This window comes from Pteropus alecto, unplaced genomic scaffold, assembly GCF_000325575.1.
Source record: "Pteropus alecto unplaced genomic scaffold, ASM32557v1 scaffold50, whole genome shotgun sequence".
NCBI lineage: Eukaryota > Metazoa > Chordata > Mammalia > Chiroptera > Pteropodidae > Pteropus > Pteropus alecto.
In genome coordinates this window covers 13993946-14058348 of record NW_006431918.1, presented here as the reverse complement: position 1 = coordinate 14058348, position 64403 = coordinate 13993946, and the positions used below count along the sequence as shown (strand labels likewise).

The 64403-nt window shown below is 32.9% G+C and overlaps 2 protein-coding genes and 1 non-coding gene across 14 annotated transcripts; 2 read left to right on the top strand and 1 right to left on the bottom strand.

Moving 5' to 3' along the window:
- Window positions 1-4937: 4937 nt before the first annotated feature.
- Window positions 4938-41613, bottom strand: FBXO8 (F-box protein 8). 2 transcript variants are annotated; one of them, XM_006906309.3, is made up of 6 exons: window positions 39808-41613; window positions 27278-27614; window positions 24180-24306; window positions 8077-8195; window positions 7079-7275; window positions 4938-5754 (listed from the first exon to the last, which is right to left on the bottom strand). In XM_006906309.3, the coding sequence occupies exons 2-6, from the start codon at window positions 27604-27606 to the stop codon at window positions 5567-5569; spliced, it is 960 nt and encodes a 319-aa protein (XP_006906371.1). In that variant the 5' UTR covers window positions 27607-27614; window positions 39808-41613; the 3' UTR covers window positions 4938-5566. The 2 variants fall into 2 exon arrangements, with proteins under 2 accessions (XP_006906371.1, XP_015440587.1); XM_015585101.2 differs by lacking the exon at window positions 39808-41613 and adding an exon at window positions 30219-30478 and having other exon boundaries at window positions 5120-5754.
- CEP44 (centrosomal protein 44) lies at window positions 40254-56057 on the top strand. Of its 11 annotated transcripts, XM_015585096.2 has the most exons (13): window positions 40408-40545; window positions 41858-41963; window positions 42850-42897; window positions 46877-47014; window positions 47872-48019; window positions 49178-49324; window positions 49702-49824; window positions 51115-51285; window positions 52262-52468; window positions 53198-53273; window positions 54671-54792; window positions 55047-55084; window positions 55836-56057. In XM_015585096.2, the coding sequence occupies exons 4-13, from the start codon at window positions 46926-46928 to the stop codon at window positions 55876-55878; spliced, it is 1164 nt and encodes a 387-aa protein (XP_015440582.1). In that variant the 5' UTR covers window positions 40408-40545; window positions 41858-41963; window positions 42850-42897; window positions 46877-46925; the 3' UTR covers window positions 55879-56057. The 11 variants fall into 11 exon arrangements, 10 of the variants coding, with proteins under 10 accessions (XP_024898737.1, XP_015440582.1, XP_015440586.1 ...); XM_025042969.1 differs by lacking the exons at window positions 40408-40545; window positions 41858-41963 and adding an exon at window positions 40254-40346; XM_015585100.2 differs by lacking the exon at window positions 41858-41963 and having other exon boundaries at window positions 40409-40545; window positions 52262-52393.
- LOC112475179 lies at window positions 50785-50885 on the top strand. The gene has a single exon (XR_003044596.1). It is a non-coding gene; the product is annotated as a small nucleolar RNA U13 (small nucleolar RNA).
- Window positions 56058-64403: the final 8346 nt, after the last annotated feature.

The window sequence follows — 64403 nt, the reverse complement described above, 5'->3', positions numbered from 1 at the left end:
GGGAAAGGCGTAGACAGGCCCGAGTTGCAGTGGACCACAAGTACCCTTGTGGGTTTAAGCACAGCTCAGATTACATATTGAGTATGGCAGTATTTGGTCAGAGACAATGTAAAAGTCATTAGCACTCTTGTGACTTTCTAGCTTCAAAGAACTCAGCCCCATGTGGAAAAGGAAGGCTCAAAATGGCTTGAGTGAAGATGGGGAAAAACTATCTACTTGGGCCGCATCACATGGAAAGCTCGACATCCTTCTTGAAACTCTCCTTCCCTAGCTCTTGAGATATCATTGTTCTCTGGTCCTTTTCCAGTTTTAATAAACCCTCTTTTTCTGACTTCTTCCTTTTCTACCAGTTACCAGGCTGTTTCCTAAGTATTTCTTTTTACTCAACACACTGTCTAGAGGGGTTGTCTTTCCCCATGCTTAACCTCACATAACATACTTTAAATACTTATATGACCCCCGAACTTACATACCCAGCCCCAACTGGTTTTCAGTTCTAGTCTTATTCTCCACTTGCAGTCAATGTTCTATTGATACTTTCAAATTCAAAATATCCAAAAATTGGGGTCATTTTCCATTTCTTTCCACTGGTTGCTTCTCCTAGTAGCAATCCTTGATAATAAGACAACCAGATCCTCATGTTAGAAAACTGTGTTCCAAATCCCTAAATCCTATAAATTTCCAGTGTTATTTAAATTTTTAAATTTCGTTCTTCCTCTCTAAATCCTCTGCCACTTGCCTAATTCAGTCCTTTTAATAAAATCTGACAGACTGGGAGCAGTCCTTGACTTTAGTAAGATCACATTCTGATAAAGGAGTTGGATGTGTAGAAAATTACAGTACGATTATATAATAAAAATATTTACAAAGTGCTAGAGTTCACAAAGGAAGAAGTAATTAACACCAGTGGTATGTATGAGACATAGTCTCTGATAGCTTTGATGAAATTATATTTGGGGTGGATCTTAGATGATGAATAGGGGAACTTTAGATACAGAAGGGAGATAAGGATATCACAAAAAGTACAGCTTATAAAAGGCAAAGACAGACCAGACTACATTTGAGGAATGTTATTAGAGATGAGGATCTTGAGATTACCATGCTAAGCGAAATAAGAGAGAGAACCATGATTTCACTCATATGTGGGATATAAAACTGAAAGCAACAAACAAACGTGACAAACAGAGACTCATAAACACAGACAGTGGATTAGTGATTATCAGAGGAAAAAAGGGGAGAGGTGTGGTAGATAGGGATAAAGAGGCTCAAATATTTAGTGACAGAAGGAAACACACAAGTGAACACACAATGCAATGTACATATGATGTATTACTAAATTGCACACTTGAAACCTATTTGATTTTATTAACCAATTTCGCTCTAATAATTTTAGTGAAAAAAAAAAAAAAAGAAAATCTAAGGCCAGATTATGAAGGGTCTTATATGCCATGCTAAGGAGGCTGTACTTAATTTTGGAGAGAGAAGGGAGGCTTTGAAAGACTTTAAACAGATGTATCATCGGGAGTTTGCCTTTTAGAAATATAAGTTTGTTATATCTCAAAGGAGTTCGAATAGTTTCCAACTTTAGGGGGTGTGCCTCCCCAGCAGGCACCTGGAAACTTTGAGGACATTATTTGTATGTCACAATAACTGAGCAGTGCTACTGGTATCGAGTAAATTCAGGCACGTTTATATCCTATATGCATGGAGCAGTCTCCCATAATGAAGAATATCCTTCCCCCAAAGACAATGAGATCTCCATTGGGAAACAATAAATTGTTAATATAGTAAACATTTATTATTAAGGTTTTTCAAAGACTGAACATTTAAAATATTTACACACCTAGTTTTAAATATAAACAGGAACAAATTCTTATTCAGTAAGCATAGGAAGTGATAAAAAGAAATTTGTCTAATTTGAGAGGGTTCTACTTCAAGTGATGGCCAGATAGCTCTTTCAGACAAGCCCTCCAACAGATAAAATCACAAATTTTGGGCAAAATGTAAAAATCAACTACCTGAAAGTAATGGACAGCAACCCAAAATAGGCTGATGCAGAGAAAGAATACTTAGAAAAAGAAAATAGCAGTGGGTGAGTTTCTCATTTTTATAGCTCTCAGCCTGAGGGCAATCCTCATTCTGCATCACAGGAGCGTATAGTTTTACCAACTTGAACCGTAAGACAGAGTTTGGGGCCATGGCAGCTGCTGAAAAATGAAGAGATAAATAATGGCAAAGAGAGAACCGGAGAAAAGCCCTAAATTCTATGTATAAACTCTGCCCCAAACTGTTGGCTGGTCTCTGAAGCATGAATGCACAGGAAAGATCCCAAGTAGAGCAGCCAGGTTAAAGAAATGAACTGAGATTTGAGCTGTCACCAATTGCAGGGGAGCAAGAGCTTGCAACGGGAGTTCAGCCAAATTAACAGCCAACAGGATGAAAAAAGTTCTTCAGAGAAACATATAAGAACCCAGGGTTTCTGTAATTTTTTCACCATGTGCAGGAAAAATCTAAATTACTAACATTATATAGAAAACAAAAAATATAATCTAATCACAAAAGAAAACACATCAGAGAAGACTGTCACTGAGATGCTCTAGATATTGATATGAGCAGAAAAAGATTTTAAAGAAGCTTTATAACTATGTTTAAGATTGTAAGAGAAAATGTGCTTGTAATGAAGAAAAAGACAGGAAGTCTCGGCACAGACATATAAATGATAAAAACTAAATAAAATTTCTAGAACCACAAAACATAGTAATTGAAAGAAAAAAGTTCATTGAATGGGCTAAATGGATTACTAGAGTCAGTGAACTAGAATATAGATCAAGAGAAAAAATCCAATTAATAAAAGAAAAAAATTGAAAAAAATCAACAGAGCCTCACGAACCTAACATCAAAAGGTCTAGTATATGTATAGAGAAGGAAAGAGAAAATTAGGCTGAAATACTATTTGATAAAATAAAGCAATCAGAGGGAAAATGACATTATTATACACAGGGGGAAAACAATTTGACTACTACTGATTTCTCATTGGAAACAACAGAGACCAGAAACAGTGGAAGAATGTCTTTAAAGTGCCAAAGGGGGAAAAACTGTCAACACAGAATTATGTATTCATGAAATATATTCTTTAAGAAGAAAAACAAAGACATTTTTATATAAAAGGAAACTAATTGCCAGAAGACCTGAACTGTAATAGATATCAAAGTTTTTCAGGCTGAAATGAATGATACTACAAGGAAACTTGAATCCTCAGGAAGGAATAAGAGCCTTAGAAATGATAGCATGGATAAATATGAGTATTTTTTTCTTAATTTATTTAACATAGATATAAAATAGATTAAAAAAATCGATAAAACTCCATTTTATTGTGGAGTTGATAACATATGCAATATGTAAGACCTGTGACAACTCTAAGATAACAGATAGGGAATGGGGTAAACATGCCTATAAGGATACAAAGTTTTTATATTTTATGTGTAGTGGTACAATATTAACTGTAAATAAGCTTTGCAGGGTTGCATATCTTGATATGGATTTGTTTTATACAGGTGTATGCATTTGTGAAGACATTAATTAGTACACTTAAGATTTATGCATTTTATTAAATATAAATTTTACCTAAAAAGAAAAAAAACTAAAAAAAAGATTGCTAGCTTATGATATGCAAGTTGAAGTCTTTAGGGATAAAGTGTACTGATGTCTGAAATTTAGTTTGACTTACACCAAAATAATAAGACAGATTGACTGATGAACAGAGAGAGGGGTAAATATGTGGTAAAGTGAATGCAGTAAAATTTTAATTATAGAACCTAGGTGGGAGTATATAGGCATTCTCTAAAATATTTTAACTTTTATATGTTTGAAATTTTTCAGGAGAAAATGTTGAAAAGTAATACTGCCAATCTATATTTATAATCAGGTCAGGGTGGAAAAACAAAAAAAGGAACAAGGAAAAGAAATTGGGAAAAGAAAGATACAAAAAAGGACAGATAGTCAAGCTAAAACGGAGAGGCTGAGAAAACCAAATGGTAAGTGAGAGACAGGGATGGAAAAAACAAAGGAAGATAGAAGGTTCCATTCACTGGAAAATAGACATAATACATTTATCACTACTCTTTGTCTTTTGAAAGTTTCATATGATAGTTTTGAAACTAATAAATTAGTTTTGAAGTTAAAAATTAGAATTATTTTGTCATGGAATTCAAAATTATATGCCTGTGAAAATTACGATATTTACTTTGGAATCTTAAAAATTGTTTACTACCAGTCTAAAAGTCTCTTTGACTTTCAAAAGTTGTTTGATTATCTTGTGTTTTGTCCTTGAAAATTCTGCAGTACATCTTTCAGTTGTACTTAGGGCCAGATCTGGAAGAAAGGCAGGATTTCATACCTCTAGTAGCAGTTTCTATTCTTCCCATTCCCTCCCTCTAAACTAGCAGCTAATGCTTTTCACTTAGAGACATTTCCAGGGAACTCCTGACTTACCCCATAAGTATATTTACTGTTCTATATCATTCCAAAGTTAAATGTTATAATTATGAAGTAACTGTTAATTAAAATAGACTTAATACGTTTGCTCTCCATTAAGCAGTACTTTACCCCTCACTACCCAATCTCGTAACACCTGGGAAGGCAGAGCCCATATTTAGGTATCACTAGTACCTAGCACGGAGCTTAGCACATGGAAAATCCTAGATAAATACTGAATGAATAAATAAAGAATGTTCGCTATCATTCACAATATTCCTTTCTCAATGGATTCTGAACAGAAATCACCAAGATTAGAATAGTAAGGTTTGACTAATTAATCACTTCAGATATGTTCTAATAACGTTTTGTTCTTATGTGTATAAATCTTAGATTTTAATATATTTTGCTCTCCTAAATGGTTTAAAAGACTAATTGAGACTTGACTAACCCAGTTCTAAAAATGAAGTCAAGTGATTAATTTATATTATAAAAATAAGCACCTATTTTGCATAGTAACAAATCAATACTCTTTTCAAAGTTCAAAAGAAAGAGAAGCTGGTATTGCTTTCTGTCAAAGTCATATCCAACTTTTACAAAGACAGTAATAATCTCAGATCAGGATCAAATAAATTTCAGAACTCGGTTTGAGAGAAAAAGGAAAGGCTTTAGTTAAAATCTTTACAATAAAATAATTATGATTATAAATCTCTTTAGTTAAATATGTACATGTTACATGGTATTTTAAAAAAGAATGGAAATGAATAAGGTTTTTCAGGCAAATCTAATGCACAAATATACCATCTTTTAGAGTATGTCAGTTTAACATTCTTAGACAGCTGTGTCAGACAATGGCTCTGTGTTTGTGCAAAACATGATAAGCAAAATTAAGAAAAATTCTGCAAAATTCTTTAGTTCCCCAAGGAAATTACTAAAAAAAGAAAATAGTAAAAGAAAACAAGGTTGTACACTCAAGCTTGATTGTATACAGAGGCTAGAATGACCAGCACTAATGTCACCCCCATATCTGCTAAATAGGTCCTTGGGTAGCTTTAGTTTGAAGTTAAAAGCTGAAGTCCTAACAATTGTGCTTTTATGCAGCCACATGGCCAATAAGGTAGATGTTGTCATAAAGGTGCCCTACAAAATCTTCACTAATGTTTTGAGCAGCACGACGGGTATTTCGAATAAATTCTCGTTTTGACATTTTATTCTTCACATGAGGGCTAGTGAGGTCAATGGAAAGTAGAATCAAAGAGTAGCACAGTACATAGACAGCATCTGGAAGGGAAAAGAAACACTTCAAAATGTGGTCCAAATGCATTATACAATGTAAAAGTGTTTGTAATTTTAAGAGATCAAGATTAAATCATAATTAAACACAGGATGACCAAGTCATCCCAGTTTGCCTGGGCTTTTCCCAGTTTTAGCACTGCAAGTGCTGTGTTGTGGGAAACTTAGTTCTAGGCAAACGGGGATGGTTGATCATCCTAACTGAACACCAATTCAGCGAGCATTTCGAAAGAACTTTAGAATAGTTCAGGAGTTTATAGTGAAAACTCACTCTAGATTTTAAAATTTCATAATTGGCTTTATTTTCATCTTGCTTTAAATGTGATATTCCCATTCAACTACCCATAAAATACATTTGTACTGTCAATATACTTATCTTCCCATTAAAAAGACACATTTATTTACATATGATTTTAAAAAACCCTAATTTAATTGGAAAGCATCTTTAATGACAAGAAAATGTATTAACTTGGTACTAGAAAATAAAATGTAAACAACTCATAAAATTATTAAATTAATATTATTTGAGATGTGTATTTTAAAGATCTATGAGATTTATATATTAATCTCCAAAGTAAATCTTTTGGGAAAAGATTGCTAAAGTTGAGTACTATGCAACAAAAAGATTTCTTCTTTATATATCTACTCAGGGCAACAGTCGATGTTAACTATTAAAATAGTAACAAACCTCATGATACTTGCTACTACTACTTACTATGAGTGCTTGCTACTACTATGGTATTTATATTTCAGAATCCTGCAGTCTTGATAAAGCTAATTATACATTATGTCTTGTAAAGGCATGTTCAAAAAATTTCGAATGATAGGTAAATGTTTTGTAATCTCTGCTTAGTAAGATAAGCACAATAAAATTTTTGATATGAAGAGATAAAGCTATATCATGAAAAAATATGTAACAGGCTATATTACACATATACATAAAGACATACACAAACAATGAACACTAGTTATATTAAAAACACATTTTAGAAAAATTCTAGGTGTTACCTATGTAATATGTGGATTATTAAAAGCTTTAAAAATAATTTCTCAAGTTTTTAGTTAGACTAGTAAAAATATCCAATGCTCAAACAATAATTTTAAAGAATTTTTATAGCTATCTTTCTTCTTAAACAGTACATTTACTATATCTAAATGATAGTTATGACAAACTAAAGTAGTCACCACTATGAGCAGTAAAACAGGTATTTGTAATTTTTCCCCATGGTGAGAAAAATGCCTCATAAACTACTACCTGGAGGTGAGAGTGAGAGAAGGAAGGAAGGAATTCACTGTCTATGTATGTTCTTACCAGGACTAAGGCCAAGTTCTCTCATTAAGTCAGGGTTACAAGCACAGAATCTATGTGAGAACTTTGTTATAAGAGTTTCAAGATATTCCCCACGCTCTTCGGGAGCGTGGATATGACGAAAAAATTCTCTCAGTGCATTGGGCAAGAATTGATTTCTAAAATTATGCAGTGTTACGAGGTCATCCAAGACATCTCTCCTATTAGAAAAAGAAAAAGACACAGCTTTAGTTAACTTTTCTCTATTAACTGTCATGGTTTTGGATGAAAATACTTTATTATTGATTACCAGATCAGTTAATCCTATAAAATATATGTAATTCTTGAAATTAAAAAAATCTAAATATGATTATTTAAGAAATTAAGTAATTCAAAAATATTTCATGATTAACAAAACAAGGTGAAACTAGTAATTCTAATTATAAAATGAAAAAATGAAATTTTCAGTATTAAAAAGGACAGCTTCTTTTTAAATGTCTTAGCTAAATCCTAATAAGCAACAGAATTCTTTATTTTTTTTTAATTATGAAAATAAGGAGAATCTTCAACTTCCAAACCAATCCACATCACCAGAGGTAACTGTTTATGCAGACTTTTAAAAATGTCTACATACACTATATAATGTTCTAGAATTTTCTTTTGTTTATTTTATATAGTATATTGTGAACAGCTTTCTATGTCTTTACACATAGATTTAACATCATTTCTTTTAAGGGCTTCGACCTCCTCAGAAAGATTTGGTTTTGATTTGCTATTACAAAGATGTTGGGCTTCCATTGTGTGTGTGTGTGTGACCTTTTTTTACTTTTATTATGGGAACTTCCTTATCAGCAAGTTAAAGCTACCAAAAGAAATGACTTGTAAAATACAGGACTCCTTTCCCTATCTTTATTTAATTTTGCAATTAGATAAGTGCTATGTAGTATAGTTTTTAAAGTAAAACTTAATTCATTAAAAGCATTACTTAACTCATTTCTGATGAAAATTTTAATTTTTTTTACCTTTCGTCAAGATAGATTCTTAATTTTTTCCAATTTAGTGTTCTTGTACAGAAGATAAACTTTGCTATTTCCTTTGGTGAATCATCTAGGATACCCTTGGACATAAAGTAGTTCACTCCCTAAAGCAGAAAGACAAATCTCATAAATCAAATTAGTCTTTATTTATAAAATTAACAATTAGGCAATAGCAGAACAATAGCCATATAGTCTTTCCAGCATTAATAGACTTTTTATAGCTTTAACATGCAAAATACAAGCTAGAACTCAAACTGAAACTATTATTTGTGGTTGATAGTTTACATGCAATGAAAAGTAGGAAATTCAAAGTTAAGACTCCTAAAGAAATCATAATTCAATTTACTGGCTCATGTCAGTTAAAACTAACTATACAGAAATATAACCTAATGGAAGAATGGCGGGGAGTGGTGGCGGGGAAGGGGAGAGGTGAAGAGGGAGAAACTACCACATAGACTTTAAAATAAGCTTTATAACAAACACTTCTGCTGCTTGACAGAAAATATGATTTCTTAAAGCTCAGATACACAATCTAATACACTTTTCAAGGAATTATGTTCTTGAGAAAATAAGATTCTTCAAGTGAAAGACTAAGAACTTTATTCTGAAAAGAAAAATAATTATTTAACTTAAAGTGGGCACAATTCCAGGCCAGTTTATGGGCTGTACACCCTTTGGCTTTAAGCACTGCCATATTCTACAAAAATTTAGCTCCAATACACACTTAGGCAAAACATAAGACAAAACAATTTCAATGTTCTTCATAGGATTTATCTTTGAATTTCCTTTTCTCTGCATGCAAAGTTTTCCAGAGAAGCATTAGTTTGTACCTACTTTAGATTTAAATCAACAACAACAAAACATCAACAAAAAAAATCAAACGCTGAAACCAATGTTCTTTCAAGTATATAGAGGGCACATTCAAATAACTGCCTTATGTGGATTTGAATGTGCTTTTATTGAAATAAAAGGCAGGTGTGTTTATTTCAACTCACAGTTATCCAGATAAATGCATTCCTACAAATGCTTATGTCTGGATAATAGCACACTGTGTGCAGTTAATTGGTAGAGAAAATGACGTATTATATACACCCGGCATACTGCTTTCACACATAAATTCCTTCAGCATTTCTTCCCTTTACAAACACTTACATAGTACTTGGAAATATTGCACACATTAAGAATACCAAAAGTTGTAAGAATTTTTATAAAAGACCCTTAAAACACTTTCATAAAATTTTTATATTAAAAAGGCATAAAGTAATTTGGTACCATGAGGTAATGCTTTTGAAAGGTTATAATTATCTGTAAATTGTAACTCAAAGATAAGATTTTTTATATAAAACTAATTGGATGAGCCATCAAGATAACATCCTATTAGCAATGCTATCAAATTCTCATGTGAATTTTAATAATATAAAAACAATCCTAAAGCACTGCTTTTTAAAAAATATATATAAAGAAGAATAGAATGTGATATCATGAAACTTTCTTGTCAACTCAATTGTAAGCCTTGCATCCTGGATACAAGGCTAGAGAATGTAACATGATCAAGATGGAAAGCCAAAGAATTTGTTTGGAATGAGGCTCTCAGCAATTGTCTGAGGGGGCAGGAACTAGAGATATAGGAATGCTTGTTCCATCCTTTCCTCCATTAGTTTGAAAAATCGAGAGTTGACTGTATATTTAATTGATCTACTGAGCAAAAATTAAGTTGGGTTTGATTTTTTCTAAAATTCCTGCATTTAAAAGAATAATCGTATATCAGAAGTATTTCCAGTGCTTAATTTTAATCCAGGTGAATCAAAAACAAAGGAGTGTCAATTAAATATTATTTAATAAGTTCATTATTCACACCTACTTATAAATCAATATTTAAGATATAAAACTAATTCTAATCTACTTTTAAAAATTATATAAAATATAAACCACTACTATGATCCATTAATTAATATGTAAATCTCTAATTATACGATATATGCCATGTTAATATCATTTGATGCTCCTTAGTTATAAATTAACATTGGTATTTGCCTCATGTAAGCATCATAAAAGTATACTGTTGGTCATTCCCTTTTTTATGGAATACATATTTTGAGAATTTAATATCTAACCTAACTTGTCCAGGCTTGACATATGGAAAAGCAGTAGAGATGCAAAGGAAATAATCTATTCTAAACACATGAAAAAACCCTCATATGCTACATTTATGAAAGTGAGAAGAGCAGTTGTTAATATGCTGGCTATCAAGACAAGGGATAGTCCAAGTGAAAGACAAAGATAGTTGAGGCTTCTGGCTTAGAAGCAGAAAGAAAGAAATGAGAGAAAAAAATGATTGATAGAAAAAAAACACAGGTTATAGGGGGCGTTGATTTGAAGGAAACAGTAGTGTGTTGACCTTACAAATGTTTAATTTCAGGTGATGATAGATACAACCAGAAAGGAAAAGCAGGCAGTTGGCAATGTAATAAGATATCGAGAAAAAAGTGAGGGTTGAAGGTACAGATTAAGGAACTCGAATAAGAAATCAGTGAGGGAGCAGGTAATGAAGAGGACAGAAACAGAAGCTCCCAGAGGCTAAGAGCCTTTGAAATTTAAAAAAAAGTATACAATGCAATTGCATATTATAGTTGAAGGAGCATAATTTTCAGAAAAGGGAGCAAATCATGGCTCTGCCACCTAACAATTATCTGAACACGAACAATTTACCCAACCTTTTAAGCCTTGGTTTCCTAATCAGTAAAAATTTTAGAAGGCTATTGTGAAGACATGAAGTGCCTAGCAAATAACCTGGCTAGTTTCCTTTATCTTATAGATAGCTCAAGGAGACAAAAAGATGGGCAAAGAGGGCACTGAATCTGATAATTGAGAGAAAAGAAAATAGGGACTTTCAAGAGGCAGTGGGGAGTAGTGGGGATTCCAAGGAGAAAGGAAGGGGCTCAAGGTAAGGACACAGTATAGACCACTCCACTGAAATATGTATTAGTACTGAGGAGGAAAAATAATGGCAAAATTAAAGGGCAAAAGGTAAAATAAAATTTTTCCAAGATAATTTTGACCTGTGTCATGTCAGAAAACAAAAGAGCATCACTGGAGAGAGAAAAAGAGAGAAAGAGGAGATAATGGGAGCGCAAGGTAAAGCGGGGCAAGGAAAAGGACTGAAAATACAGGTGAGTTTACAGTGCTTTCTAAGGCTGGAGGACAGGACAGCGCTACTCGTTCAGAGACTGGTGTATTAGGAAACTGATAAAAGTAGAAAGAGTGCATGTTGGTTTTCTTCTTAGGGAGGACAAACCATCTAGAGAGAGTTGGAAAATACCTGATTTGAATCCTCAAGCAAAATGGTAAAGATTTCTATCAACAACATTGCAGGAGAGAACAGGGAATCCATGAGGAATAATAAAAGGAGAGCCAAGCAGCATTGAGAGCCCAGGTAAAGTTGATATGAATTCATCCCATTTCACGTTAGGTTTCTCTTTAATACATCAGATGTTTTCAGTAAGTCAAGAAAGAAAAAAATCAAGAAATTTTGTAGTGCAGTGTCCATAGAGTATGCCACAAAATTTGTTATGCAGATGATAGCACCGAGACTTCATATGATCAAATTAAGAGTGGTGAGCTGTTTTGATGCAATTTGTTGTGGTTGCAAACACAAATAATTCAAGAAAACATAAATAAATAGCTAAAACCAATATTAAGAAGAAATTTAGAATGAAGAAAAAGATGACCTTAGTCACCTATATATAATGTATCTCTCCATTTACTCATTACTGTAAGAATGGCTCTTTCCACATAATTCATGTTTAAGATATAGCTACTTTGTTTTCTCCTATTACATAAATACCCGTGTTTTCTCTCCTCTTTTAACAAAACCTATTTTTAAAAAATCAAATCACTATTACTCACAGTGTGTTTCAAAAGCAAAATCTGCCATATATATGATCAGAACCAAAAATATATAAATTTGGGAACAGAGTGAACTCTAGAAAACTAGGCATGCAAAGCCAAATGAAAAAGTACTGATTTTCACTGTGAACCTAAAACTACTCTAAAAAAAGAAAAAATTAAAGTATCAATTTTAAAAAAAGTACTGACTGTTGGTACTCAAAGTACTGGCTATTGGCACAGGCACTTGGCAGAAACATTGTGTAACAGTTGGTCAAAAGAAGAAATCATTAATAAAACAAAACTGTGACATACATACAAAATCACTAATAAAACAAAACTGTACCCTTAATTTTTTTTCCTAAAGAACAGCTTAGAAAAGAAATTTAATAAACATTTTGATCTACGTAGTTTTGTTCAAATTTGCCTTTGCATACAATGTAAAAAGCCAGTACTGTGCCTACAACATTCAGGCAATAAACCTGTCCTTAGAGCACTGTATAATAGAAAGCAAACTGGACACTGTATATAATTTTCTCTTTAAAAGAAAATTTGAAGACTTTCAAAATAACAATCCTTAAACTTTAATAATATTTATAAAACAAAGCAGTTCAATTTAGATTTCTAATTTTTCTTTCATTAGATGTGATATTAATATTCAAGTATACATTTTAACCACAGTGAAATGAACAACTGAAATGTAACATTTTCATACTAAAAGTAATGTAAAAATTAGGAGATAAAATGTTGTAAAAACTTTTACTTTCTTAATTATTTCTAATAAACAATTAACGCATCAGAGGACAGCTTTCTACAGGTCATCTGAAAGTACTGCCATCCATTGTCTTGTTTAGAAATAACAGTATCAATTGTTAACATAACTTTTGATACGATTTCTTCTTTTTTATAGTGCTTTCAGAATTGCTAAGAAAAATGTAAGACCTATTAATTTTTATTCAGCCCAGCAATTCTCATTCTCTCTATTTAATCATAGAACATGTGGTCCCTAGGTAAGGGAAAAAAATGCATAGAATTTGAATAGGTAAAATTCATCTAGAGACATGTATTCTGCAAATGAAAATTAACACCTTGCTTTTTAGCTGAAGTGAAATAAATGCAGATTTAAAAATGGGCAAGTATAAGACTAGGTATCTATTTTTTTTATCCTGTCATCTTATTTCATTCTGCCCGCTAGCTTTTATGATGTTTTCTTCCTTAAGATTCCATGCATTCTCGTAGTGCAACACTGATCTTAGCCCGTACTTCAGCAATGTCACACAATGCTTTTATTCGTGGTAATTTAAGCTAATCATACATACTATAATTGTTATTCCCAATCTAGTCACTAGATTCAAAGATGACAGTAAAAATTATGCCCAAGTTTTTAAAGTTGTCCTATGTAGAAAGATTATTTTATAAGAGTAATAAGTAATGCTTTCCTCTTATTGAGGTGCCCATAACTAGGCTATTCACTGGAAAGCTCTGTGTAACTCATAACCTGGAGGAAAGGGGACTATGAAAATTGGGGAAGAAATGTGAAGATAATTTTGATGTCATTCTGAAATGTGAACTACAGGTTTAGGTCTTCTCTCTTCCCTAGGAAGAATGGAGAGTACCTATTGTCCATACTTATGTGGGAGAGAAAATGAGGGGAGGTAGATAAGGGTAAAGAGGATCAAACATATGCTGATGGAAGGAAATTTAACTTTGGGTGGTGAACACATAATGCAATATACATATGTATTATTGAATTGTACACTTGAAAATGATATGATTTTATTAACCACTGTCACCCTAATAATTCAAAAATAAAATAATTTAAAAAAGAGAGAAGAGAGGATGCCAATATCTTATATCCAGTTCTCTCTGATACAGTTACTGATATTGGTCAGAACACCACATATTATCTGGAGGACAGTGAAGAGTCATACTGTTCAGTTTTGAGTATGAAATATGGAATAATATCAGTTTGTTTATGTATCTTGTTTGAAGTGACAAAGATTCCAGCTTCCAAGAACAATTTATGAAGGATATTTCAGTACATTAAATGTACAATGCTCAGAAGTTGCTAAGAACAGTCACATAAACCCTAAATTATTTGTAACCAGAAGATGTCAATAGGAAATCTCACATAAAAGAGGGATAGCTCAAAGCAAAAATAAAAGTGGAAAATCCCCTCTAACAGAGTTTAGGGAAAATGGAAGAGAGTTGTAGAACAGATCTTTCTACTTATTTTTCATGGGAGAGAAAGCAATGACATTAGACAAAATAACATGAACCATAGTATCTAAGGTTTTACATAACAATAAAAAGTGCCTATTAATTAGTTCTAATAGTCTCAAACAGAAAAAGAGCCACATCTGTAAGTTTTAATAGTCCCTAAAAGAGGCACACCCATAACTGGGATAGAACAATGATGAATATAAAATTACTTCCTAACTGACAAATTACTACTAATAATTAAATATAGCAATCATTATTGTAATTATTATTGACAAAGTTGCTGGTAGCTGGGGTAAGCTTCTTGAAAGAATCCGTTCTTTCTCTAATATGTCTGTAAATTATAAAAAGAAACCATTTGAATCAAAATATAGAGATAATACTCTATTAGGTTAAGGTATTATTAATAACAATTCAAATTTATGAGAAAACTACACATTTGAACATCAATGTCAGAATTACTGCTTTGTAAAAATCACACACGAACACTGCATTTGCAATATGCGTGCGTGTGTATAACTATTTAAATAACTAACTCCACTTGGATAAAGTTTTATCATATTACCCAGATTCTAATATGTACACTCATATTTTAACAGCTCTAAAACAATTTAAAAATAAATACTTAAAAGAAACCCAAATCTTAATAATAAACAGAGAAGCAAATTTAGATTTAAATGGTAATTTCACTGCCAGCACATGTGTATACTTAGTCATGTAATTAAAGTATCTGTCCATCCTACCACCATTTCAGCCAAGACACATGTGTAATTGAGACATAATTTTGGACCTCTAATTATTGCTTAAAATGTCCTCAAAAAGATTAAACTAAGCACCACTGAAACCAAAAGTTACTGTACATGCAAAAGATTGCTCATTGCATGCCTGGAAATGAAATGAAAGGCAAAGAACATCACCATCTAAACCTAGGAGATGTTGTTGTGACAATATTTACTTCATGAAGAATCACTACTTGGGTGTCAAATATTTATCTACTAGAACCCAAAAGTTCCAGGAGAAGAACCCCCGAACCTAGAGCCGTGCCTGGCTCTTGGTACTACAAATTGTTGTAATTGTACCGCTAGCATAAATTTAAAGCTACATTTTGGTGAGTACTTAGATGCACTAAGCACTTAGAAGGACTAAACGTATACTATTTAATTTAATCTTTGGAACATTATAATGATATGTTAATATTATTTCTCCATTTTACAGATGGGGAAACTGAAGGACAGAGAGTTTAAATAATTTGCCCAAGGTCAAAGTCATATAACTAGTAAGTGAAGCGATACTTAATAAGTATTTGTTGAAGAGTCTTCTGTATAGAGCTTCTAGCTGACTTTCCAGAGAAGCTGTAAACTTTTAAGAATTATATAATTCAACTAAGGGGGAAAAAAACATAACAACTTAACAACAACAAAAATCTATGAGTTGAACCAAAACTCCAGTACACTGAGAAATACCTGAAATTATAAACTCTCAAAGGCTGGAGTCACCAGTCCAAATAATAAAAACCAACGTGGCATCATGACGACAGATTTAACAACTAAATGGCTAAAATTGGTTCACAAAGATCTTAAGACTGATTATAAAGAAGGCATCTTTAAACTTCATGATAAGAAAGAGGAAAATTATATATCTTATGGATAAATGGTTAAAAAAATTTGCATTTAATGTAATTTTCTACATACTCCCATATATAAAAGCTGCAATTAAATTGATGGATGCTATACAATTGATGACATATAAGAACTGAGAAAATACTGTCTTTTGAATTTCTGATAAAACACATTTTGAAGTGACATCTACTGTGATGCTGGTAGTGGCAACTGCAAAGTTCAGGAAAGACATGTAGGAGAGACAACTACCTTGAACATAAAAGCTGAGAACTTAAGTCTAGAAAGTAATGCCAAGTTTCACTGAAACTGTGATCACATCAGATAAGGAAGAACATTTTAGAGGTATCAAGGTGGTCAGATAGGATATGATAAGGAAATAAAAGATAAATAGATTTTTCCTTGAAATGTACTTAAAATATTATTAATACAATATTACAAAGTTTCTAAGTACATTAATCTAAATTGGCAACAAAATTCAAACAAAGGAAAAAAATCTTGCTCATTTTAGCATTTCATAGTTTTAAATCTGTAGTTTGAATGTTATAGTGCTAAAATATTTTAATTAAAATATTCTAATTTTATTCTTTCCTCTAGTTCAAAGTCCTAGATCAATACATTGTCCGCTAATTTCAGTTTATTTTTACCCCAGACAGTTCACACTAAATGAGGTAACAAATTAGTATTTCCCATAGCATACTGAGGAAAACAAATGCAAAATCCAACAGGTGGTTTGACTGATGAATAAACTATGAAATACTCTAGGCCTGAATCTCTTTAAATTAGACTAAGACTAGAAAAGGGCCTGAGAAATTGATTCTCATCGAAGCTTCCGAATGGTTTACTCCGAGCCTACAAACATCCTTCTAAACTATATGCTAGAACAACTCTTGGAGAGTAGATGGGGAAAGAGGGTGGCCATGATATAGTACAGTAAGGGCAGAATGTAAAATAAAGTTAAATAAAAATTAAATAGATAAATCTTTATCTTAATAGACACAGGATAAAGTTGTCTTCTTAACCATAAAATCAACACATGATGGATCAGATTAAAAAGTAGACAGATGGATACACACATACACACCCACACGCACATCATGTTGCCCTCAAACAAGTAAATGGCTTCCAGTTTAGTATGATTTGACCAGTTGTAACCAGGTTGAAGGTATTAACTTATCTAGACAGAGGATAGTATTTAGTGTCTGAGAGGCATAGTTTTGCACTTTGACTCTAATGCTGATCGAGGAAAAAGTACTCTGCCAATGACCTTGAACACTGTAGCTCTTTTGAGTAAATAATTCTTATAAAAGGGAAGCTATATTTTGTGAGAGACTCCTCTCATTGTCAATTAGTTCCTTTTGCGCTGATTAAATTCTTGTCAGCAAATCTGGAGATAAAATTAATTAATTTGCTAATGAGAAATAGCAATGTTTATTTTTATAAAAATAATGTGTTCAGGGTTACATATCAAACTAAGAGTTTGAGTAATAGAAGTAATGATGATGATGATGATGATGATGAAGAAGAAGTAGTAGCAGCATGAGGATATTTTTGACTGCAAACAACAGGAACTTCAATTCAAAAAAAGGTAAAGAGATTTATTACCTGTATAAAAAGAAGTTCCAAACTAATATGGCTCCAGGGTTGTTAGGCTTACACATGACACCATGGACCCAATTCTTTCTTTCCAATGTGCTATTCTCAGTATGTTGGTAACACCCTCATGGCTGCAGGTGTTCCTGTCATTACATCCTAATAAACCAATTCCCAGAAGTGTGTGTGTGTGTGTACACACACACATGTACACGCACACACACACACACACACACACAATACTACTTCCCTTTGTTTCATTTTAAAACCTAAAGAATCGTTCTCTACACAATCTCCTCCAATCTCACAGATCAGAATAGGATAACATGGATGTCATGGAAGCCAAGGGGAATAGAATTAACATGATTAGCTTAGAATAATCTATATTCAACTCTTGAGGCTGGCAATGGAACCAGTCTCTCCGCTGGTTTATAGTGAGGAGTCTCAGGAATGGGATTTAAATGCTGCCTATATAGGGCTTCTGTGATTTTTTTTTAGAAATTACTTTTATCATAGGATACAGTGGTATTAGAAGGAACTCTTAAGGTGTCTTCTCAGTTCTACATATATCCTTCCGTTTTTCCCCACTTTCTGGCAATAACAATTTCCTTCTGGTAATTAGGTTTAATCACCTCAGCAACAGCATAATTACCTATCCTCATACTCTCTTTTTTGTTTGGTTGCATTTTAGTCTGTGTGTTCTGTGGCAGGAGGACCTAAAATAGCAAGAAGGTGGTCTTAGCAACCATTTTAAATCATTGTGCCTCTGCTGTCAATATTCCCCCTTTGGGTATTAAGGCCTCTAAACCAGCAGAGCCCAGAAATAAAGGGAGCAGAATCACAAATATTATAAGTGGCTCACTAGTAAAAAGTGTTGTAGATGCCTGAATGCCTACACAAAGGCCATTTCGCTGTTTTCATTGTTTCTAGCATCCCCGCCACAGTTACTAAATCATGTTAAGTTTACTGATTCATGTAATCTTTTTTATTCTGTTCTCTACTGGTTTAGGGTTGTTCACTTAATTTAGTTATGTTCATAAGAAATGAGCACAAGTGAATTGAAGGCCCTGAAAAAGAACTGTCTCCATAATAAGCATGAGGAATTTGAATTTTTCTTTGCCCTCTTTGTGCTGAGGGTATTTTCACATAAGAATGTAATATTATGAGCAGTAGTGGCCATCTTGTTATCAAGACAGGGCGAAAGTCAACACAGTGAAGGTCCATGAAGAGATCACTGTATCACTGAAATAACTGAAATACTCACCTCTAAGTGCCATTTGAAGTAAATAAAGGTGTATAGTTTAAGCCATTATTAGTTAGGTTCTTTGTTCCTTCAAGCCAAAAAACCCTCGCTGATACATACAAGGATGAGTGGGGACTGTTGGTGGCAGATCATAAAATGTGGTACTTTCTCCTCGAGGAGAAAGTGAAGACGCTTAAGAGCCAGAACACGGAGCTGGCGTCCAGAGCGAGCCTGCTGCGCGAGCAGGTGGCGCAGCTCAAGCAAAAGGTCCTCGGCCACGTCAACAGAGGCTGCCAGCTGCTGCCCCAGTGCCCGCGTACTGAGTGAAGGGCACTGAGGACCTAATTATTCCTAGATATATTTCAGTTTGCAACATAAGCTAAGAATTTAGGAATTTTAGTTCACCTTTCTTTATGTTATCAGGCACTGTTCAGAGTATACCCATCTACTGTCAACGTGACTTAGGATCTACACCTATAAAATAAGTTTATTCGAGAGAGACTGATCTACTTTCCATGGAAATATAAAGTCAAATTTCTAGACCTAGAGAACTAAGGATAAAACCTTGAAAGGCAGTACATCTGCCAAACTAAAAACTATTTTGGTGGCCTGTCAACCTTCACTGGAAAAATCCCTGAGTTGCAGGAGATGCTAAGATTTAATAAAGTTCATGTAGGGAATGAAATACCACGGACATGATGATGACTAGTCTGTTCCAAATTAGTTGACATTGATATGTATACTGACATCTATAGGCAGTTATTTGAATTCAATATTGCCATCAGATTTGTTGTTCTACCCTTATTTTCCAAACTAATAACACTTTCCTTAACATTTTAGATGACAATCAAAATATAGACCACAAATAAACCTCTCAGTTTGTCAAAACTCAACTATCAGTATTAATTACAAAAACAAAAACAAAAAACTGTCAGACCAAAGGAAAAAGAACACATAATTATAGATCCATAGACTTTCAATAAGAAATAAGACTACAGACAAAATAAACTTCAGATAGCTGTCTGTCATTGAACTACATGATATTTCAATCATTCAATCTAGGTGTCTTTCCATTTAGGAACACATATTATTTACACATAGTAAGATTACAGATAATCTGTAATAGCACACTTGAGAATATGTTTCCTGGACTATTATTTTAAACTCCACCCCCCCCCCAAAAAAAGACACTATGTGATATAAACTTGAAATATCCTGCAACAACACCCTCTTAGATACTCACAATGTGCATCAATGTATTAAAGGGTTTAAAAAGTTCTTCTGTAAATAAGCCAACTAATCATATCTATTGTGATCAAATTTATTAGACTTGGGAACTGCTTTGACTATGTTCATTATACTATGGAATAATTATTTCAAAGAAAACATTTGGGAAATGCTTATCTGTAAATTCTGATGATACCAGAGTTTTCTATCTCTAGCAATAAAAATAAAAGTTACTTTTCATCAATGTTGCTATGCTATGAAGTAATGGTAATGAACATTTTGCTGCTATATGTTAGAGCAAAAAGTCAGTAAGCTTTAATATCTGAGATATTATTCATAAGAATTGAGTATAAACTCCCGAGTTCCTTTCTATAATGGAGAACTACAATTTTCCTGTTTATATTTTAACTGGTCTAACAACAAAATAATACGTTATCTAGAAAATAATTTGCTTTATGCATTTTCACCTAAAACATGTACACAGGTCAAATTTAAATTATTTATCATAATAGAATCTATCCCAGATCAACCTAACAAAATACACAAAATTGTATGCATGTGGGTCTTTTTGTATGAACAAAGGAAAAATGTGCTGATGAAGTTAAAAATAAAGACTTATTTTACCTGACCTCAAGATTATTTTTAAAAACTTATTATATATTTACACAAAAATAAACCTATAATAAAGTTAAACCATGTTCGCTATCAATTTTCCAGACTAAATTTAAAAATAACTATGTCAAGAAAATTTTTAATACTAAATGGAGCACAAAGAATATAGTTTACTGGATAAGTAAAATTACTTTATTATAATACTGCTACTGGAATGAAATCAACACACGTAACTCGTACATGCAGGGGAAATACAGCCTAATGTAAACGGATGGTTTTTAGCACATTCCTTTACTAGAATGTGGTCACCTGCCACAAAGTACACAAGCTCATGCACAAGATCAAGACTTTACATACAGCTGAAATCACAATGTCATGCATATAACAACAGCGTGCTAGATAATCGTACCACAAACTGTGCAGATGTTCTCCCCCACCCCATGAGCCACTGCCAGCAGTTGCTGTGAAGTTTGGTTACCCATATCCGTGACATGAACGATGTCCTTTGGAGAATCTTGTTCCCTGTGGCTGTAAGTATTCTTATTTTTATAATATTTTAATGATGCTTGCTATCAAAATGTTAAGTACAGAACTAGAAATTATGGAAAAGTAGACTTTTTACAATACTGAACAATTATATACATCTCAGGTACTTAGAATAAACACCACTTATAGTTAAACATGTCATCAAAACTAATTTACTTCTCAGGCTTAAGTTAACCCAAAATAACACATCTGATGACAGTGCTCCAGTGAGGAGAAAAAAACCAAATCAATCCCCAAAAAGTACTTACTGATTTCTAGCACTCAAAAACCGTGGCAAGAGTCAGTCTATGGCTAAAGTATGACCCATATAGAGAAGTTCTACATAAAAACATCTATTAGGCTATCTCTTTAAATTACACATTTTCAACTTTGAAGGCTTAACTTGGATAAACAACCAAGTTGACATTGATTATTTATATTAGTCAGTGAAAGAAAGTATAGAATATAGTTATTAAAGTATTTCCCCTCATTTCTCTGCATCTATAAATGTATTTCAATATCCTAAGTATATCCTAAGTGCATTCGGTAAAGGCAGTATTTTATCCCGCTGTTAGGCGACACCTGCTAAGTTAGCGATGTTCATAAAAGCACAGAGTCAGAATTCTGTGAATGGTTCAGCTCTATGCCTCTTGGCAGCACCATGTGCCCCTTTCAGAAGAGTGAATTCAATACTTTTGGGAAGCTCCAGGATATCTTTAAATCAGGCCAGCAAGTGAAGAAAAAGAAAATACAGCCAACTCTCAATAACAATGGGAGGTAGGATGGATATGTAATTCTGAAGATCTAAAAATCTTATTTTAATAACTTTAATCCCCTAGCTTAGCAAACATTTGACTTAAAAATTTTTTTAAATTTTTCTAGATAAAAAGAGGACTTTAATTTTACCTCTTTTCTCTGCCCCCTCTCCAAATATTCTAGAGGAGGTATAACAAGAATCCTATAGTCTGACATATGTAGATGCAAAGATAGAAACATATTTTCACATCCAGCTTTTCTAATTTAGACATTTCAAACTAGCCATATCATATTCTAGTATATGAGGGCTTATCTGTATTTTCATCTTTGCATAAAATGAATGGTTTTATAATTTGTTTAAATAATTGGTACTCCTTTAGCAAGAAATGACCACTTACCATAATCAATCTCAGCAGTTATATCCAACTTTTCTGACTTGGTAAATCTACAACTCAGTACTTACCAAGTTAAATTTTCCTTAGAATGTAACATTTGCAAGTGATATGAATTGAAGATGACAGTTTACTCAACATCAGTATAATTCATGACAGGAGCCAGTATGCCTTGATAAGCTAAACATAATAAGATGGGGGTTTGTAAGAGCTGCTTTTCCTGATTCTTATGCTCTTGAGTAAAACACTGTATTATTCTGCTTCGGTTCTTCTCTGGTAATCATCATTCAATTAACTCAACAGATGGATGCAAAATATATATCTTATTATAAAGTCTGTCCTATGAACTTATTAGCAACAAGTAATGTCTAATTCTAATAAACAAGAACAATAAAGTCTCTGTAACCATGCCATTCTTCAAACAGATAAGTGTAGCTGAATCTCTTGTACAGGGTAGACATGCCATAGTGCAAGCTCTAAAAGGTGACATGCTTACAGTTGCTATATATTTAGAAAAGAACTCAGATTTGATAAAAAATAAAGTAAAAACAACTATATTTTATGATAAAGGCATCTGGAAAAATTTGCAATAAAGTAACAAGTTACAAAACCTAAATTAATAATAGTTTACCCATTCATTTGCCTTCTAAAGTTATTAATTTCTAAAAAAATCAGAATCATATGTTTCAAATATATAATGTGAAATTTAACATTATAAATCATTCTACTTTTACTGAAAATATCAGTCTTTTATTCATTGAAAGTAAAAACTCTTTAAACAGTAGGGATAGGAGAGAACAAATATCTTAATTTAAATATTTATACCAGGCTTTAAAATATATATACTTTGTTTTATTTGTGGGGCTAAGACTTAACTGATAATTTGTATGTTATCAGTAAACATTTGCAGGAGACTATTTTATTTTTCATTCATGTACAAAAAAAAAAATTAACAAAGAAAGAAATCATGTATAACGAGGAAAAATGAATTTAACTTTAAAAATATGATATCACTTGTATTATTATGTGCATATTTTTAAAATCAGTATTTCTGTTTAATATTCAAATATTTTATATGGGAGAAACATTTCTCCAATTATAACATAGCAAAAGTTAAGATATTTTAAAAAATATTTTACTGCATGATTTAAATAGTCCTTAACACCTCCGCAACAAATGGAAAAAAGAATTGGGTTTTGAAAATTATGTAAATTAAAATAACTGCCAGTTAAATTTTTCCACAGAAAATAATACACCCAGAAGTAGTAGTTTTGATGTAGAATTTTCGCTAGATTTCTAAGAATAAACCTAGTAGATATTTAACATCTACTTGAAAATCTGAACCTTTCCAAGATATATTAAAATGAGAACAGTGGAAATAACTGTCTTCACATTTTGATCATTCATATATATTAAGAAAAAATTAACAAATTAATTATAGCAGTTATTCTTTCTTCTCCTACTCTCTCTTTTTTCTGTTTGTGTCTGTTTATTGTCTTTAATAAAGAGAATTAAATAATGAATAGAAAATTATTTAATTTATAACAGAATCTATAAGCAGTTTCTATGTCAACATGGAACTAGATTATTAAAGGCATTATTTGAAGGCTACGTTCTGATGTGTTGCAAACAAGAACAATGTCTTTTGCAATAATTATCTGATAAACATCACTACTAAATATAAACAATAATAAGGGAAGAAAATGCTGCAGATAAAATTTGATGAACATAGGTAATGCTCTTATAAAGTAGTAATATCTCCATCAGGTCCAGCAGAGGACTGCGCATGTGTCATGTAAGCTGCCATACAAAGTAAGCAGGTAGAAAGATCAGGACATGACATGACAAAGTAAAAGGGAATAACTGTCATATAGCAATAATTCAAATACTGAGCTTTGCAGTGATTGAATAGGCATATTTAGTGACTTGTTATTTTACTTGCGAGTTTCATATATTGGAAAGCTGCAGCAAGATAGTATTAAAGTTCAACTGTTAAAAATATTCAAGTTCTTCACTTACCTCATCTGGGTTAGCATTAAAGGTGAGGCTGCCTTCATCCAGCTGCATATACAATTTTCTAAAAGAAAACCCTATAGGTGGGTTCTTATTGTATATGGAACAGTGACCCCAAGTGGATTTACACAACCTAGAAAAACAAGATAAAATCCGACAAGAAAACATTACCATTTCCCAAATTAAACGTGAATATACAATAAAATAATAACATGAAATGATATAAAATTAGATTCTATAGCTCTAAAGTTTAAAATGTTTAATTTTATATTTTTTAATTTGTTTAGAACTAGAGTATGACAAATGCCTTCAATTTAGCAATTTTGCCAGCACTTAATAAATGTGAGTTACAAAGATTAATAATATTTGTGAGTACTATCTGAAATTAAATATAAACTGATAATAATGATGATGATAGCTAACATTTACTGGGTGCTTACTAAATGCCAGATACTATCTGCAGCATTGAAACAGCATTAACTCGCTTAATCTTTACAGCAATCCTATGATGTTGGTGCTTCAAGTCAACAAACACAGACATGATAAAAAAGCTGCCCGAGGTTGCGCAGCAAATTTGTGTAGAGGCAGGATTTGAACCCAAGGAGTCTAACTCTAGAGCTTGCAATCTTAACTGAGAAGCTAAACCAAAGATTAAGGAAACTATGTGCTCTATTGTGACATAAAACTGAATGGGGGGGCAAAGATTGCTGGGCAAGGGGACAACTTTTTTTTTTAACTGTATATATTAACAACAGGCAAACTAAACACAGAAATTGTTTGTAATGTATAACTCAATACATACATCAAAAGCTGTGACATTAAGCATAGCAGTTTCTAAGTACTGTTCAAAGCATTGGCTCTTTACTATCACAGTGATACATGATTGTTTAAAAATTCTAAGAAACCTAAAATGCTAACAGTTCATATCTCAAAATACATTATTTCTGCAGACAGGAATAGTTATTTCCAATTCTGTACAGAGCCATTAGCTACTGGTTATTATTTGAAAGCTAATGTTTTATCTTATTACAATGCCTAGAAATTCTGGATATATACCACAGACCATAAAATATAAATGTATCACTCCAGAAACATAAACATAAAATATCTACTTATAGAGATAAACATGAAAGCAGTTTCACTTTCTAATATTCATTATTGATTTTTGGCTCAAACTTCCTTCTTTTCACACATACTATACATAGGAAAAAAAGAAAAAGTTACTGTCTCAGCTTATAACATAAAAAATTGTGATGATAGTGGATAAAGTATTTAATTTGAGAATATCTTCTTAATAGGTAATTATATCCTTGTATTATAATTACCAAATGAAATATCGATTCTAAAACCGTTCAGTACAGCATAAAGAACATATTACAATAATACTGTAATAACTATGTATGTTGTCGGGTGGGTACTATCTGGGGGATGATTTTAAGTTATATAAATGTCTAACACTATGCTGTACACCTGAAACTAATATGATATTGAATGTCGATTGTATTTGAAAAATTGAAAAATTAAAAAAAAACAGTAAATTTAGTAACTTGTTTAGAAAATTATCAATATTTTAGTAGCCTCTTTAACCTAGTCCCGTAGTTTTTGCCTTTTATTACTAAGCAACAGAACCTCCCAACATTAGTAAGTATTCAACACATCCAAAGTTAAAATAAAAACTAAGCCAGTCTTTAATTTAAAATAGAAGCACCTTATCACTAAGAAAAAAAGCAAAGTGTCATAACAATAGGTATAATTATGTGGTAAACAAAAAGGAAGCATTTCTTTCAGAAATGAACAATCCACATTTAAATCCCAATGAACTCTGGTTGAGTTCATTGAGATGAGCTCAGATATAAACTTTTTTTTAAAAGTTCAAATATAAGAATATAAGTTTGTTGGGAATACTAAAATTAGAAAAGAGATTATAAATAAAATGAGCCAGTTAAAGTATTTTCATTTCCTCTTATATTAAATTATTAAAAAATTATTAACTATTTTAAGCATTACTAATAGAATTTCCTCTCACTGCCATAATACCTTCACTATGACAAGATGATGAGATCGACAAGATGATACTGATGATTTTTATCTATTTAGAGGTTGAGAAATGAACTTTATAATAAAAACTGTAACATCAAGAAGCCTGAGTGAGGAATGTATTGATGGTAATACATTTTCACTAAAGACTGGCTATTTAGATAATTTACTAATTCTCTCAAACAGATTTTCATTTAAAAATTATTTAAAGTCTCAAAAAGACTTGATTTTAGGTATATTTTATATCATTATGAAGTTCCTTTTTAAAATAATGAGATAAACTTTGGTAAAGAATGCTAGAAAACCAAAAATTCTACTATGTTTGGTAACATTTTCACAACTCAAGTATTTGACACTATTTAAGGATTAATTTATGATCCATAAAATAGATTCTATTCCACCAAACGTTTTTAGATTTATAGCTTAAATTTAAGCTGGTATAATAATAGCTGCTAAAACTTCTATAACCTGCATTCGGTTCAACAAGTAGATTATTTCCTTGCTTTCTAACATTTACTTACATCGTTGATGAAATGGTTAGGAAAAAAAAAAGAGCAGATGAACTATTCACCAGTTAAAGTTTATGCTAACAAACACTTCTGATAAAAAGAAATATATCAAATAAGTGAACAAACACTCCTATACTCCAACTGAGAAATAAGATTTGAGAAATATTTATTGCTTTTAAGAACGCTTATTTTTCATAGCACAAACTACACCTCGGGTGTGAACAATCTAAGTTTTATTTTCTAAATTCTCACTTAACAACTTGTATTTTTAGAATAAACTGACAATTTCTGATTAATAGTAAACAGACAAATCTCAATTGGTAACCTCTCTTCTAACTACAAAGCCATTATTTCTTTTATACTGCCCTTCTTTTCCCAATATCAAGTTTAACATATTGATAATTGTATCTTTATCTTTCCAGGTTTTAATAAAGAGCAACTCAAAATACAAGCCCAGGGTAAAAAGAAATATTTCATAATACATATATCTATTATAAAAAGAACACTTAAGTGACTACGTGTAGAGATACTGACTCAAACATGGTGGGTTGAACTTACCCTTGCCAGAGAAGTTCATCGTTAGCGAGGTCCTGCCAAACGCATGAAGCTAAGCAGAGGTCAGTTGCATTCAAGTAGGACAAGATGGTGAAGCTTAGTTCGGGAGGCAACATTTCCAAATTAATGAATCCTTCTTGTTCTTTAGATTTCCTTGCCTTCAATAGATGATATATGTCAATGCCTCCTTGGACTTGTTTACGATGACTGGTGTTAGCAATGTTACTGGCAGCCATCCTCCTGCTCTGCTCTCTGCTGAGGTAGCCTTGTTCGCTATAGCCTTCCTGCTGTAGCTGCTGGTTTCTGGCCACTCTCCACAGCCCCTGACCCATCTGCAAGCCTGGGAGCAAGCCAGAATGTAAGGTTACATTAGAAAAACGAACCTTCCTTTCCCAGTGGTGCAACAACTCCGACATGAAGCGTTCATTCATCAGAATTAACATTCCTCATTAAAGCATATTAAAAGGATAATATATTACAAAGAATAGCTGGAACATCGTAAGTACAAAACTTGGATGGAGAAAGTTTCAGAAATATTTGGTTTATCGCCCTTATCCCAGTTTGCTGACTACTTTAAAAGTCCACAGGTGACATAATCATTTTTCATATGGTGAGATTTAAAAGTTACTGATGTCCTAAAGACTCTTACAAATTATAATTATGTGGACTTACGGGCTAGTATTAAATAGAGCTCTGATCAGAGCCCAGGACTTGAGTTAAAAGGCCTCTAACCCTGCTTTTTATCACAACTCAGGCTAAGCTAAGCTAGCCCCTTTTAACCAAACTCCCAGATGCATAACAGCTGTGAAACAGGCTTTTAGTTTAATTCTTGCCAGTCTACACTTATGCTGTAGACTGTAATAAAATGTAACATAGGCCCTGAAGTCTAATTCAAAAACCTTATAAATTAGACACCTAGAACTCCATGATAAATAGCTCAGTAATGACTATGTGGTTTTGTTATTGCTTTAAGAAAAATCATAACTTAGACTAATTTTCCAGTTCTTCTCCATACAGTCCTATGGATTCCTCAGAGATATCTGGGGAAAGACAGGAGAAAGCATGCTCCAGTCTCCTCCACCTCCATCCATCTACCTGGCCTCCAACCAGGGTGGCGCTACACTTATCTTACAAACGTTGGACTTCCTCGTATACAAATATATAGAAAACTACTGGCCTAGACTTTCTATTTGATTTTGGTTTTAGAATAAGTAATGTTTCCTGGGCAAATCATTTGTTGAGAAAAAAGAAATCAGAAAGAGCTTTTAACTAATATAAATAATGGCTCTCATGATCTCTTTTCCAAACAAAATACTCATGTTCTATAACCCAAGTTGACTACTAATATGTGTGTATTTCAAAAAATTTTGGGGGAAAATCAATTTTTGTATAAAATCATTAAACTCAATTTCATAAATTTCATAGCATAATTTGACCTTAAAATATAGTTTATTTAATTAGCTGTTTACAATTAGGACTAATAAAAATGAAAACAAGAAACAAAACCCACTGGTGAACAGAAATTTTGAAAATTATTAGGAACAATTTTAAAATTGAGTAAAATTTCAAAAAATGTCAAAGATAGTTATTATTTTCAATATCTATAAAGGCATGATCCACATGTATATTTACTGAGCTACTGGCTATTATTTGGATAATGGCTACTATCACACGTCACTTGTTGATCAAAACACAAAAAAGAGTCCAAGATAATTGTTCACTCTTCCTCCTTACAGTGAACTGCTTAGAACTCCAGTATAAGGAAAAGAAACACATTAATGATTTTTAAATGTGGGGAGATTTGTTTTTGCAAAGAAACCATGAAAGATAACCTTTCCTCCCTGCAACACATAGCACAATAATGGTAGCAGTTTCTAAATAAGTGGTTAAGCTATAATAATGAAATTCTTAGTTTTAACGTAGAATCTGAAGATAATAAAAAGACAAGCCACACACTGGTAGAAAACCTTCGCAAAGCACTTATCTGATAAAGGACTGGTATCCAAAATAAATAAAGAGCTCAAAACTCAACAGTAAAAAAAATAAATAACCCACTTAAAAATGAGCAAAAGATCTCAAAAGATGACTCACCAAAAAAGATACACAGATAGCAAACACTCATATGAAAAAAAAGATGCTCAACATCACATGATATTAGGCAATTACAAATCAAAACAACGATGAGATATTACTATTAGAATGGTTGAAGTCCAAAACACTGACAACACCAAATACTGGCAAGGATGTGGGAATGCAAAATGGCACGGTCGTTTTGGAAGACAGTTTGGCAGTTTCTTACAAAACTAAACATGTTTTTGCCATATGATCTTGCATTCATGCTCCTTGGTTTTTACCCAAATAAGCTTAAAACTTATATCCACACAAAAACCTGCACATGAATGTTCATGGCAGCTTTAGCCATAATTACCAAAACTTGTAAGCAACCAGGATGTCCTTCAGTGGGTGAAGGGATAAATGGTGGTATATGCATACAATGGAATATTTAGCACTAAAAATAAATAAGCTATTAAGCCATAAAAAGACATTCAGGAAACTTAAATGCGTATTACTAAGAGAAAGAAGTCCATCTGAAAGGCTACATAATGTGACTTTAACTATACGGCATTCTAGAAAAGACGAAACAACAGTGAGAATAATAAAACTAAGAAAAAATAGACTATCAACAAAAATTTGTAAGGAGTTTTAAGTTTGCTTAATGTTTAAATATGCCATATATTACAACATGTGCAATTTAATTCTGATACAAATTTAACATTTTAAGACATACAATCATAAAGAAAGGTATTTTGTTTTCACCGTGGCTATTTCTGTGTTTATCTTAACAAGAAAATATCTAAAAATCGCCTTGATTGCTAAGCTCATCTATCCTATCTGTTGTCATTTTTAGATACTTACACTTATTCTTGTCATTTTAGATACTTACACTTATTCTTCTCTTTTGCTGTAGCACCACTAAAAGTTAATAATCAAACATGGTAACTATGGTATTTGGAGTCTCAAGATTTAAGGCATTTAATATCAATTACTTAGTATTTCCCCTACAGCATCTTTCTAGTGGCATATGGTTAAGCAGCTGTTGTTGCTCTCAGGGATGTTGCTAGGGAACGCAGATTCACGGTGATTTCCCTAGGCTCCGGACTTTAGTGGGAATCACTTAAATTGAGCGCTGAATGTGATGCAGAAAGCATCCGGCAGGTAGAAAGAGGTAAAACCAGCAGTTGGTTCTTTAAAAAAAAAAAAAAAAATTGATGGGGAAGGTGTGGAAGTCCTGGCTCATGTACACAATCTATACAATCATTCAGACAAAGAAAACTGCATTTTCTATCCTCCTACTGTTAAATAATAGTGCAAATTAGCCCCTTGAGACTTCATTTTCTCTTTAAAGCAGTTGTTGATACTGGGCAAGAACATAGTACAATAAACCACTTGAGGAAGATTAATATCATAAGTTTATCCTTTGGGGAAAGGAAAGGGTGTCTATAGTGTTCCAACCCCACTCTCAATATTCCTTAGGGATGTGGAATGTGGGTGGGACTGTCAGAAAAGTGATAAAACTCTCAAAAGGACATGATATCCATGGCAGACATTGTGATGCAAGTCATGGAGGGAACAGTGTCGTGGACTCTGAAGCTGAACAGACTTGAGTTTAAACCCTCATTCCACTGATGATTACTCACAAGACCCTAGGCATTTATTTGACTATTCTAAGCTTTATTTTTTTCTTGTTAGGCATGTATCATGTAGAGTTATTATGCATCATTGATGTTTTTCCTTCCAAAAAAAGGTCTTTTGGTATTAAATAGCTTAATTTTAATATTCTGAACTCTAAAATTATTTCAATTCATGCTAACATAATTTTAGGAATAGGTTTTAAGCCAAGACCAAAATAAATATAAATGATGGGCTACCATCTTATTAACATGATTTGTGACATAAGATATCACTTGGACAGTACACAGAAGAAAGGATGTTTTAACTCACTTTGGCAAAAAATTTTTATGGTCAACTCCTGGCTTCTTGTTAAAGATGTAAGATCGAACACATATATTTATCACCTTCCATCGTATTAAAATGAGAGAAAATGAGTAAAAAAAAAAAAAAAAAAAAAAAATAGAAACTAAGCCTATAAGAGAAGAAAAGCAATGCCGAGTGGACATGAGATTTCAACAGATTTCTGTAGCATAAAAGTGGAAGGAGTGGTTGCTAATGAAGCCATGAAGAGGAAGGAGAACAGTCTGGAAAAGTGCAGAGAGGGAAGCAGAAGCTTATCTATACGGCAGAACCCTCATGAGCCTTTTGGGGGTCCAAAGCACAGTAGAAGTATGGGAGTAATTCAGAGAAAACAAGGAACAAAAAGCAGGGGACTTAATGTCTCTGTGTAACTGTTTCTTCCTCATACAATAATGAAAAAAATCCCCCTTTACAATTTTTGTGAGAACTAATTTAAATATGTCTATATGGAACAAAATAGACCACAGCCTATTCTCCAACACAGAGGTGTCTAGAAGGCTTAGGCGTCTACTTCAATGCCCGCTCAAAAAATTGAATGACTCTAGAGAAAGGACTCCCCTCTTCTTCCACTAGGATTTACAAGTGGCCCAGCGTAATGGCTATCAGACCAATCATCCCAAAGCGATGGCACCCTATTCAGATGCATACATTTATAAGTCATCTTTTTATTGTCTCAGAGATCTAATGTGCAATCATTAAAATGTGGCTGGAACACTCGTACAACAATCACTTGGTTTATTTTTTCCCAATTTCATCTAGTGACTCCGGTAAAAGTTAACAAGTTAATTTTTAATCTTAATCTAATAGACAGTTATAAAATCAAATACTCCACCCATTACAGTTTTGAGAGTTTGCCTATTGTTAGAACCCATTAATCTCTGCTGTATGAACACAGTAAAAAGGTACGTCTTTCTTCCAACTTTCACTTTTCCAGTCTACTTGGGACCCCCTTAAGGACTACTTAGAAACAACTAAGGCAGTGTTCGTTTCTTAAATATGGATTACGACTGTCCAGAAAACCAAAACAAAACAAAAGCAATGGGATAATGTCAAAAGGGACATTAGAAGTTAATTTTGTGAAGCAACTATTAGCCAAACCTGGGACAATTTGGACACCAAAATAAAAATAAGGACAGTAATGGATTATCTATCACAAACAAAAAGAATCCTGGAGTCTATACTGATGACCAATATATACATGTATAAATGAAAAAGGAAAGCTCTCCCTTAGAGTAAAATGCTGATAAAAATAGAATAATGGGGTTAAATAATCATCATTTACAACCATCATAGAAAAAATAATAAAGCAAGAATTATCAATGGATGCTGAATCTGAGTTTGATAAAGAATGGAATATTTACACTTTCAAAGAATCTCCCCACATATTACTTATTAACTACAAAAAAAAAAAAAAGAAATTAAGAAATCAGACTGCATTAACCAAACGATCAAAATTAACATTTACCAATAAAAGACAAACGGACATTATGTGCCTCTGGATGTGATACCCTAAGAAAGACAAAACATCAATTATATGGTATTCCAGGCAAAAAAAATATATATATATACATATATATATATTTTTTATATACATAATTCTTTCTTTTGTTCATATAATATATATATGAAATATATATATATACACATATATATATAACCTGAATCTAATCATGAGGAATATCAGAGAAACTCACAAAAAGTCTGTAAAATGACAGAATTTTTCTTCTTCAAAAATGCCAATGCTGGAAAGCCAAAGAAAGGCTGAGAAACAGTTCTAGGTTAAAGGACACTAAAAAACATGACATCTAAATGCAACATATGTGCTGGATCTTGTATGGCAAAAAAACTGCTATAAAGAACATTATTGGGATAATTGAAAAACTAGACATGTGGGCTGAATATTGGATAAAAATATTGCAACAATGTTAAATTTCCTGAATTTGATAACTGTAAGGATATACTCTTGTTTTTAGGAATCACACTAAGTGCTAAGGCATAATGCATTCAAACTAGTCTCAATGGTTTAGAAAAACAGTAACATCTATCTCTATATAGAGAAAATGATAAAGCAATGTTGCAAAATTTTTTAATTGGTGAATCTTGGTAAAAGGTATATACTAATTAACTATTACTAATCTTATAATGTTTCTGTTAACAGAAATCTCCTGGTTGTGGAATCTAGGCAAATGAACTTGAAAAAACTCTAGTATGATGAGCATTCAGTTTAGGAATTACTGCCCAAGGGCTTAGTGTCACACAGACTGAAAACCATTACTACGGAGATAAATGCTCAGCCTTATGGCTTAGGAGTAAGAGACCTCTGTCAAGGAAAACATAAAAACAGCCAGTAAAAATTATTTTCAACATTTTTGATAGAAATTTTTATTTCAAAGGCTAGAGAAAATTTTTTTAAAAAACTACGAAAAAACACTCCTTTAACTTGTTGCATGTGTAGAGATTTAAGGCTTAGAATTTCTGGCTGTGTTCCCTCCTTCTGTAAATAATATTATGTACATAATATTTATATAATATCTAATAATAGAAATATTAAACAATATTGGTTTTGTACTATAAACCATTTATTTTTTTACTCTATGCCAAGAACTCTGCGAAAATTTTTATATATATCTCATTTTAATCTTCCCAACAACTCTAAGAGGTAAATATTATTATTCTAATTTTATAGATGAGGAAATAGTGACCCAGAAAAGTTAAGAAACTTTGCTTGAGATCTCAGAGCTGGTAAATGGAAGATTTAGGATTCAAATTCAAGTCTATGTGAGTCCAAACCACATGCCCAAAGGTGTTAGAGCCCACAGATGGCAAACGCAATCTACCATCTGTTTCTTCATCACTGAATCGCTTCTTTTACCTCTGTCACTGCTTATTACCTCCATTTTTGTTCCCAGCCACAGCTTCTCTTTCAGGCTACTGTTCTTGTATGTTTTTCACATATGCTTTGATGTGAAAAAAAGATCTGGTACAAATTCCAACACAGAATCTGATGAGCCTATAGTCTACGGTCCTCATTTTCCTCATCAGTAAAATGATGAATAACTCTTATCCAATGGGAGTTCGAGAACTTAACCCATAGTAGGTAGTTTACAATAAGAAGTAGTTTTGTAGGCACCCCTCAACCCTGTTTAAATGATAACTTTAATTTGGTCCTCCCATTTTCAGAGTATACCTGATTATTTTCAATTTATTTACCTGAGTAGTCATAATCTTGGTTCTAAATTTCATTAATTTAGGATCTTTGAAATTTGAAGAGATGCCATTTACCTTTGCTAGGAGAAAAAAATAACTAGTAAATATATAAAGTAAGTAGAAGCTAACTTTGCTCAGTTTGATACATTATGTATAAAAACAGAGTTTGGCAAATAAGGTCAAGTATTATGTCAACAGTCAGTGATAACAGAGATCTGTTTTCAGTGTTAAGTACTACCAGCATCTTCAATCGCTATGGATATGTTAACATCTGACTGAGAGAAATGTGTAGAGGTTTTTCTCCACACTTACTCTGGAAGATAAATTTAAAACTGGAGCTCCAATTATGCCATGTGCTGTGTGACCTTAAATACTTCAAGCAAGGTTTCTGAACTTGTTTCCTGTAAAATGGGGGAATTCACTACTTTATAGGATTGATATGAGCCTTAACCAAGATGTACATATATAACATGTATAAAAGAACAAGATAACATATATAAAAGCATTTTTTAATTGGTAAAGCAGTATGCAGGTCCTGCTTCACTAGCTTTTTTCTACTGCAAAACAGATACATTTTTGAATGTTGTTTTTTCATTTTTTTTTTTTAAAGTTTTAGTCTAAACGAATCTGCTGTAACAGCATAAAGGAATTTCCACTTAGAAGGCAGTATAAATTAAATTAATTACCAACAACTATATCAGTTACTAATTTATTAAAGTTTTTAAGAATAACTATTTTTCTATTTACTTCCAGTAGATGGCTGTATTTCTAAAAGGGATGTGTTTTCACCTGATCATATTTGTAATGTCATTTTTCAAAAGAGTATTTCTACAAAAGAATAAGATACATATTATTTTATTAATAGGTGTTGGTATATTTAATATAAAGCCTATCTTTAAAATATTAAGCAACTTTAATCAAAACATTTCTTTGTAATTCTTAAACATCAAATAAAGCACTATCCTATAAGAAAAAAGTATGTGTACTAATGCTTATAGTAATTCCGTGACACTGAGCATTCAAATAGCATATGCTGTGGAGACAACTATAAGTAATAAAGAATGGTTTATACACTATTCAGGCAGAGAATACACAGTGGAAGATGGGAAGAATACAAAGGAGTCTGGAGGTCTCAAAAAAGTCTTCCGTTTTAAAAGAATACTTTTGTTTGAAGCAAACAGACTCCACAATTCTCTTCCTGAGCAAACAAGGTTAAATCACTGGTTTGTGATGATTAACATGAATAATTCTATTTAAATACTCATTATAAATGGTTGATTTTCTTCAATAATTCTTAAGTGTCTAAATAGTAGAATTTATAAATAAGAAATTTCCTATTTCAGGTAAAGATCTAAAATGTGTACCAAAAGAGTTATTTCTAAAATGCAATTTCTACTGAGACTTAAAGATGAGAATAGTCACTTATTTATATCTTTTAGGAAATTCTCAATTTCTTCCTAGTAGAAAGTTACAACTAGATTGCTAGTTAAGTTTTAAAAATCTTTAAGTAATATTATGTGATATTACTCAATAGCATAAGAACATGGGCGATTCTGTGAGAAAATATTTTCTATGAGACATTTAGAATCAATCTGGCAGCCCAGCATTTATTTCTCTATTTCCAAAAGAACAGACCACCAAAGTAGTTTAAAAGAAACTGAGTAGGGAATTAAAAAAAAAAAAAAAAAAAGGAAAGAAAAGAAAAAAGCCTGATAACCAATCACACCTCTAAAATTGAAAGGCAACAATTGTAGAGAAATGAAGGAAGAATAAGTCCACAAGGAGGTCTTTCTAAGGAGAAAAGGGAAATAGCTAAGTACTAAGAGGTCACAGGGTACATTAAACACATAAAAAAAAAAAAAACTCACTCATTAAATTTAAAGATCTGGTCCTGCAAGAGCAGTTTTTGTTACTAAAAGGCATACCATTTGTACTTATTTTTTTTAATTCAAAAAGATTTACAATATTACTTTGTGTTCTGAAGGTTTTTTCCTGTTCTTTGATTCTATAATGAGGGTTACCAAATGACATCTAAACAAATGTAATAATTAAGATGTGTCATTTAAATGTAACCAAAGAGCTCAGGAATTTTATGCCTATTTAATTTCAGTTATTTAATTTCTTCAGCTTCTTTTGCAAGAAACATTCTACTGTCTGTTTTAACTTTTAAATAAAATAAATTTATCATACTTCTCACCAGCATTATTTTTAATTACACTGGTTCTTACTTAACTACACTATTTACTCAGCCTAATTATAATCAGCAGCTGCCATAGCGGCCTATCCCAACTCACCTTCTCAGGACATACCACACTCCCTGCCCACTAACCACAATAGCCAATACTATGAGAGCTGTGGAATTAAAAACAAAACAAAAACTGGAATTCTCAATGAATTGCTTTTATACAAATAAAACAAGGTATTAAAATAAAATAAATATTCACTACAGCCCAAAGTAGGAAAATCATAAATGAGATGAGAAAACATTTAATAATGAAAAGAGACTGACAGAAAACATGGATTTGATTCACGCTCCTTCTTTAACTACTTGTGAGTATTGGTTAAGTCACTTAAATTCTGAAGTCTCGGTTTCCTCACCTGTAATAACACAAGGATTTTGAACTTGATCTCTAAGGTCTCTTTTAACTATAAAATTCTATGATTTTATAAAAATAAAATGAGAAAAAAATTCTTTAAAAAAAGTGAAATGAAGAGGTGATGGAGAGAGGTGTGTATGGGTGTGTGTATTTAGCATCTGTTCCTTTCCATCTCTTTTCCTCCATGTTCATGACCTCTACAAATCACTACTCAGTATGAACAGACGGAAGCACTGCAAGCATGATGCACTTGCTAAAATCTTGTTCTTTCTTTCCAATAGCTTATGAAATCTTATGCAATCTATTCTTGAAGAACACAAACTGCTGATCAACAGAGATAAACTCCCTAAAACTGCTGCCTCAACTTGAAACCACATATATCTCTTCTCATCTGTATACCACAAAAGTACTTGCCCCAATTATGATGTAAACGTATTCAAGTCAGGATGTTCTAACTATTGTAGAATCTATGTCAACAAATTTGTCAGAAAAACAAAATAATGAGAAAAAATAAACAGGAAACATAAATTTGTAGAAGTAGATGTCATTAAAGTTGTGTTAAAATATTAAGTAAAATAATTTAGTGAAAAATGTCATGTTAGATGTATATTTCATAGACTTTCAGTATTAATGATTTTGATGCACTATCATAGGCCAGCCAAGGGATTGGCTTCAGTTTCCAAATTTGAATCAAACTGTAGAAAAACAATAGATAGTTGTACATAGCAGCTGGTTAAGTAATAAACTATAAAATCATAAATTTGAATGACTAATTTCAATGTACTGTGATCAAAGAAAAGATCACCTCTTGGTAATACAATGTTTTGATCAACACAAAAGCAAAATAAACACACAAAACATTCCCTATTAAACTGGTCATACATAATAAATTATAATGCATGTTTTAGCTCACGTAGATCCTAAAAACATAAACATTCCTCTCACATATATACCTCAGGCAAAGTTTCCCAAGCAAAATAATAAGCCTTCTTCAGATAATTAGTAGGAAAAAAGAAAAAGAACTCCCTCTCCCCCTAAAACTTTCCCAAGAAAGATAAGGTTTGTACAAGTTTATTTCTTTACAATCTGGCATTGTAAAGATCTTGACAGACCACATTTCTCTTGACTACCCTCTCACTCAGTTATTTCCACCTGTTAACTCATAAAAGTTATCAGCGAGGGTATCTGTGTTAGCTTCTAAGATGGCCCCCAAAGATCCTTGCACCCTGGGATTTATGCCTTTGTGTAATCCTCTCGACAATGATTTTGGGTTGGACTTAGTGACTCACTTCTAACAAATATAGTATGACAGTAGTGACAGGATACCACTTCTGAGCGCAAGTTATAAAAGACTATACAGTCTTGGGTGCTCTCACTCATCCTTGGGGAAGCCAGCTGCTAAACTGTGAAGCAGCCCTATGGGGAAACCCGTGTGGTGGAGAACGTAGGCCTGCCAACAACTTGGAAGTGGATCTTTCTACCCCTTATTAGAGTCTTCAGGTGAGATCTCAGCCCCCAGATGCACACAGCTTGACCATGAATCAGAGGTGCTCTGCTAAGCTGTACCCGAATTTCTGACCCACAGAAACTTCAAGATAATAAATGTTTGTTATTTTATGCTGCTAAATTTTGGGGCAATATAGTAGTACTCAGCAATGGATAACTAATACAGTATCTCATCAGACAAATTGTCAAGTTAACTCGGTAAAAATGAGAAGTTATCTACTCAGTCTTAAAAACAATAAAATTTATTCTTCATTCTGCTCAATTCTGTAAACCTTTTTCAAGAGTGAAGGGGGGGACCCTTCTACTTCAGAAATATGGTTACCAAACTCCAAACATTAAAAGAAGAAAAGCTGAAATGGTAAACATAAATTAGCTTCTCCACGCAGCAATAAAATTCATTATTTGTAAAGAAACCTAGGATTCTTGAAAATAAATATTTCACTTATCAAAACAATTGGAATCAAATTATGTATTTAGTAATTTAATAAACACTAAATACACAAAGAATCTAAAAATAAAACAAAAAAATTAAATGACTGAGGGTTAGGATTCATTTATATCATTTCTTCGAATTGATAATATTTAACTGAGTACCCACCATGTAAAAAACTGGAGCCCAGTCACAGAGAAACAAAGAAGAGAGGACAAATTAAGAATTTGCCAAATTTATAACCAGTCTGAAGACTGAAGCAACTGGTAATCCATTGTGACAACTGTAGTGTTTACATTCATATTACTGAAAAGTATGTAAAGAATCGAAAACTGTGCCTATGCACCAAAAAAAAAAAAAAGAAAAAGAAAAAGAAAAAAGAAAAGAAAAAGAAAAACCAAACACTCTACTTTAATAGAAGAGCAACAGTTGGGCTTTGAGTAATCACTGCCGTTTCTCGTACCCCCTTCCCCCGAATGAAGCTGGGTCGCTACGTGGGGTCCCAAGCTGACCCTTACCCCAATGGCCTAGAAACACTAGGAACACACCTACTCCCGCCTCTTGACACCGAGTCCCCATTTTAATAAGCCATCATCGCTGTCACTCAGGATGCTTTGCACTGTCATTGGCCCCAAAGTCTTGCTGGTCGGCAAGTTTCTGCCAACTGGCAAGCACTGGCTGTCTTTATTTCCGAGTAGAAAAGTAGGAGTGTACAGGGAAAAGAAGCAAGAGCTCTGAAATATCTAGGCAGACGCCTGTACCTGAACGACCTGCGATCCCCACCGCCGCCGCGACGAATCGGCCTCTGGACGGGGGCTTTTCGCCAAAAAGAAAATGGCTCAGCCTGGAACTGGCGCCCAGGCCATGGAGAAGTCGGTTCAAACTTTACTTGTTCACGCCAATGGAGGTGACGGCGGCGATAAGCCCAGAAACAGCACTGAATCCCCACGAACTCAGCGCACCTCAAGCTGCAGCAGCCAAAGCTGCCGACTGTCCGAGTTTTGACGTTTCCTATTGTTGCCGGAAGTGACGTTCGGGTGTCTGAGCCTTAAAGAAAAAGCACTTTTATCCCTGTTGTTGACGATTCGCTATAGATTCCCTGTTTCTTACTTCGCAGCCGTAGCCACTCTGAGCATCAAAACTAGGCAAACTTCTAATCTGCAGCTTGGAATCGGACTGGCCTTGGAGAAGGCTCTCAGTAGAGTCAGTCTCCTCGGGGGTCTGGACGAACGCAGTGTGGAATCTGCAGCGAGGAATCGTGGAGCTCCGGAGAGCCGGCGGCTTTGAAGGTCTCGCCGCGGTGCGTGGCGGGCTTCCACCCGCGGTTCCAAATACAAACGGTCGGCGCGAGAATCCGGCGCAGGGGTCAGGCCGCAGGGACTCGCTGCTGGAGGCCAGGCTCCCGTGGCTCTTTCTTGTTGCATATGTTACCTCCCCCTCTCCCCGTTGTACGGGGCCAGAGGCCTTCGGAGTCCGCTGCTTTGCTCGGCGGCTGCTGGGTGAGCTCGGGGAGCTGGCGAGGCTGCACCTTAGACTGGGCTGGGGTCTCCTCTCTCCGCTGCCCTTGCCGAGGTCCAGGGCGGGAGCGAATGACCAGGTCTGCCTTTTCATCCTTTTAAATTAAGTGGAGGGAGGGGAGCCCTAGATATGGCTTGCCCGTATACCCAACTTGTACATCCATTTGTAACAACGATGCAGGAAGAATGGTGGCAGCTCATCCTCTGAGATTAGATTGTGATTTAAGGTTGGGTAGTTCTAGACTGGCTGATTTCCTCCTGTTGCATCTTCTGATCTGTGAAGCGATTTGGCTCCTCGGAAATAGTGACTAAGAAGGAAGAGATGAAAGTGAATGTTTTCTTGCTCGCATTTCCCTGGTGCAGTTTTTCTCCACTTACCTAGACGACTATTGATTTTTCCCTCACTATGGAAAAAAAAAAAATCAATCGACATTTTGGCTCCGGAATTATGGCTATATAAGAATCTTTCCAAAATTATCCACAAATCTTGTAGCAGTTGTATATGTGAACACAGCAATCCTACTGAACTCTATACTTATCCCTTACAATCTTTGTTTTTTCTCAATTTTATCGATATTTTTCCTTTCCCAGACCTTTCTCCCTATCTCTTAGAGCAGTACTTCTCAAATATCTATAGCGAAAATTTCATAAACTTAATTTTTCCTTACCTCTACTCTCTTTATTTTTAATAAACACGATTTTTAGATAATATCTAGAGTTATGAGCCTTGTCACAAACTCTTAGTCATTGATCATAATCGTTACAGTGCGGTTGCTTCATTCTGAACAAAAATCACTGAGTTCAGTGGCATTCCTTTGGGAGGCATCATTTAATAACCTCTAACAGCAATGGAATTGAGCTAGATTAAAAATCTGAAACTGCTGTTGTATATCGTTTTCACGACATGTCGCATAATGAATTCAGTTGAGCAGATCTGACTTGTAGAGAGAGCTCTCTAGAGGTAGCAGTATTGAGACCATCTTTATGGTTAAATCTATTATTCTACAAGCTGAGTAATGTCTCCTTTTAATTTTCTTTGATAAGAGTTATAAAGTGAAAATGTTAGTTTTTTTTTAATGTAATAAGTTGTTTTTCATCTGTTAAAATGTGCATATGTCATAGATTGGCTTCTTTTAATATCTAAATTTTAGTGTTTTTCAATTTTATAATAGACTTAGTAAAGCCTTTCATGAAAATGTAGAACAGTAGCTTTAAGCTTTTTCTATAATACTCACATTTTTTAATCCCTTTATTTGTTCTATCCTGTTTTATCGCTTATCTCCTTCACCTACAGATCCAAGCTGTACTTGTATATTACTCTTCAAAATATTTATTCTGCTGGTTCTGAAGAGGATGTGTTCCAGGGATATACTTTGTTGTCAGAAATTCCATTACCAGAGGTAGAATAATATGAGACATTGATATATGTTCCAGGACTTCAGAGAAAGGAAAGATGGAAAGATATTGTAAATAAAACAAGATTACATGTCCTAGAAAGATGGAATATACAACTAGAAGGATTAAAGGAGGTCTGTGGGAAGAGATACAATTTATATGAAAATTATAGAATATCTAGGGGAAAAAGGTGCCTTTGAAGAATTGTTTTAAGATAGATGGGTCCGGAACTATAAACAAGCTTAGACCTACTATATTGACCAATGACAATACCTAAGAATATATATTTTTTACAGTTATGGCTAGATGAGTTTCTACTTTATCTTTCCCAGGAAAGTAAAGGCTGGTCATGGGAAGTCATTTCTCTTACTGTTTCCATGTGTCCATCTATCCCTTAGGCATTCTAAAGATGTTAAATAATGGATAGTATTTTGTAAAATGTAATTTTAGGATCACTTCTTTTTTTTCTAGTTATTTCCTATTTCCCAGTACCTAAATTCCTTCTGCCTAAAACTGTATGTTGAGTTGAAGTAATTGATAGGCTGAAAAATACTAAAACCCGTGCTGCATGAGTGCGTAAAAGTATATTTAGTACCCTGCTCTTTACTATGTTGATAAAGGAGAGGAGACTTGGAACAGGAAGATACCCTTTTCCCAAAGATGGGGGAAGGGTACAGAATTGGGTGTCTAGGGGCTTAAACTAGAAAGCTTACTAAGTTTAGGATTTTTCAAATTGCTAGCCTTATTACCTCTAGTTATGTACAGATACAGAGAAGGTGTGTAAGGAAATTATTTTTATCCTGGGAAATTGCTGGAAAGTTGACTATAGGGTAAAGATTTTACTATACTTCACCTGATTTATGAATTGTTCTGTTTTGTTTTTAATGTCAGTGATTTCATTTTAAAGGAGCTTCATTCCCAAAGGATTCATTACCCAAGGTATTGTCATATATTATTTTTCTTTTATAAAGTGTCCATAGACAGTTACGAATAGATATTTTTAAGTAGAACTTTGCTTTACTGGTTAACTAGACATAGTTTAGAAGCCTTTGTCTCTTTCTAGCACAGGTTCTTAATTCTTTGTTTATCTATTTATTTATTTTATGAACCTCCTCAGGAAATAACCTTTTTTGAGAACCTAATGAAAGCCTTATCCCATATAATAAAAAGAGTCATTTAGAAATATAATCCATGGTATTTTCTTTGGGATTTAAAAAAATGAACCATTTTATTTAAAATCTCAAGTATTTTTTATGTCTTTTGGTACACAAACACATATGTATATACACATATTTTGTTATGTATATTCTTTGGAATTGTATTTCTGTCTCAGGCCCTATGTATGTCAGCTTTAGTAGATATCACCAATAAATTTGCCAAAGTAATTGTACTAATTTACCCTTTCATAGCATTGTGAGTTTCAGATCTTTTATAGCCTCACATTTTCCATTTACTTTGTAATTTCTTAATAATTAGTGAGATTGAGTGTGTTTTCACATGTTCTCTCGTCTAAAGTTCCTGTTCAGGTCTCTTTCCCATTTTTCTATTTAGTTGTCTTTTTCTTATTACTTTGTGAGAATTTATTTACATACTTTAGATATGAATCTTTTTGTTGGTTCTATATATTGACAGCATCATTTTGCTTATCTTTTCATTCCCTTAAAGGTGTCTTTTGATTAACAGAAGTTACTAATTTTTATGTGTTTAATTTTATCAGTCATAAGAAATCTTTCTGTACCTGAAACTCAAAGATTATTCTCTTCCGAAGAGAATATTATTCTCCAGAAAACCTGGTTGTTTTACATTTTGCATTTAGATCTTTAACAAATCTGGAATTAATTTAGCGAAGGATATGAGGTACCTTTTTCATTAGGGGTTCAAGATTTATTTATTCCATCTGGATATCCAGTTGACACAGTACCATTTACGGAAAAAGATCATCCTTTCTCCAAGGCTACTCAGCATCAACTTTGTCATAAATCTAGTGTCAGTATTTGCATGGTCTGTTTCTGAACTCTATTCTGTTCTGTTTTTCTGTTTGTACATCTTTTCACTAATTCCAAATTTAATTTTATGAGTCTTGATATCCAGTGGTTAAGCCCTCCAGTTTTGATCTTTTTAGGTATTTTTTATCTTTTGTATTTCTATATAAATTTGAGTCTCAACTTGTTAATTTCCACCTAAAAAAAAGTGCAGGGATTTTTTTATGGGAGAGGTGTGGGGGGTGAGGAGGGAATGCATCGAATCTATGAATCAATACTGAGTCTTCCAATCCTGGGTCAAGGTATATATACCTCTTCCATTTAGGGCTCCTTTAACATATCTCAATAAAGTTTTATGATTTTTTTGTTTTGAGGTCTTATACATCTTTTCTAGATTTATTTACATGTTTATGATATTTATTGAGGCTATAGTGAATTACTTATACATATATAATTTTTTAAACATTTTCTAATTGGGGAATACAGAGGAAAACAATTGACTTTTGTATATTGGCCTCTATCCAGCAACCCTTCTAAATGCACTTATTTCTTTTGGATTTTTTCATATACAATTTTGTGAATAATGACATTTTTATTTATTCCTTTTTAGTCTTTATTCCTTATATTTCTTTTTCTTGCATTTTTTTGTACTGTCTGCCACCTCTAGTACAATGTTGGATAGAAATGATGACAGGATAAGCCTGCCTGCATGTACTGAAATGATTATAAGACTTTTTTCCTTTTTTAATATATTGAATTATACTGATTTTTATGTTTTGGATTATAATTTAATACTGTTTGATGAATTTTGTCGTTCAAATTGTTTTAACTTTGACTGTGTAGAGCATCATTTGGCCCCGGTGTCCTTTTGATATGTCCCCATCAGTGCAGGATTGGTTTGTTTGTTTTATGTATACTTTCTTACTTTCTGGAAGTACGTAATGTTTCACGTTCATCTTGTATATTTCGTGCCCAGTCATAAATTTGGTCATTTCTCCAAGGAGCCCTGGTTCCTTTTATTGGAGAATAGAATTACATACCAAGACCTGGATGCCAGTTGTGCTCTTTGCTACTGAAGTGCCATCGCTTTTAGTCATTTTCGGCTGGCAGAAAAAGGAAATACATAGTGTATACTAAGCCATCTACATACACATCTATAAATATTTCAATATGAAACTATCTGTACTAAGCTAACCAAGAATTCATACTGATGTCTCTAACTCTGATCTGTTAGGCATGACTCATTCTAGTCTCCTCCCCTTACTTATCTGTAAATTCCCACTCCAGCAGTGAGAAACCTGGATCCTATTATTTAGCCATCTGTTTACTTTACTCACACACATATGGCAAACCGTGTTTACGTGCAGTTATTTTGCCTTTAGTCTCACAGGATCCACTGATTTCTAAAGTTACTTAGCACCTTTTCCACTCGTCCCCTTCTATGAAGTTGTTTCATATATTACTAGTGCAGTTAGATTCTCTCATCACACTCTGCATTTCTTCCTGGGATTTCCCAGCTTCCTAAATGGCTTTTTAAAATTTTGCATACACTTTTTGTGCTGTACAGTTTTTAAGTTTGACAAGTGCATAATGTCATGTGCCTACCATTACAGTATCACACAGAATAATTTCACCTCTGCCTAACTGTCTTCCAAAATGGATATGCCATCTGCATTCCTACCAGCAATAAATGAGAGTTCCTGTTGCTCCAAATCCTCATAAGCATTTAGTATTGTCAGTTTTTTGGATTCTAGCCATTATAATAGGTGTGTAGTGGCATCATTGTTTTTTTTTTTTTTAATTTACCATTACCTAATGATACTTGATGTAGAGCATCTTTTCTTATATGTTTATTAACCACCTATATACTTTCTTTGGTGAGATGTATGTTGAGATATTTTGCCCATTTTTTAATTGGGTGGTTTGTTTTCTTACTCTTAAATTTAAGAGTTCTTTATATATTTTGGAAACAAGTCTTTTATTCATTCAGTAGAGAATTTAAATATTCTTTCCCTGTCTTTTCATTCTCTTAACAGTGTCTTTTGTGGAACAGAAGTTTTTAATTTTAATAAAGTACAACATCAGCTTTTTAATTCATGGATTATGCTCTGATATTATCTAAAAACTCATTGTTAAACCCAGGGAAGAAGAGAGAGAGATAGTTTCGCAGCTTAGTTATATCTGGGAGCGGGGAGTGAAAGTAGATGTCTAGGGTTTAGCAGCTCCTTATATGTACTTTCGCATAATCATCCTTATATTTCAATCCCCCTGGTCTTACCCCTCAGCCTTCCAGAACTCTAAGAGGCCCCTCATTTCTGAACCTATCTTGCTGCTGTTGGTTTCCTCCTGAATAGGCAGCTGAGATTGGCCTGTCTGTGCTTTGCCGGATTGGTTATCACTCATCCATTTGCTCTCCATCTTCCCAAATTTTGTTGATACCTCTTCTGTCATGTAAAATCCCCTCTAGTTCTGTTTGCCTTGGTGAGCATATGTGGTTTTGAATCATTTACTTTCATTTTAGTGATGCCTAAAAAAGGGAAATGAAGATAACATACATTTAATCTGCTATATTTTACCAGCTAAACCCTGAATAGATATTTTTTAATTCATCTATTTTTATTTATAAGCAAAGTATCTGACTGGCAACTGTGTGAGGTCAGAGCCCTGGGTATAATGGCTAGATCTGTATTACATTTGTCTTCATTTTTTACTGATTTTATTATATAGCCTTTATAAGCATCTAAAATAGTCATGGATGAGATTATTTTCAGGTTGATGGATCTTCCCAAATGTTACTAGATAGTACTAGACCAGTAGGGAAAATAAGAAGATAAGATAAATATTGTAAATGCCTGTAGGAAATAGGAACAAAATAGAATAGAGAAGCTTCAAATATTCACAGACTTAACCAGATTTTTATGGATTTTTACTTTTAGGTGAAAATTAGATTATTTCAAAAGCTGGAACTGAATGTAATGTTAAATAATGGCAACAGGTGACTTAAAGAGAAGCTTACGGAACCTAGAACAAGTTCTTCGCTCACTAAATTATCCTCAAGAGGTGGATTGTGTAGGGTATGCTGTAATATCATACTTATTTGTATTCTTTTTGGTAATGATTTGAGATAATAGTTGACATGGGGGAAGTATTTAGAGATAGATTTTATGTGGGTTCTTTTAAAATTTTTCTTGAAATGATTAAAATATTTTAGAAAGCAGGGTATTAGAATTACAGGAGTTTGTTTCTAAGTAAGAATTAATGAAAAAAGTCCAACTCAAGAGATTGTAAACACCTTTTAGAAGTAGAAGCACAATATACATCATTATAAAGTATGATCTCTGTACGACTTTTAAACTCGTAGAAATAAAATGAATTGGATTACTTATATAATATACCACCCTCTCACATTCAGTCGGGTGATATTTCTTTTTGATTTGAAAGATAATAAATAGTAATAGTTAAGAGATTTCTCATGACAACTGATATCATGCCTTTCCCAGCCCTGTTTTCCTCATCTGCAACTTAGAATTTGTAATTTTTTGTCTTTGCAGGTTTGTGGTAAAAGGCAAATGAGGTAACAACTGTTTGGGAAAGCATAAAGTGTGCTTGAGCACAGTAAGAGGATACAGTTGTTTTATTAGAAAATGGATTAGATTGAGTAAGGCTAAACTTTGGAAAATCAGCGCATACTATTATAAATAGACTTGGTAGAGCTTTTGTAAGTGTTTGAACAAATGAACAGTAGAATTTCATAGTAATTTTGCTAGACCGGTTTAGAGTAGAGGATGGAATCTAAAGGGTCTTGTGCATCACTTGATTATTATGGTTCTAGTGTTGTTACAAATTATTGACAACAATTCTTATATTTACCTGATTATCCAAGTTTAGGGAATTATGCTCATTAAAAATCTTTTTCTTTTTTTCCCAACAGTTTGATAAAGGGAGATACAGCAGCATCTTTGCCCATCATCAGCTATTCCCTGACTTCATATTCACCTTACGTAGCAGAACTTCTGGTGGAATCCAATATAGAGCTCATAGCAAAGAATGATTTGCGCTTTATAGATACTGTCTATAAGGTATCGTTGAGTTTATGAAACCAATAATTGTTTTAGAAGTCATTGATGGTTTTTTAAGATTGTTTTTATAACTCCTTAAATATATGCAGCATGTATAGATGACAGTATTTTCATATGCGTTTATCTCGTTAAATGCAGTTCCCATTACAATCAAGATGTAATTCAAGTTTGCTTTATGTTTTATACTCCATTAAATATGACAACTGGTAAACATTTGTCTTTGGTTATCATTTGCTCTTTTCATATCAAATTTTAGTAAAATTTGGTATGCTGGTGGAAGTTAGAGAGAAATATGGTTTTATTGAGTAAAGTTTGTGGTTCATAGAATTATAATTTAGTTGTTTGTAAGAAGGAACTACAGCCTTGACTGAGATTTTATGTTCCCTGTGGTCTGGGGCCTTGTCTTATATCTACCTGAGTATTTAACATGTATACTGAACTTAACTTCATATTTGATTTGATTTTTAAACTTAATTTCGCATTTGATTTCTTATTATTTTTTGTTCAAATCTTATAGTTTTCTTAAACTTTTTAAAAAATGATAAAACCCATTTATCAAATCAAATATTTTTGTTTTTTGAGGAGAAAGTTGCATTTGATGAAATGGGAGCTTTTATGTGCAGATTCTCTGTTTAATCTTCCTTTTCTCGGCCTGCAGAAGCCTAAGACATATTTCTAAGAACTCCTAGGGTTCCAGAGTAGGTTTTAAAAATTACTGGTCTAGTCTATTTCTCTCATTTTACAAATGAGAAATGAAACTCAGAGGCCTACTGACTTGTCTAAAAAATTGTGTAGTAGAAGAATTATGAACAGATAAAACTATGGTTTTCTGACATCTGTATGGTATTTTTTATTCTATGTGAGCTAAAGAGTATGTCTAGTACCTATGAGGATATTTGAACTTTTTGATCGTTGGCTATGTTTTGTCACCTCTCCGGACAGCCATCTATTCTCTGGTGCATCCCTAGCCACCTGTTTTCTACCTGGGTGTCTCTCCTACCGTCCCCATAAATCTCTTTAGTACTCTTTATTTTGTGGCTTGGTCCTCCTTCTCCTCTCAAAAATGGCATTACATCCCTGACCAGGTGGCCATTTATTATGTTGGATTTTCTAAAGAAATTGCTCCCAATTTTATGTTGGTCTATTCCCTCTTTACAGCTTCTTCGTGATCAATTTAATTATAAACCAATCTTGACAAAAAAGCAGTTTCTCCAATGTGGATTTGCAGAGTGGAAAATCCAAATTGTTTGTGATATTTTAAATTGTGTGATGAAAAAGCATAAGGAGTTGAGTAGTCTTGAGAAGGTAATTTTCTTAATAGATTTTAACTTACGCTAAGTGACCAGTATTTTAATGTATAAAATTAATACCCTAGACAGTAAATTAATACATGATACAATTACTGCATTATTCTCAGGTTTGGGTAACTTTATAATACCTGATGTTTGCTTTAAATACTAGTCACTTGTTTTCACACATTTATGACTTGGAGCTACGAGTCCTAAACTAACAGTTCAAATAGTACATTTTCATCACTTCTTAGTTTTCAAAAGACATATAGTTTCCTTAACTCTCATTATTTGGTAGTCATATTTCATATGAAGATTTAAATGATAACAGAATTTAAATATGCGTCATGCTTTTGCACAGAATTTTTTACATCTTAATACTTTTTCTTTTAGATTCCATCACAACAAAGAAAGAAAATCAGTTCTGTTAAGTCAGAAGCTTCTTCAAGCATTGAGAAGACATCCATAGAACCTGTTGGCATTGACATCACTGGCAGGTTTATGACTTCAGGAAAGGTAGGAAAATAACAAAGAAAGTGTGTCATAGTATTAAGAGTCACCTACCTAATTAATCCAATGTACAAGGTTCAATTTTCTAACTAGCAACTGGTGAAACAGTCTAGTCGGGTATTACACTATAAGGATTTTTAACAATGCATATCATATTATCTGGGGAACGTTCCTAAAATTATAAGAAGGTAGAAATGTAGAATTGAAAAAGCTTTCTCTTTATATTTCTAATTCCTGTTTCTGCCTTGTTTCCTAGATAGAAGAGCAATGATTTAGGAAGGTTATATTATGTGGTCAAGAACATTTACTCTTAATTATGTATCTGGTCTTCCTAAAACATGGGAAAATGTGAAGAGCGTACCATTAGTTATAGGTTATGATGATTCACTTACCTGTGTTCATATTTCTCTACCAGGAGTATGAAGTAACCAATGCTTGATATAGTTCCTAAACCTATAATCTGATTTTCGGTTAGTGTTTTGAATATTTTCTCTTCGTCAATAGATAACTTCTCTGCCCTCAACTGCTTCAGGTACCCGCGGCTAAATGAGTCCGGTGTGAATGCACAGTTGGGCCCAATGCCTTATTTTCAGGACTTGCCTTTTGCCATTATCCAGTTTGAATTGTTAGCTAAAGGTCTGATATTTTGTGGTTCATTTAATAGAAAAAAAAATTGTAATGAGTCCTTTTTACAGAGCAATTTCTTGATTATTTATATGTGACTTATATGGTAACCTGTTTAAATAACTTTGTATTATGGAACGTTTCAAATATTTATAAACGTACTCGTTCCGTTTCAGCAATTTGTCAACTTTTTGCTAATCTTGTTTCATCTTTATTATAACCACTTTTCCCAACATCTTTCCTCCCAAATCAGAAACAATTTGAAACAAATCCCAGACATCATTGAAGAGATATTTCAATATTTTTCTAATATATAAGAATGCTTTAAAAAATCTTAATCCAATCCTTTTGTAATTCTTAAGTGTGATGATTAGGTTCACGCTCTTGTTGAGATGTGCCTCCCTCAAACCTTGTTATGACATCAGCACATTACATGTCTGACAAGAAGAATGAGAAAAAATCAAGACCACAATTATATTATCACACATAAAATAATATTAATAGCTTAATGAATAATGTTTAGTATGTACATTATATGTGGTAATTTAAACTTTCGTAAATCTTAAAGGGAACATAGGATATTCTTTTGCAAAAATACTATGTGTGTGTTTCAAATAGTTATGTGAGGAAATAATTATGTGAAGCAACTCTGACATATTTTTCTCTATGCAGAAGAAAGCTGTAGTGATCCGTCACCTGTATAATGAAGATGGTGCTAACATTCCTGAAGATACGTTAAGTACAGTAACAGATGTTAATGAAGCATTTGATGCGTGTGACTTAAAGGATACTGAAATAAAGATTCATGAAGAAAAGGTCCCTGAAATCAAGTCTGAGCAACAAGTACGAATGTTATACTTCTTTGACAGATGCCCATATTTCTTACTTTAATGTATATATCTAAAGCATATTATAGCACATATTTAAAGCACATAAACTTTAGAATATCTCTAGATTCGGAATTATGAATCATGACACATTACCATTATTACCATTACTTAAGGATCAGTAAGTCTTGCTGAATATAGTTCAGCAGATATTATTTGCTGCTTACGTTTTGGATACTGGGGTAGATGCTAGGGGTAATGCTAGATGTTACGGGAATTTATGGTTTAGTGAGACAGTGAGATACTACTTTGTACAGAGAAGGTTCTCTATCACCTGTTCTCTGTATTGATGAATGGAAAAATTGGTACACTACTGCTTTTCCCTGTTCCTTTTTGGGCTCTTGCTGTTTTTTTCCCTCCTCTCCTAGAGTACCTTTTCTGTTACTTTATTGCCACCAATCCTGTTATACTGTCTAACCTTTACTGCTTCTACTAAAACTCCTTTTTCTTTCCTCTGTGTCTTGTGACTGCTGTATGTCTTAGTATACAGTTGGCATGTATAAAAACTACCAGATGGCCATTAGGCTTATTTCCTGTTTTAGCAAACTGAACAGTTTCAATGCACTGTCATTTCTTGGTCATTTCCTTTTAGCTTTGGGCTAGGTGTTGTTACAAGAAGCAAGTTAGTGACAGTTTTATTATACTACCCTACCTTGTGTTGTTCTAAGAGCCGTATGCAGATTAATTTATTTAATCTTCACAAGAACCATATGAAGTAGGTACTGTTGTTCTTTTTTAAATGAGGAAATTGAGGCATCAAGGTCACGCATCTGAGACGAGCTTATATATGTGTTCATCTAAGCGGTCTGCCTCTTGGTCATGCTGTACTGCCTCTTGTAACTTGAAATAACACAATGGAAATGGAATTACTTGACTTTGAAAGGAATTTCAGTTTGCATAATATTATTTTTTTATCTTTCTAATCATTTTAGGATGTAAAAGTTAATCCTGAGATTACCACACTACAGACTATGCTTGCCGAATGCCAAGAAAAGCTTAAGAAACTGACTCAGATAGAGAGTAGATTAGACTCTTTGGAAGAAAAAATGAAAGGAAAAGTGATGGTAAATGAAAAATCCTGGACTAATCTTCTAAGTCGTGTCACTCTTCTTGAAACAGAATTACTTTTGTCCAAAAAGGTATTTTCTTCCCTTAACATTTATAGGATACCTCAGATACAATGAAGTTTCAATTCATTGTTGTGTGTATATTTTTTTTGGAAATGCTAAGAAAGAGAATATTTAGGTAATGGGAAAATGTTTAGTGGGAATGAAGTCCTGTTTAGACGCAGCCTGTTTTGCTGCTCTTGTAGCTATTGTTTCTCTCCTCATCAAATAAGATAATCTGACTATTCAGTATTGAATAAATTGAGCTTTTAGAGCTGTTAATACTTCAGGTATTTAAAATGAGGTAAAATAACATTTGATTTTGTTTATGAAAAGCTTGAAATTATTTTATATCCTCTAATAGTAAAAATATTACTTTTTTTTTTACAGACTGAAGAAAAAGTTGGCAGGAGAGGAAAAATTAAAATTAGAATTACCTGTTCTCATTTACTTCAATTAAATTGTACATTTTATAGAGACAGTTAATGAGAAGTTCGTCTCTTTATTTACTCAGGATTTCAATTTTTGGTCCTACTGTATCTTTTCTTCCTAAAAAGTAAAGTTAGTAGATTCAGGAAGGTTACTATCTGATTCTACATTTAAAAGATAATTTCTTATATGCAGGGATATTAATTGCTTTCCATATAAAACACTTAAAAATATTCAAACATCATGTTGTCTTTATTTTTCATGCTTAGCAGTAAGAATATAAAATGAGAACATTTTTCTTTTCATTCTAAATACTAAACTATATTATTCTAGAATGATGAGTATATAGAGTTGAATGAAATGAATGAAGACTATGCTTCTAGTAGTGACATCGATATTCTAAAACCTGGTAAGTTCTTGTAGTATTAGTATTGGTAGTATCATTAGGAGTTTAGAAAAATGATTTTATGGGTATTTGGTAATCCCAAGCCTATATTTTAGAAACCACAAAGCTCTTGGGAACAAAGAAAATATTGAATTTACAGACTGCTGAAGCCACGGATTGCTAAAGAAGCCAGCTTACATATCTAACAGGACATAGTGGCTGAGTGAATTCTAGTGTACAAAATTGCAAACTTTTAGAGATGTTTTACCCTTGGAATTGCTAAGTGCTGTAGAATAATAAAAGTAGACCTCCAAAGTTTCTAATTTAAACTTTGAGTAGCTTTCACGTATGTAAGAGAAGAAAGTGTATTTGTCAGTTACCTGTAAACAGCCAATGGCCTGCGCAAAGAGCTAGTCATCAAAGTTGTTCCATGTGATCTTGATCCATGAGCTCAGACAATTAGATCAAGAGTAGACACCTAATCCAGAGAATAGCAATACGAAAGGTATCAAGTCGAATCATTTTGTCTTACTTAGGAACTCGGAATTAGGACACCAAGCATAAGTCAATCAAAGGATGTTGAGCTTGGGCTGGGCTGGCCATTTTGTCCAAGTTTGTGGTATGAGTAAGCAGAGGAATGGAGCAAATAGGCAAGAGAAGTAGACAAAAGAGGCTGGCTCTATGAGAGATGAAAGTAAAAGTTTCTAGTTGTTTCAGTCCTCATGTGGTAATACTTTGTTCCCTAATTGAGGTTGTCTGTGTAGGATTATAATAAAACTGTCTTTATGTAAACCAGTTGAAATGATTGTCTGATTTTTTTTTTTCTGGGCCTTATTTTTGCAGCCAGATGGTCCCCAAGCCTGTTGATTGATTTGACAGGAACATGTCTTATCTGTGATATTCTGTAATTAATTTAGTCGTAGGAAAGTTTACCATCATTTTGTTGAATAAATGATACTGGAAGTGGAAAGTTGTTAAATTCTTTAGGAAATCTAGGAACCTTGAATGTTAACCATTATTTTTTCTACACACATCAACTCAGGATAGAATATTTCTTGATTTTTAAAAAGTTTATATAGTTTTAGTATTAGTTGCCAGCATTTTAAGAAAAGTGTATACATGAGTCAGCTTATATTTAAAATAGTTTAAATATTTTAAAATAAATTAATAACTTGACTATTCAATTAATTGCTATCATGATAAAGATAGTTTTGCCTTTTATAATTATTATTGGCCAATTTTAACATAGATCTTTATATGTAGGTTATCTTAGAAGAATATTAAAAACTCACCTGCATCTATCTATACTAGTAATCATTTTGTATTAGAATATTGTTTGTTTTCTTTAATATATGCATAAAATTTTTAGATATATAACTCTACTGTGAAAAAAGATAACCTAAAAATTAATTTCTCCACAGACAGAAAAAGCAAAGAGAAAGAAGCAAGTATTCCTCTGTCCCCTGGTTATAGTACATTGTTAGCGGATTCAACCCCCAGAACCTCAACTATTCATTACTGTGGTTTGAAAGATATTTCAGAGGTAAGAAAAACTGACAACTGCCTAGGCGATATCCTTTCTAAGGTCAGGAGAACAAGCAAGCATTAGATTTAGTTGTAGAGGTCATTGGCAAGAATAGTGAAACTGTGCAAATCTTAATCTCTCATAAAAATTCTTTTGATAAGTAAACAGTACCTACTACAATGTTTTAGACCATGTTTTATATGTTCGAAGTCCATCTTTGATGATGGTTTAATATGAGAAAATGCCTAAATTTGTTGCTTTTTAAATTAAAGGAAACAACAATCCAGAAAATGGAAAGGATGAAAAAAATGTAAGTAACAGAAAGGGGCAACAGAAATTCATTTCCCTATAGGGAACTGTATTGGGTTACAGTATATATAGAATGTGCATATGTTATTTCAAACCTTAAAGGTCTCTCAGTCAGGTGTGGAATTTCCTTCAGGACTCAAGTGGATAATAAATCCACCTACAGTTATGTGTTTGTGAGATGAGTCACTGTTTTGGTTTCCAGCAAGCGATGTAAAACATTGTTAATGGAATTAATTACAGATTAAAGAGTGCAGAGATGTTTTTGGTTGATAGTTAACAAAGAGTGTTATCTCTTTTTGATAACTGATTTACATATATTATTAAATAATATATGTAGGTGGATGGTTTTGGAGACATTTTAAGCATGGAGAAAGTATTGCGAATCTTTTTCAGAAAGTTATTGGTCAGATTATACAAAAAATGATAGTTATATCTAGAGAGCAGTTGAAAGGAACTATGGAATTGCATTTAAATTATTTTGCAGCCTACTACTTTAAAAAACTATAATATTTTTTGAAATTTGAGAAGCACTGAAATAACATACGCTCCAAGAAATTAAAGACTCCTAATTGACTCTAGTTTTTATTCTTTCTCTCTGGCCATAGTATACTTAATTTATTAACAGTAACTATACCTATAAATAATAAAAATATTGATATTTTAGACTCAAAAGCATAATTTCAACAACTTAAATCCTATGCCTCATTATGATATTTATATACTTAATTTATTATTTATTTATTATTTTTCAGGTTTGAAGAAACTGCAGAGTTACTGAAAGGTCCAAATCACTAATTACAGAATTTTCTACATGAACTTCTCTAGGACTTTGGCTACTGTACATGTTGTATATTTTAGGAATCCTCTATAAATTTTAATATACTGCAATCTTTTATTAAAAATTTTAGTTCCATTTGGTATCTGAGCTCTTTCATTCAATATTGAATAAATACTTAAATATTTTTACACTACAATTATACTGCTTTACTCTGTTTTACTTTTCTTAGGAAAACTTATGTGCCAGTACATTTCTTTTACAGAGTGAAGTCATTCCAGCGCTGTATTTTTTGTGTTGACATTTGTTGGCAGTGTGCTAAGTAATATGTTTTCTAAAGTACAGGCTTCAGGACCATAGTTTACATCCTGTTGGAAATACTCCAACTGGGACTTGCGTATTGTACCCCGGAGGCCGTTGTACATACCATCATGCCGTCTGTACTGATGAATACGTTGTAATGAAAAGTTAAGAATGCTCATTGAAAATAAAATAAAACAAAAACACAATGATTTCATGCTTAGTCAAAAAGCAGCAACACATTTTCAGTTAACATTGAGAAAGTAAGTGTATGATTCTCCTTTGGTATTTAGAAGCAGGTCAGAAAGTTCACTGAGAAAAATGTGTTGAGTATTTTAGTGCTCTATTCTGTAACACATTTTAAGACCAGCAGCACAGACACAGATGGTGGCCGTCAACTATTACAAGATACACAGTGAGGTTTGGTGTTTTTTTTTTTTAGGTGATGGGAAGTAATATATTTTTCTGGAGACAGAAAAAGTCTTAGATAAAGTTAAATCAAGAGAAAAATGAAAGCATTTTAAATTACTAAGTAAGTTATCTTTTTAAACTTTATAATAAAAAAAAAATGTAGAATCATCCTGGGTAGTCATTAAGAAAGTTGATTCTGTTATTTGGGAGGAAAGAAAAGAAAGTATTTTTTTTATTATTTAGTTATTCTGATATAATTTATTAATCTGTTTATATTATATATGTATAATTTGAAATTTATCACATGAAACATTAACATTAAGTTAAAATTCTAAGCAGAAATAACAAAGCATTTTTAGTATTCTAATTATGCTTAGTCCTTAGACTTGAAAATTATGAAATTATGAAATACAATCTTGCATTTAGTAGAGTTTCAGTAAATATCTCTAGAACAAATTCAGTTAGCTTTGTATTTTCAATTACAGTAAATTTATAAAAATCAAGAGCTTAGAATTATAAAAGAAAAAACAACTATCAATTAACTTCTAAAAATATTAGTGCCAGCATGGAATTGTAGCACCACCTTGTGGTTCATATGCCACAAAAACTTGTCTCTTATTAAAACAAGTGATTTTCCATAAAACATAGGATCATATTTTCCCTTTTAAAAAATTCAATTTCAAATTCAACTCATTTTCTTTTAAAAAGAAACATTTTTGAAGTTTTCTTGTGCAAGACCAAAGAAAAAGTCTACTTTTCGTCTCTTCCCTCTCCTTTTATCTTTTTAAAAATTGTTATTTTTTCAATAATAGTTGCCATTCACTGTTATCTTTTTTCTTTATATAGTGTTCGTATACACCCAGTTAGATGATTTGAAACATCTAATTAGGAAATTTTTAATTTCCTAAGTTATTATATTAAATTATAAATATCATTTGAAAATATAGTAAAAGATGTCTTAGATTATCAAGTGGAAATTTGGGATCCAAGTTTTGTTATACTCTTATCTAACAACTTAAACCAGAACCAATACCAATGAAATCAGTTCATGGTAACAATACATTTACACTTACAAAGAATCTCACTACTACTTTGACAACAAAATCTTGGACAACATAAAGAAAGCAAATTTGACTTGGTTGAGGTTATTGAAGAGGTAGTCAGATTATTCTAAGTTTTTAAAGGAATTATAGAAAACATTAAGTTTTCTCTCTTAAGCATTTGATAAGTAGCTTATAACCATAAACCGGCCCTTTTGATTAACTTGAAGGATTTGAGAAAGTGGGAGGAGAGTCCTAGAGAGATGATTTGGAGCTACATAATTAAGCCCTTAGTTAACTAGAATTTTCACTAACTATCCCCTCTCATAAGCTGATGAAAGGTATTTATACCTACAACAAAGGCGGCAGCAGCTGTGCTCTGCTATCTGTCCTATTCTCTTGAGAAGGTCAGGATAGAGGTCATACAGGAACTCCATAAAGAATGCATAAGGTAAGAAACTGGTCAGAACAGATTAAAAAGAGGACAGCAACTATATGGAAATTCTAGGCAAATCTAAAAAAAGGACCTTTTTTTTTTTTTTTGGAATTTTTATAAGTTTATTTGAGCCAAACTAACGACATATGCCAGGGAGCAAGATCTCCAATGTTCCCACTAAGGACTAGTAAGTGGGAAAAAGTAGTTCCATATTTTCTTGCTTGTTTTACTCTAGCATGTAATGTTTTAACATGTAATATATCCCCTAAAAAATAAAGACTTAAAAACTTTGGAAACTGTTTTATGCCGTTCATTACTGACAACATTATATAACTGACGGGCACTTGGGGAAGTATTAAAAAGTAAAAGAACCTTGTCAATTTTACAAACTACAACACTTTTTGAGCTCAAATAACATTTTAGACTTAATTTTTATTTTTTAACAATCCCCAAGTTTGTCCTCTTTCAAGCTGAAGGATGTAGAGAGGGTGAAGAGGTGGGGGTAGTGTGAAACTTTAAAGTTAAACTATAAAATCAAAACTTTAATTATTGTGTTAACTTGGGCTTTAATGTTTCTCATGAAAATGGCAGGTTTCTTATATTACTCAAAGAGTAAAGAAAGCTGAGAAACCAGTCCTAATAGCAGTAATAGCACTGAGAACATGCAACTTTATTTTGGGAAGGCGGTGGAGTTTTTTTAAGTCCATGTTCATTTTATCATGAATTTTATTTATATCTAATACTTATAGGAATGGAGACTATATAGTGTATATGTCTTATTTTTCTCTCCGAAGTTCACTAAATTAATAGAAAATTTTAATTCGATTTAGAAAATTTTAATGCAAAATAGTCAACTCTACATTTTAAAATCGAGAAGACTTGTTTAGTAAGTATCCCAAATGTATAAATTATTTGAATTTTACATTATGAATGGGTGTTAAGAAGGAATCAGTATTAAATATCCAGGGATGTTCAACAGTAGGAATTAGGGCAATGACTATTTTGGAATAAATCCTAATTTGTAGAGCCAATCTTTCAGTTCACTTAAGTTGATATGAACTTATTAAATCATTGGGTATAGCTCTTCAATTCTTTTGGTGTTGAAATCCTGAAAGACACTTCTTGTTATACACCAGAATTACTCTATACTCGTTTCTTAAATGCCTTTTGATTGTCTCTATGGATCAGACCATAAATTCTCTTATCTACTCCCACTTCTTACTTCTCATTTTTTTTTTGTAATTTACCAGTCAAATTTACCGAGTAGATTCCTTCTTTCTCGGTCCTCAGTAAACTGTTTCTACTTTTATTATTTTGCTGTCTCTGAAACTTCTGATTCTCTGAGAATGTATCACTGTTAGAATATTTATGAAAAAAAATTTGTTTCAATTGCTATGGACTAGTTACTGGTAGTTATAAATATGAAACTATTTGAATTAGAATGGAGCCGGGGTCATTTTTAGACCCATTACTGATTGACTTTCCATTTTCCTCACACCGACCTTGATGATGATGCATTACTTTCTCTAAGTCTTAAATTGGGTGGGTTTTTTTGTTTGTTTTAATGACCTTTGCTATCAATGTCACTCGACTAAAGATAACGACTACTAATATCCCCTGACCCCAAGTCCTTTCCTTGATACTATTTCATCTATTTCCCTCCTTTCCCGTTGCACTGCATTACCTCCTCTCACTGCTTGCTCCATTCACTGATCTCCCTGCCTTATAGTCTTGCCTCCTTCAAAGTATCCACACTACTAAGAAAGCGTGTTTTTTGAAATGTTCCTTTGATTACACTACACTGCTGCTTACAGTGTATCTTTAGTTTCTCTTATTCATGCTGAGCAAAGTGCAGACTTCTTACCTTGGACAACAAAGGCCTTCTCTGAAGTCTCATCTACCTTCTCAGTATCATCATCTACAATATTCTATAAAGTCCGTATACATAGTACTCTCTTAAATCATGGCTTTGCTCACTATTTCTTGTGCTGAAAATGACTTTCCCTTCCATCTGGCAAATATTTGCTTATCCTTTAAGACACTGTACTTTCCTTAGAAAGGCTTTTCTCAACTACAGAAGCCAAATTATATGCTTTCGTCTCTGCTGCTTTAGTGCCTTGTTTATATTTTGTTGATTTTTACACCGATTTCATAGCTATTATTTGTTTATATGACTTTAATCACCATTAATTCCGTCTTTCGGTCTTTAATCTTTCTTCCAATGTTTATTTCCCCTAGTGCCTAGCATTTGTTTATTTATTCATTCATTACAAACTAAGTGGTACCTAATTACTTGTTGGCTGAAAGAATATCAAATTATAATCAAATTATAAATTATATCAGGGTTTCCAGATAAGATATTATCAAGCTGAAAGCTGCGGTCTGGCCAGTCACGCTATATGTTTTCTATGGAAGGAATGTATTGGCAAAAAAAAAAAAAAGATATAATCAACCATGCATTCTAGAAAAGAGTCATACTTTGGCAATATGTGAATGAATGTATTTAGAATGAAAGTTGATTGAAGTGTCTATAGGTGCCAGTCAGTGTACCAGGCATTGGCCATAGGCAAGGAACAAGATAAACATGGTTTCTGTTGTCACTGAACTAATAGCTGAGCAGGAAAGACAGTTAAACAAGCAATAACAATGTCTAGTAAATACTAAAGGAATAAGATACATCTTATTAATCAGGGATGAAGGGAAGACTTCTAAGAGGAAGTGGTGCTAATCTAAATCCTAAAAGATTAATAGACAGGGAAGAAGTTTTAAGCAAAAGGACTACCATGAACAAAGGCTTGAGAGGAAGGTCATTTGAAAGAACTTAACTCTGTATATGTGTGTATATATGTGTGTATATATGTGTGTAGGGCACAAAGGCTAGAGATCAGTTTATATAGTCCCCAGAAGCAATTTGTATCTTATTCACTGAAAAATTTAAGCAGCACAGTGTCATAACCAGATTGAATTATTTAGCATTATATTTTATTTTATTATTAGTTTAGACTAAACAGTACACTGGTTAGACAAATTCAATCTGACAGAGTAATCAGATTGAATTTTTGAAGGATTTATTTTAGGGCTTTAGTATGGAGAATAAGAAGTGGCAAGACTAGATGCAGAAAAACCATTTAAGAAGCTATCGCAGCAATCTAAGGAGCGATAGCAAAAGTCACTGCCATCAAGATGACAGTAGAGATGGAGGGAAATTATGGGATTTGAAAGAGACTGTACTTCTTTCAATTTAAGACTATCTTCTTAAATAAGATCAATTTCAGGACAGTCTTTGATTTGGTATCTGCATTGGGTGATGGGAAAGATACTACACTAATGTTTAGTCTAATACCTTTCCTAACTGGTCCTGGACTGAAATCTTATTAAAAATACAAAATCTTGAGCCCCTCTCCTGACCTACTGAGTCAGATTCTGCATTGCACCAAAAGTCCAAAGTAATTTGTAGGTAATTTAAATTTGAGGAGTACTAGTTTATATTTACAGACTTTTTTTATTATTGCAATCAACGTTTGAGTCTATGCCTTCAAATCCATATTCTTTTGAATTGCTTTCATTTAAATATGACTTTTTATAATCCATGTTCAGTATTTTGGGACTTTTTTCCCTTTAAATGGATAGCTTTAGGGTTTTAAATGCATTTAGTTAAATTATATTTTTTTATTCCGTCAAATTATACATAACTAGGAGTTAAAACATCCTTTCTCCAAAATCAGATGTGAACATTGCACAATTAATGTTTGGCGTCTCATCCATAATGACCTTTCACTAATCATGCACAGGTCATACCAGAATCTTCTGTCTTTGAAATATCTGTGTGTATGCTGAGAAATTTTCTAGTTTTTCTTTTTACCTTAATTATGCTGCCAAAATGTAATGTGCAATCTTCTGCATACATATGAATTTTTCAATATTATGTCACAGAGTCACCTTTTGAATACATAAAAAGTGATTATTAGGGATCCACATTTTACATTTAGATTAAAATTCAGTAATAATTGGTCTTACTAACTTAAAAAAAACATTTCTTAAATACAAACCACTTTGAGAAGTATGAAAATGCAGAATAAGAAAATGCATCTTAAAATTAAGGAAATATATTTAGGAAACAGTGTCAGTAGATGGATTGGGTCTGAGGGATGAAAGGAAGGCAGAAAGCACTAGAGTTTATCAGCTTTACCCACCTGGTCGATGTGTCCCCCCAAGCCTGCACGTATTAGTCTAGAATCTGATTTGTGTTTTCAAATTCTGGGAATTGTTAGTCTGTTGCCATTCAAACTGGAAAACTAAAAAACAACACCACAGCTGAAGACTTTTTAATGTACATTTAAAAGAATCAAAATGTTTAAAATTTAAAAGGACGTCAACATTTCATTTATCCTTTTCTCAAGTTTGCAACATTTTTTTGAATCACTGTTCTCTTTCACTTTCCTTCTTCATATTCTGTGCTTTTTCAGTTTTTGAATGTGCTATACAGACTTTCCATGATTTTATAAATATTGGGTCATTTATCTGAAATGATTCTTACTCTCCACTCTTCATTTCCTGTGCTCTGCACCTCTAGCTAACTTCTACTCATCCTATGGGTTTCTGATTAAACGAAACCTCCTCCAGGTAATACCCCCTAATTCCCTAGTACAGTTTAGCCTTCCTGTTATATACAATAAAGGACTCTGTAATTTTTCTTCATTTCAATTGTATGAGGTCTGTCCTCCCTGCTACTGCAAGCCTCACATGAGAAGAGATCCTGAGTTTTGTTTCCTCCGTTCTTAGCACAACGTCTGGTACACAGGACATTCTAATTCATTTTCTGGTTTGACAGATAAACACTTAAGACCCTTCCAATCCCTCATAATGCTAAATAATTCAAAATTTGTAAAGCAACTTTTATTGATTTCTAAATTCAAAGTCTTTTTCAGCAATTTATTTGGATGTTCTATTACATTTCTATATCCGATGATATATTTAAATGTGGACTATAGCATGTAGCATTAATTTCTAAGTTGGTAACTTTAAAAATTATTCGTCATACTTTAAGCATTAATACTTTTGAACCTTAATACAATGAGTTTCTCCCAATGAAAAAGGTGAGGAAATTTTGTGAACTACCATGTTTTTAAACGTTTACACAAAAAAGTACCTAGGTCTCATTTAAAGCACTAAAAGGTAGTGGATTTTTAGAGAAAAAGAGATTTCTGCTTATACCGATACAGCAGACAAGATATTAAAAATTAAAAGAAAATTCTGCAACATATCATCAAATATTCTAGAGGCAATACAATAAATATTTATCATAAGAAATTAGAAGAAATTCCTAAGGGACAAAAGGAGAAAGAGAAATTCAGAGTATTAAGGTTGCTTGAGACATCTGCCCTGAAGTAATGTGCTGATAGCAGAAACCTAAGGCCTTGAAGATTTTTTCCCTTATCTTTTTCAACAGCCTTATTGCAAAATAATTTACATACAATAAAATTTCACCATCTGAAGTGCATAATTCAATGAGTTTAGCAGTTTCTCATGAAGTTAAACAAACCTCATCAGGTGACCTAGCCATCCCACTCCTAGATTTACCCAAGAGAAGTGAAAATGTATGTTCAAAGGCTTGTATTTTAATGTTCATAGTGACCATGAGAAGTACTATGGAGAAAAAAACATAATAAACTACATATAATTACTACATAGAATTAATAGAATTTGGTAGATTTTTTTGATGTCACATCAATATATAAAAATCAATTTTATATCTACAGAGGAGCCATGAATAGATATGTTTTTTTTTTTAAAAAAAAAGATGTATGCAAAAGGAAAAGACAATAAATGCATATAGGACCAAGTACAATAAAAGATGTGTGTGAACTTCATGTAAAAAATTATAAAACTTATGTAAAGACATTAAAGAAAACAAATTAATGGAGAGCTATGCTGCCTTCATGTTAGGAAGACTCAATAAAGACTGTTCATTTTCACTTGGTTTCTAATTTTATTGCAATTAATTTCAACCAAAATCTTGACAATTTTTTCTCTTAGAATCTAACACTGTAAAGATTAAACAAGAGAAAATCCCCCAAAATAACTAAGGCAATTTTAAGGAAGAGAAACGTGGGGAGGATTTATCCTGTAAGATATTTAAAGTTAGTATAAAACTGTAGTAATTATAACAGTAATTAGAATTGTTAAACAATTGTAGTAGTGCAGGGCAGGCAAATAGGCTCTCTGAGCAGAGCGGAGTCCCCAGACGGACTCTGCATGAAAGATGTATGACAAACGCTGCATTATCTATGAGTGGGGAAAGGAAGCGTTATTCAGTAACTAGTTCTAGAATACCTGACAGTCAATATGGAGGGAAATG

Coding starts and splice junctions, on each gene's coding strand:
- FBXO8 (XM_006906309.3), bottom strand. CDS start 27,606: ATGGGTCAGGGGCTGTGGAGAGTGGCCAGAAACCAGCAGCTACAGCAG. Junction 8,196..24,179: donor TTAATGCTAACCCAGATGAG/GTAAGTGAAGAA, acceptor TTTCTGCTTTAG/GGAGTGAACTACTTTATGTC. Junction 5,755..7,078: donor AGAACTTGGCCTTAGTCCTG/GTAAGAACATAC, acceptor TTTCCCTTCCAG/ATGCTGTCTATGTACTGTGC.
- CEP44 (XM_025042969.1), top strand. CDS start 46,926: ATGGCAACAGGTGACTTAAAGAGAAGCTTACGGAACCTAGAACAAGTT. Junction 49,825..51,114: donor GGTTTATGACTTCAGGAAAG/GTAGGAAAATAA, acceptor TTCTCTATGCAG/AAGAAAGCTGTAGTGATCCG. Junction 55,085..55,835: donor ATGGAAAGGATGAAAAAAAT/GTAAGTAACAGA, acceptor ATTATTTTTCAG/GTTTGAAGAAACTGCAGAGT.